The sequence below is a fragment of the Halichoerus grypus genome, chromosome 9 (assembly GCF_964656455.1).
Source record: "Halichoerus grypus chromosome 9, mHalGry1.hap1.1, whole genome shotgun sequence".
Classification (NCBI taxonomy): domain Eukaryota; kingdom Metazoa; phylum Chordata; class Mammalia; order Carnivora; family Phocidae; genus Halichoerus; species Halichoerus grypus.
Genome location: NC_135720.1, coordinates 1,780,706 through 1,850,355, shown reverse-complemented (window position 1 = coordinate 1,850,355; position 69,650 = coordinate 1,780,706). Strand labels below are relative to the sequence as shown.

At 56.9% G+C, this 69,650-nt stretch overlaps 1 protein-coding gene and 2 long non-coding RNA genes across 3 annotated transcripts; 2 read left to right on the top strand and 1 right to left on the bottom strand.

Annotated features, from left to right (window-relative positions):
* The first annotated feature begins 10,927 nt into the window (after window positions 1-10,927).
* On the top strand, window positions 10,928-24,717 carry KIF25 (kinesin family member 25). The gene is made up of 9 exons (XM_078055854.1): window positions 10,928-10,932; window positions 14,024-14,098; window positions 16,424-16,573; window positions 20,041-20,217; window positions 21,357-21,508; window positions 22,692-22,835; window positions 23,194-23,349; window positions 24,157-24,307; window positions 24,449-24,717. The coding sequence occupies exons 1-9, from the start codon at window positions 10,928-10,930 to the stop codon at window positions 24,456-24,458; spliced, it is 1,020 nt and encodes a 339-aa protein (XP_077911980.1). The 3' UTR covers window positions 24,459-24,717.
* A 22,587-nt stretch (window positions 24,718-47,304) lies between these two features.
* Window positions 47,305-49,603, bottom strand: LOC118552293 (uncharacterized). Its single transcript, XR_004925457.2, has 3 exons — window positions 49,259-49,603; window positions 47,606-47,763; window positions 47,305-47,420 (listed from the first exon to the last, which is right to left on the bottom strand). It is a non-coding gene; the product is annotated as an uncharacterized LOC118552293 (long non-coding RNA).
* Window positions 49,604-50,237: 634 nt separating this feature from the next.
* Window positions 50,238-53,725, top strand: LOC144378921 (uncharacterized). The gene is made up of 3 exons (XR_013440876.1): window positions 50,238-50,504; window positions 51,369-51,934; window positions 52,232-53,725. It is a non-coding gene; the product is annotated as an uncharacterized LOC144378921 (long non-coding RNA).
* Window positions 53,726-69,650: the final 15,925 nt, after the last annotated feature.

The following is a 69,650-nucleotide window of genomic DNA, read 5'->3' as shown; positions in this document are numbered from 1 at the left end:
CGCCCTGTCAGCGCTCAGCAGATCCTGGTTCTGCAGGAAACCCCTCCCTGGGTCTCACTTACTCCATTCCCATCGTCTTTGCACTCAGGGCCGCGCTCCCCTCCCTGGAGCTGGCTGACCTGTTCCTCTGTCACCTGCCTGTGTCCGAGCCACTCCGTAGCTGGGAGCAGTCCCTGAAGATGCAGTGGGATCAGATACATGGCCTCCTGGCTCGGAACTCCTCCATGAAGTCACAAGAATCTAAGGACAAAGTTGAAAACTCCTGATTCTGACCTCTGTTTTCCCGTCCTTCTGTGCCACCAGCCCCTTTATGCACCATTTCTGCCACGCTGGCCTTGACCGGGCCCAGCCCTGTGCTGCCTGCCGGACTCTGTGCTCACTTCTCCGGCCAGAACCCCTCCCGTGCTCTGGGCCAGCCCACCCTCCTCACCTCTGAGCTCAGTATGGACACCACTGCCTGCAAAGGCCCTGCTGGGGGTCCCGGTCTGAAATGCACCGTCTACGCACCTCCTGCATCTGTTCACTTCTTCGGGGTTCTTGGTGGAATTTATCTGCGATTTGTCTGCATCACCCCATGCCGACTTGGCCTCTGTGTTTACCACGAGACCCGGTTCGGGACTGGGTACAGCCTCTCTCCATGCACACGAGGGTATGGAACACACACTTCCAGTTCATTCCAGGGCACGGGGGGCTTCCTTATGCATAGCGGGACCGACCAGCGATGGTGGATATCAGAAGGCCCGAGTCACAGGTGAAGGGTGCGGCCTCGGCCGTCGCTCGGCTGCACGAGGCCTGTGACCACCTGCTCTTTCCTGCAGTAAAATTGTGCATCTCACGGGGGTTTTCTAGAATCAAGATTTAGTTCCTCAAATATGAACCAAGTCTGAAGAATTGAAATTTGTTGTAACCGCACGTGTGACTTTTACAGACTTGTGGTCAGAGGAAGACGTTTGGATTTTTAAAGAGCTACCAGGATTTGAGGGAGAAATTCTCTTTGTCTTCCCATCAGTTTACTTCAAATTCATGTTCTCCTATTTCGTATTGTGAATCCGGATTCTCAAAGGGTTTGTCCCCCATCCGGTCTTGGGCGTGCGCGCCGTCCCGGGAAAGGACATACCGCCCTGTGGGAGGACGCGTCCGCTGCGCCCGAGGGGCTGCCCCGTGGGGGCGTCCGAAGAGCAGCCGGTATCCGAAGATGACCCTCCTCCACAGTATCTACTCCACGAAAGCTCCTAATGTTTCCTTCTTTGATGAACGACGAATTTGGTCTGAAGTTTAGAACTGTGGGCCCCTGAGGTGCCGCTGGGCCTGACTCCGCTGCCAACACCTTATACAGACGGCAGGAAATGGGACTTTGAAAGGAAAATGAGCCCCCAGGGTCACACGAGTTGTAGCAGAGTCAGAATTAGCTAGTAGGTTCTGTATTAGTTGTAAAGACCGCTGCGCCTGCTTCTCACCAAAGACCCCGAAGAACCGCGGAGCCTCTGGGCGTCGTGGTCCCGGAGGCCTGGGCAGGGTCCGCCGACAGGCGAGGGGAAGCTGGATGCCCCCGCCAGGCGCTCATGCGTGATGTCCTCTCCCCTCTCCGCCATGTGGAAACTTGCCAGCCCCTCGCCTCGATGCGCCCACATGCCCGTGTGCCTGTGTGAGGGGCCGCCCTCCCGGACCGTGTTCCTGATCTCGGAGGGGAACGCATGGCCAGAATGCCTGCAAGTGTAGGGACATTCAGCCCAGCCCGATCGGTCACCAGCACGCTGTGAATGGGGAAGGAAGCAGCAGCTACTTAATAATATTTATTAGCAACACACAAACATAATAAATATATTCTTCCCGCTGTTTTTGAGGAAAAGTAATGCCAACAGGACATGAACACCCTCCTTTGTGTCCTCATCGGGGTCGCGGTAAAACAGCATAACCTACTACCGCTGTGTAAGCCACGGTAACTGACACACAAGTTGGCTGCTTCCCGTCTGTGAGCACAGTGTGCGGGGTCCTTGGAACTCCCCTTCTCGGTTACCGGCGTCTCTACCCTTAAGTCATCATAAAGAATGTATGACACATCGTTTGGCACTTGGTGTTGGGTACACGACCTGTGGTCTTTGACTCCTGGACGAGACACCAGTGAGCAGGGGGTAGATTTGGGTGGGCGGGGAACAGATGTCGTGTTCCGGGGATGAGGGGGCAGCCGTGGGTGGAAGGGGGGCTGGGCGGCACCCCGCAGACCAGCTGTAGGGGACGGGCCCTGAGGGATCAGCATTGGCTGGTGTTCCCAGTGATAAGAACCAGGGAAGGAAATAGGGATGCTTAGGGGGGAATTTGCAAACAAAAGGGGCATCTTTGAACTTGTCAGAGGCAGAAAGGTGGGGCGCCCACCTGCGGGCTGACAGTCTCTCGGAGCTGAGCTCAGCGTGCACGAAGAAACAGCCAGATTTGAGCTCAGTCTGTCGCCCATGGGAATGTAGAGCCCAGACGAGAGAGTGGGTTTTCCTGAAGACTTTCATGAGATGCATCAAACACTCCTACAAACCAAGACAAACAATCCACTGGGAACACGCTGAGGCTGTGAGCAGATGGTCCGAGAACACCAGCTGGGCCCTTCTGTCTCTGCACCTCTTTCCAGCCCTGCCCCCTCTGCCGTGCTTACAGGTCCTGGTCCCCATATCAGCCTCTGTGGCCCGGAGGGAGGCCCCCAGGCCTCAGGGCACTTGGAATGCGGCTCGGGCACTCCCCATAGTGAGGGAGTCAGGTGCTCCCTGAATGACCACATGGGAGCAAGATGACAGATGAGACACAGATCTGGCCTTCCTGTTCTTACCAGGAAGGTGTGGGTGACCTTGTACCAGCCACCAAATTTCCCTGGCCCCCTTTCCTCATCTGTGGACCTTGCTGGAATCACCTGGTTTCTTTTTCTTTTTTTTATAGTTTAGAGCACCTTCCCTTGGCTGTTGGGCCACTGGTGCCCGAGGACCTGGGGAGTTTCTCACCATCTGCATCTCTTTGGTGCAGCTCATTGTGTTCCCTTGTCCTCTGCATGTCCTGTGGAGAGGCAGGAGGACCCAGAGGCTTGGCCAGACCCGGGTTCCATCCCTGAGGCAGGAAGGGGATGAGTTCTTTATTGGGAGGTGCTTCTCTGTGAAGTGAGCAATGGTAAAGCTCATTCATGTCACCAGGTTGCAAAATGGTGTTAATCTAGCTCTGTCATTCCTTCTTCCTTTACTCCTGGAAACTTTTAAAGAGATGCTTCCTCCATGTCCTTGCTGTTATCCAGAGGGACAGTCCATGGGGGTGCTCTGCCCTTTCCCCTTTACTTATTAGCTTTGAAATAATGAAGGGTTCCCTGGCTTCCTGCCCAGGTGACCAGTGAAGGTTTGGGTAAGTGTCATGATGATGGGTTTAGTCCCCTGCATCACTGTCTGCAGCCCAGAGGCCAGGCTCCAGAGTCAGGGAGACCCTGGGGGCCTCCTGACCTCAGCTCTGTCTATGCGTCCTCACTCCCCCATATTTTGCAGTTCAGAGGGAAACCTGCCACTTTATAGTAAATGTCCATGGGGTTTGTTTTGTTATCTGGTTGTGCTGTCTGGTTTTTTTTTTTTTTTAAGTGCAGGACTTAGGGTGATTCAGAATCCATGCCTGCTTGTTTATTTTACTAGCATACAAACCTCTATGAATCTATCACCAGTGTGGGAACTGGACATAGCAATGACCCCCCCACCTTAGGTCCCCATCTGAGGCCATCACTACATCAAATCTCATTTGAGCTGTCTTGCATTAAACAGATACTCTAACTATAGATGCTAATAAAACCTATAAATTATACAATATTTATACTTACAATACTTATAAATTAGGTATAAAAATTTACCTAAATTATACTTACAAATAAAACTGTATACACTATAGATAGTTATATGTATATAAATTTTCCTTTCTATATTTGCTCCTAAAAAGTCATTGGTGAGTTTTGGTTGTATTTCGGGGGACTGGGTTTTTCAACTCAACATGATTTTTTTTTTTATAGACAGGTTCTCTGTTTTTTTAAAAAATATTTTATTTATTTATTTGAGAGAGAGAGAAAGAGACAGAGAGAACACAAGCAGAGGGAGCGGCAGGCTCCCCGCTGAGCAGGGAGCCCGACGCGAGACTCAATCCCAGGGCTCGGGGATCATGACCTGAGCTGAAGGCAGACGCTTCACCCACTGAACCACCCAGGCGCCCCAAACTCAACATGAATTTGCTGAGATTTATCCGTCTCGATGAAGGTAGTGACTCAGAGGCAACTAGTAAAGACCTGTTGACCACAGCGATGACCGTCTTTAACTGTTTTAGCTCTTTGGGCCATGGAACCCAAACATCTCCTCCTGGGAGAGGATCGTTGCCTTATGTTTGCAAAGCTCACGGCCCATCCAGCAGGTTTCTCGGAATAAGGAGGTGATACTCCCTGAAGATGGTGTTGAGTGCCCGCCTCCCGAGAAGAGAGAACTCAGATATTTGTGGTGGAATCACAGTGCGTCTGACCCTGGCCTCCACTCTCCCCAGCGGAGGTGAGCAAGCTCCCTGTGGTCAGCGTGGAGAAGGCCAAGGACCAGGAAGGAACACCGAAGGGCAGGGCCTTCCATTCTGAATGCCCTTCACTTAGCTCCTCCTGGTCTGAGCATGCGGCAGTTGGATTAAAATTGACTTCTAGTTTCAAAGTGTGAATGGCTGAGTTGATGGCAAAGAGTTGTATGCCCTGAATGCTTTTGACAGCTGTCTGAGGGGATTGGATACAGATATGGAAGCAGCTCAGTGTCGGGAGAATGACTTTGTCCATTACCGGCTCTGAGCTGGGCACCTGCCACATGGCGCCCGTGGAGCCTTGGGATTCCACGAGCAAGTGTGTCTGCGCCACAGGGGAGCCCCGAGGGTCTGCCTCCACCACTTAACACATCCGGGCCATTCCCCTCCGGAAGGGAAGGGTGTCGTAGGGCAAGAGCTTGACATTTTGGATGAAAGGATATTATCTTAAAAGGTCGAGGGCATGGATCTTACTTGTGAGGAGAAGGGATGTTTAGCAGTATGAACGAGGAGGTATTTGTTTGGATAGGCAAGAAAGAACACTTAAGCTGTGTTTGGGAAAATGAAACTTTGCTCTTGGAATCATTTCAGATGTTTAAGATCTAGTGATCACACTGTAGGACGACATTCTAAATAGCTATGGGGAGCTTTTGGACTCAGGCTTGTTTTTATGGCTTTTTATGTTCCTTATATGGTGTCTCTTGAGCTTTTGGGTGAGACATTGTGAATCTTAGCATTTTTCATTTGTTTTTCTTTATGGTTAAAACTTCAGCGTTGGAAAACATCAGTAAAACACTTTGGGGTGTGTGTTCATCCTGAGGCACTGTGGTTACGTCTTGGCATAATATTAAAGGAATGCCACCACGATCAGGCAACAGAAAAAGGAAAATATGCCGCTGGGAGGGAGCGAGGGACCGAGGCTGGTGGTCAGATTCTGGGTCTGGGAGCCAGGAATCTGGGCTCTGCTCTGAAAACCGTGTCTGTGCCTTTGTCCTGGGGGGTGTCCGAGAGCTCGTTCTTGCATCTTCTTTCAGAGTTTGGGAGTGGAAAAGATTGAAGAGCTACTTGTGCATGGAGGATGTTACCATTGTTACATAATATCGCTGTTACCGTGTGGGGGTAGACAGCCCCTGAAACCGCCCCGGCACACAGTCGTGCTCAGTAGGTACTCAGCAAGCAATGAACTCTCCATTAGCGACTCCCCTGCGGATGAAACCTCCTTCTTGAAAGCTGGGCTGGGACGCGGCCGCACACAAGTCTCCGTGTATTGACCAGATGAGGCGTCTCGGCAGAGGCCCCGGCTCCTTGCTGGCGAGGCCACCTGGACGGGGCTCCAGCCCACGGGCTCTGCTGAACCCTCCGTTACGGGAGCACGCGGCCTCCTCCCCGGGCAGGTGCGACTGACGGCTGGAAGTCAGGACCTGAGTGACCCCCACGTGCGCCCCCGCCGCAGCCTGGCGCCCCGCACACGCTTCTCGTGGTTACACTCTCCTCATCCCCTTCCTGTGTCGTTTACGTTTCGGGAAGATTTCTGAGGCAGTGACAGGAAGAGTGAACTGGAAGGACACCAGGCTGGGGACGGAGAGGCCGGCTCGGGGGAGGGCCGGGGGCCACCCGGTTAGCCGAGGCAGCAGTGGCCGCGGGTGTCGGCAAGGGGAGAGGGACGCGAGACGCCTGACTGAGTGTGCGGTGACGTGCTCACAACCTGACTTCCCCGGAGGCCCGCCTGTGGTTCTGTAGCATCTCACCCTCGACTGTGAAGACAGCCAAGGCTCAGCTCTCTGGCGAGATCAGTGAGGGAGCCAGGAGGCTTTGCACAGTCCACAGGGCACGGCCCCGACCGAGCGGCTGGCAGAAAGTAGGTGACAACCAACCGCGTGTGGCACAGCTACCGGGTCCCGCAGCTTGTGTCTTCAACGCCTCAACAGGCCGCTTTTTGGACATGCGTTTCTGTTTGCAGATGGATCTCTCTGTCTCTGTCTCTGTCTCTGTGTCTCTCAAAGCTCCAGTAAGAAGACGGGAACCACATCCTCCAACAGCTGTCATGGAAAAATCAAACGTCTACGGGTTATTCACTGCTGCAATTGTTGGTTTGTTTTTTTACTTCTTTCTATACGCCTGTCTTTTCATGAATTTGCATTTCGTTTTAGAATTGGAACCCCTTCAGAATATTTATTTTTTCTTTGCCTAAGGACAAGTGACCTAGAACTGCGTTTCTTGCTAAAGACAGCTTTCCCTTCTCTCCACACACGACGGCACTGAAGATGGTTTAGCAAGAGCAAAAGTGATGTGTTTGAAACAAAGAAAACTTTTAGCGCCTGCAGTTATAATTAAATCATAGCATGTCTGAGATGGGACTTCTTGAGTCCCGGGTGGGCGAGTCTTACACCTGCCTTGAGGTGCCCCGAGAGTCGGCGTCCTGGGCGGCTGTGCTTCTTAGAGAAGGAGCCCGCTGTGCGATCCTCCGCAGAGGCGGCTTTCTTCTGCCATCTGCGCTTGGCCCACCATTCCCCTGGAGGGGAAGGAAGTGTCACAGTCTTTGAGGACCGTATGGTCTCTGTCTTGTTACTCAATTGTGTGGTCGAGTAAAATGCATCCGTAGACGATCTGTAACCCAGGGTTGGCTGTACTCCACTAAAACTCCGTTTACGAAAACAAGCGACAGGCTGGATGGGCCCAAGGGCGGTGGTTTGCCGGCCTCTGTCCAGTGTTATCAGCACGGCCCCGGCTGAGTCCTGACGCCTTGTTTCCTCTTTTTTTATTAGGAAACCGTCCTGGTGAAATGTGATCGGCCTGCTCACCCTTTGATTAATAAGACATATAATTTCGAGAGGTAAGTGCTTTGATGCCTAAAGCGACGTTACACAAACACGAATTGTGCGTTAGCATTTGGCTCACGAGATTCACAACACGTCCTGCCGTTTGCACTAATTGCCCAGAAGCAAAGACCGTTTTGCGGAGCGAGCGAGTCTTCCCAGCCAGTGGTGCTGGAGCCGCGGGGCGACCCCTGCAGACGGGAAGTGACCCCTGATGTGTGTACCACACCTTTTGCAAAAAGGAAGTGAAATGGAATCTAGACCTAGATATGAAGCATAAAACCGTAGAACACAGGAGCTTGAGAAACGCCACTAAAAGCGTGATCTGTACACAAAAAAGATCTGCCGGACTTGACCACAATGAAACCGTTCGCTCCGTGTGCGACCTTGTTAGGGGGACGAGCCAGCAAGCCCCACGCCAGAGAAACCTCGGGAAATCAGAGCTCCCCGAGCACGGGTACCCAGCAAACAGAACAAACCAGCCGCCTCAGCAGGTGGGCAGAGTGTCGGGACAGAGGCTCCCCCAGAGCGAGGTGCTGACAATGAGTTTCCCGCGAAGGTCAGCTGAGAGCCCGGAGAGCCGCCCGCCCCCTGCGTCAGGACGGCCAACCCGTCAGACTGACCGGACCAAGTCCTGGTGGCCTGACATGAAACACATGCTGAGCCTACGACCCAGCCATTCCGGAAGAGACTAATCCAGCGGGGAGGAGAGCGGGTGAGAGTCTGTCCGGAGCCAGGAGGCTGGGGAGGGATTGTCACCTGAGAGGCCACATGAGGGAGTCTCCGGGGAGAGCTGTTCTCCGGGGTGGCGTATGCTGTGCGTCTGTCGAGACCCACAGACCTGTCGCCTCAAAAAGTGAAGTCTTCTCTACGTAGATTTTAAAAATACAACCAATTTTTCAAAGAGACTTTAGGAGACCAAAGAAGCAGTTGTGATGTGTGCATCCTGATCAGTCAGTAAACTACGCTGTGTTTTACAAGACGGCTGACATGGCCGTGCGCGTTTCCGGTACAGAGCACTGCCGCGGGTCGTCATGCTAACGGGGCCAGTCAGTACCAGACGGACCAGTCTTCGTGTGATGCCGGAGACTCAGGGTCAGTGACGCCAACACCAGTGGGGCCCCAGGGAGAGAGAAGCAGACCCCTAAGTTTGGTCAGAGACCCCACCTGTGTCGGCGACAGACAGAACCAGAATCCAGTGGTCGTGAGCAGAGGCCTCTGGAGCCTGTGTATTTGATCCTGCAAAGTAGAAGTTAACCAGTTTGTCTGTCTTCCCCCAAGATGACGGGAGGACCTTGGAAGGCTCAGGCTTGCACCTTGCAGCCACCTGGTCAGACGCAGAGACCCCCGGGCCATGGGCTCCCCACTGGGCTCAGGGCCCCGGAGCTCCATCACTCCCCGCCGAGGTGCTGACCACGTCCGTGAGGACTGGGATGTGGAAGAGGACACGGAGGGGAAGTGTCGCCCCTGGGCCGGCTCTGTGACTGCTGGTGACCCTGCCCGGGAGGTCCGTGCCCTTCACCGCTGGCTGCCACCGCCTCCACGTCCTCTCTGGGGACACGTGCTCTCGGGGCCCTGGTGCCGGCGAGGACACAGGAGGGCTCCGGCCGCCAGCCGTCCTGCCACCCCGCTGTGCCAGACGCGGGGTCCCAGGCTTCTCGGCCCCGGAGGGACCCCAGTGGACCAGGAGGGGCAGGCCCGTCCACGCAGGGTTCTGGCCCAGGAGGGAAGTCAGACGTGCAGATGCCCACCCTTCAGACCTTCCTGTCACTGCTGTGCTGGCATGAGGGCGCGGGGTCTCGGTCGGACACACCGGCCGGCCGCCTGCGCGCCAGGATCTGCGCCCCGGCGTCTTGTCTGTGTCCCTGAAGCACGTGGTCCCGGGGGATGGTCTGTGAGGTGCACACTCTGGAGTCTTTGTCTTGAACGATCTCATCCGGGCCGAGAGGCTCAGCATGGTGCTTCCCTCCGCACGTGGGAGCTTTTCCGCCGCCGTCCCCCGGCTTCCACTGCTGCTGGCCCGGAGCTTGGCGGTCCTTTTGTCGGATGAACACGTCCAGACCTTGTGTGAAGAGACTTTACCCGGAGAGCTGGTCCGGCCAGGGAAGGGATTCCCAGCTCAGGGCCGGAGCTGTCGCCTGGCGTGCCTCTGGCCTCGAGGGCTGCCAGCCCCCCGGGTCAGGAGAAGGGCTTCCGTTTACAGAAGCAGAGTGGGGGGCTGCCTCGGGGGGGCACTGGTCTCACCCTGAGGCCAGCCGGTTCTCGGGGGGGGAGGGCTGGAAGGAGCCCCCCAGATTCTGATCCGGTCTTTATGGGACCGCTCCACCTGGGGATTTCCCCACCCAGGGCCGCTATCCATATCCCCGTGACCTGCAGGTTTGTAGTTGTGACTCCTCCTGGAGGCCCCCCCACCCCATCTGGAGCCCACAGCACCCTCTCTACCATCTCTGTTTATCAGGACCCGCCCTTCAGGCCTCACCCCTGCAGAGGGCCCGGGCCCCCTGTCCCTGTGTGTCGCCCCTCGGAGGGGCGGGCCCAGCCTGCAGCCCTCCTCCTTGGCTCAGTCTGCCGCCCAGCAGGACAGCGCCAGGTTCTCCGCGGTCCGGCGGCCTCTCCGCGTGCTGCTGGAATGTTCCCCTCCCTCCGTCCATCCAGGCTGTGTTCTGTATGGCGTTTCTGGTTACGTGTCTTCAGTGTTCGGTGATGTGGAGGGGGGAGGTGGCCACACCTCCCGAGCCCACCCTGCCACGAGGCAGGTCTTTAATCCACCTCACGTTTACGTGGCCCCTCAGATTGTTCCAAGCCTGTTTGTGCAAATCAAGTCCCTCGACCTTCTCAGGAACACCTGGGCAGGTGCCACAGGTGAGGAAACCAAGGCCCAGCTGGTCACACACCTTTCTGGAGCCAAGTCTGGCCAGCTACCACCTGCAGGAACCGAGAAGGGCTGGCAAGGGCGCTGGGGTGGGGACGCGTCGGCCGGCCGTCACCGGGACCTTGTTTTGGGGGGTAGGGAGGAGGGGTGCCCACACCTCACTCAGATGCCGGGATTCGGGGATGCTTGGCGGCAGTGGTCAGAACACGCTGGGGTTTGGACAGACGGGGAAGATCTCGATTGTGCCGTTTGAACAAAAGAAGAAATGAAGGAATGTGCACAAGTCACTGTATATCTAGGTTAAGAAGCAAGAATTTAAATTTAAATCTCCATGGGAATTTGTTCCAGGGAGATACTGTTTTGGTGCTCAGGACTATCTCCCTTCATAAACAGTAGGGCATGCGGGGCTTATGAAACCAGGCCACTGCCTATTTTATAACAGCTTTTTATGGAACTAATAAATATCACAATATTTTATTTCAGTTCTGAAAGAAAATCTCAACAGTTTCAGTACTTAACCCCTTTTTAAAAATAAATGTGTGTCAAAGGAAAATACACTCCTTACTATTCAGGAAAAATATGAATGGGCCCAGAGTCAGAGGATAGTTGCTGCCTTCTAAGAGGAATAAAAATATGTTATTATTTGTTAAAATGGCAAACTAAAAGTAACAGCCATTGACCCAAAATGCCGTAAGAAGAATACTAAGTAATTTTATTGTCTCAAGTCTAATTTATGTATCGGGTGGACGAAGGTGGCTGTGTTTTCTCCTTACGTGCATTTAGGCCATCGTTGGACCCGAGGTGTGTTCATATTGAGTCCCCTGTGGTCGCGAGTTCGAGGCTTCCCCAGCCTCCCACTACATGCAGGCAGAGGGCTATGGGTGAGCCGAAGGCATCCGAACCCAGTCCTGACAACTCAGTTCACCAGGATACAAAATGGTCAAAGGCATAGAGAAAGAAGAGGGTCAGGGACCCCCGGATGCCTCCAGTGGGTCTGGGCGTGGATTGGAGCCGGTGGGGGGTGCTGGCTCTGCGGAATGAACGCCCTCCACATGGCCTGGCCTTCCCCCTGCACCTGCAGCTGCAGCTTTTCGCCAGGACACGTTAGCACCTGGGGCTGCAGCCGCCGTGGCCGAAATGTCACCTGCGCCTGGCTTCTCTCGCGGGGGCTGGATGTCTTGTCAGGTGGCTGAGGGCCATGCACGGTCCTTCCCTGTGAGCGCTCAAGTCTCTAGACACTGTTCTCCAAAGAGAGAGAAAAAGGATTTCTAATATAAAGAGAAATATTAGGAGCATATTTCTACAATAGAAGGAAATGTTAAAGTTTAATACAGAGAGGATTGGCCTTTTTCTTCTCTATTTTTAGGGTGTTAATCTTTTATCTGTGATTTAAGTTGCAACATTTTTCCAAGTTTGTATTCTTTTCCTGAAATCTCTTAGCCATGCAAAAGCTTTCTCCCCTTTAACTTAAGTATAGTTACAAAGGTCACCAGGTTAGAGAAAAATATACCCAGGTGTTCTAGTAATCATGTGCTTTATTTTTGACATTAAACTTGTGATCCATTTGGGATGTATCCTAGAATAATTAATGTCTAAGGAATGGATCCAATTTCACCTTTTTCCATGTACCTCCCCAGTTACAGGGACAGCACTTAGGGAAACAATCTTTCCGTGCTAATCTGAGACGTCTCCTTTATCCTACAACTGCCAGGCACAGTTGGGTCTAGTTCTGCATTTGTCTTGGACACCCTCGGGTGCTAGCAGGTGCAAGCGGGTGCGGGCTGCACAGCCCTCCCCCACCCCCGTCTTATGGAACGAGTTGCTTCATTGTGTCCAACTGCTGACCTCCTGAGTGATGACTCAATACAATGTTACCAAGTGTGGGTGGCAGGACCTTTGACCTTGGCTTCATGTTGGTGGGAAAGACCTGAGTGTTTTTTAAGTAAGACGCTCATCACCAAGCCTAAACTATTTACTATTTAGGAAAACTTTGCCGACCCCTGCAGTAGATTAGAAATTTAGAAGACATTCGGCCAGCAGCCACAGGAATGCCGTGTTTGAATCATGAGTTTTAAAAACTGACAGGAAAAGTAAGCTTACCAGAGAACTGGAGAAATGTCAGAGAACACGGACTGACTTTGGGGGATGATGTTGAGGAATTACCGTTAATTTTTTTAAATGTGGTAATGGTAGCATCATGATGTTTTCTGGAAGTCTTCATCCTTTTCAGATACATACTGAAACATTTTTGAGGTCAGCTTCTCCAGGCTCCAAATGGAGGGCTGCGGGCTTGCGCCAAGTAGCAGGCCGTGGGAATTCGGTGATAAGTTAAAAAAAAAGATTCAAGGGGCCCCTGGGTGGCTCAGTCTATTAAGTGTCTGACTCTTGGTTTCGGCTCAGGTCATGATCTCAGGGTCGTGGGATCGAGCCCCACATTCAATGGACATTCTGCTGAGCGCAGAGCCTGCCTGAGATTCTCTCTTCCCTCTGCTCCTGCCCACACCCCTGCTCTCTCCCAAATAATAAATAAATCTTCAAAAAAAAAAAAAGGATTCAAGGGGCGCCTGGGTGGCTTAGTTGGTTAAGCATCCGACTCTTGGTTTCGGCTCAGGTCATGATCTCAGGGTTGTGAGATCATTATAGCCCTGTTTCCGCCCGTGGCGCCCCAGCACCTAAAGCACATTGTGTGCACCCGAAAGGCACAGGATGTGACAGGTCGGGTCCCTGTGGGAACCCCATGCTTCCCTGCTGCACACACAGACTTGCACTGGGCTCCACACTCAGCAGGGAGTCTGCTGGAGATGCTTTCTCTCCCTCTGCCCCCCATTCCCCTGCGTGTTCTCTATCTCTCTCACAAGTAAATACATAAATAAAAATTAAAAAAAAAAAAAAGATTCAAGAGCTCAGCATCACACCACTTGCCCCAAATGCCCTCCTGATCATGCATAATAAGCAACATTTTATACGTTTAAAATTACTCCTGCTTCTAGAAATACTATGGATCAATTGGACATTATGACACATTCTGAAAATGAAAGAAGAGAAACATTTGGTACCAGCTAAATAAAAGCCTGTATTTCAGGCATCTAAGCTTAAATGCAAAGCACATTGGATTCAATACAACTGACCAGTAGTGCTTATTTCATATATTTGGTAGTCTGGCACAAATCCTGCTCTTCAGCTGCATTCCAATCTTGTTTCAAACTGTGCAGTGAGCTGCATTTTTTAGAAGTTCCTTCCTACTTAGCTGTATTTGTGTGTGCTTATAAACACAGAACCACATCGGATTCCCCTTTCCATAGCAGACATTCCAGTCCCATGACGCATATGGACATTCTACTGAACTAACCTGGGGCCTAGGAAAACAATGCTTTGGAGAGCTTGAAAATAAAAATTAAATATTACATATCCGATGTTGCCCAGAGTATGATTTTTACATTATTCTTGTTGGACCCACTTAAGTGGAGCTAATTGAGTCCCAGGATAATTACATGGTATCCTTTCTTTTTTTCTTGCTGGCTTGCTTTTTCTTTCTGCTTTGCAAGCATTCATAATTGTGTTTTTATAACAGAGGAGACATTTCTTCAGTCTTCCTTAACCTCTGTTAGCCTGAAAGGTAATGGGATCGATCTCCAATTGTTACAAAGATGGATCTTGACTGTGTTGGGGGCTTAGATGGGAAGTGGATAAGGCTCTGGTTATTAGCAGGGTTTCATATTTGGTTACTAATGTATATCTCTTGTTCTTCCAATAATGCGTCATTTTTCCCTTTGCCTCTCAGAGTTTATGGCCCAGCAGAATCTCAGCAAGTGGTATTTGGGGATGTGTGCCCGCTGCTTACATCTCTCTTAGATGGGTGAGTTAAAATATCTTCAAGGCCAGGGATCACAGTTACGAGTAACTGTAAGTAGATCTCATTCATGCTACATGATGAATGTGTGACATAACAGTCTGAATATGATGGCAGAGCAAACCCGTAGCCCCATGTCGATTAGTGTCCATGGGGGTCAGGGGAGTAGGTCTGTGTGCCAGGAAGAGGGCCACCCAGGACTTGAGGAACGGCTGTCATGGACACCTACTCTCTGGTTCTAGTGACACGTGAAGGTGTGAGCAGTTGTCCTTGTGCTCTCTGGGACTTTTTCTGCATTTTAGAATTTTCAGAAAGTCTGTGGAGTGTGTTAACACTGGACTGAGGAACTTGTGATCCCTTTGGGACGGAGCCTCTGGCCCCGGACCCGTGACCACCGATTCCCAAGGTCACATCTTCTGAGTAAAGATCGCGTCTTTAGCAACAAATGGAACCAGATTCGTGTGGCTGAGACACAATACGCCAAGCCTTCCTACTTCGGGGTGCTGGGAAGGACCCCAGTTTGGTGGAGGAGCCTGCGTTCAGCGTCCTGAAGAAGGCATATTCGTGTTTGCCCAGCAAAGCTCCTGCACAGCCCAAGTCCACAAACTAGAGGCTGTCGTCATAGCCCTGTTCCTGCCCGTGGCGCCCCCGCACCTAAAGCACATTGTGGGTGCCCGAAAGGCGCAGGATGTGACAGGTCAGGTCCCCGTGGGAACCCCATGCCTCCTGCTTCAGACTCCTGCAGGGCCGAGCCTCCCACAATGATGCAGTTTCTCCTTGCACCCTTCTTCTGGAATGCTGGGGCTTTTAGACCCATCCAAAAAAAGTTCTTCCATGGAAAATGATAGGAGGGCTCTTGTTCTTTTTTTAAGTAGGCCTCTTTTAAGTAAGCAGATTCCAGAAATAAAAAAGGCATAGTGGTTAAATGATCTTTGCCAGAGTTGCCTTTCCATTTTAAATGTGAAACAGATGGCATTATTTTGAGTCCTGAGCTGCTTTCTTCAAGAGGCTTCTTTCCTCTCTGCATTCCTCAAGGGCTCGTAAGGTCCCCGTAAGAGCTGGTGACCCGCTGAGACCAAGGTATTCCTGCCGGAGAAGTGCACCATCATCTCCTCAGGGAAGGTCTGAGATACAGAATGCAGTGAGGTTTTTGTTGTAAAGACCTTGAGACTTTTCAATTCCGGAAGACAAACAATGGGGGGTGGTAACTCTGAGGTCCTGGATCGGTCTTTGCCCTAATACGCTTCCTGCTGGCCTAGAACAGTCGGTCCTGGAGGGAGGCGTGCCGGTCAGCCGGAGCGCTCCTCACAGTCCTGGCATCCTTCATGGCCTCGCTGGTGTCACTTGCCGGGGTGCCTCAGGCTAAATAGCCCGTCTGCTTAAAGGTCGATCCATGAAATCAGAGTCTTGAGGTGGGGCCTGCGTGGGGACGGTCTCGTCCCCTCTGTGACGCAAAGGGGGGTTTAGGCCTTAGCATTCAGTCCCTGTAGGTCTGGATCACCTGCACCTTCATGGCCAAGATTATACATTTATATCATTTATATATTTGTATCATAAATCTATACCCTATCATATAAATTTATATCCATTTTCAAATGTTGTTTCGATGTTCCGATCTTCCCATTGACATCTTGGGCTGAAGAAACAGCTGGAAGGGAATGCAGGGAGCCAGCAACCATCCCTGTCCTCTGTGACGTGACCCCGAGCTGTGGGGAGCAGGGGCAGTGCACCTGTCCCGGAGACCGTGTTGGTGCGTTCTGGCTGACTGCGGAGGCGGAGTCCCCGCGTCCCCTGGAATGCCGAAGTCTCAGAATATGTAACAAATGGTAGCCGTGCTCGCCGTCCTATATGTGATGGGGAAATATCTGTAGAAAACCACAGGGAAGTGTCACATGCATTAGGAGAAGCCCCAGTTTAGCAAGATGAGCTTGCTTTGGGCGACCCCAGCTCCGCACTGACGGAGTGGACGGGGCGGACGGGGGGTCTTGTTCAGGGTGGGACCCCCGCGTGGACCTTGAGCGCAGGGCGCCAGCAGTGGGCGCCCAGAGGAGATGTCGAATCACCGAGGAGAAGCAGGTGCCAACAAGGAGCGTGTTAAGCGCGTGTAAAGGTGAGTGTGGTTCAGCCCAATGCTGTGTAATCAAACAACAGCAGGGACTCTGCAAACACAGCTCCAGTCCTATGAAAGCCTGCTTTGTAAGGGCTGGAGTAACAGGAATGCAGAGCGACACGTACCAAAGTTTCCATCCGAGGGAACGTTGTTCGTAGAACCCAGTTACGGCAGGAGACCTCTGTGCGGGTTGCAGCGCTCACATCTGTGTTGGGTTTCAGGTACAACGTCTGCGTTCTGGCTTACGGACAGACAGGATGTGGCAAGAGCTACACCATGTTGGGTCCACATTCTAAGGAGGCGCGCATCCCCCCGTGGGGCCCGCACAGCGACCTCGGAATCATGCCCAGGGCTGCTGGAGAGCTCTTCAGGTACCTGGGGCAGTGGGCAGAGGCCCAGAGCAGCAGGGAGTGTGGGAGGCCAGCAGCACCGGGAAGGGGCGCGGCGGACGGCTCCCGTTTGCGGAGACCACGCCTCACGCTCCTGTCGGAACCCACTACGGTCCAGCGTTTAAATACTCCGGGCCTCCGCACCACAAACACTAGAAATTCTTATGGCACATTCATGTTGGAATTCTGTCGTTAAGACAAAACTTTTTTTTTTTAAGGGTTGCTTTTTTTCTTTTTTTAAGATTTTATTATTTGTTTTGGGGGGAGGGGCAGAGGGAGAGAGAGAACCTCAAGCAGATTCCCAGCTGAGCATAGAGCCTGACTCAAGGCTTGATCCCACGACCCTGAGATCATGACCTGAGCCGAAATCAAGAGTTGGACTCTTAACCAACTGAGCCCCCCTGGCGCTCCAAATCGAAACTTTTTGAAAGAGATCCCTAGCTGGACAATTTCCCTGTTCAAGAGAGGATGGAGCATGGAGGTTTTCTGTCCTAGAATGGGACGGGGACAGCGGGAGACCCCCGTTGTCTTTTCCTTGCCTCCTGGCCCTGGAAAGAGCCGACACATCTGGTTTTCTTCTTCGGAGTTACAGCAAGCTGGGCATGTTGAAGATGCTTCTGTTCTGGGAAAACATCCCTGGAAGAGACTCACTGCATTTTCATGATTTTACCAATACAATTACTCCTGGAAAAAATTAGTAACAAGTTGTCCTTGGCAGCCCAAGTTACCGGGGGATCCTGGAATAAAGCCATGACATTCCATCCTCTAGGCCTGGACACAGACCGTCCCTGCCTCCAGGGGCCTCCGGGAGGTCTCCAGGGGAGCCGGGGGCCTTCCGTGCTGCCCACCCCTGGATTCGGTTTCTCGCTCTGTCTCCTTGCTGAGCCTTTTCATGTCTTAAAATCGCGGCCAGACAAAGACATAAGAACTCCCACACAGCCTAACGTTTTGGAGCCTCTTCAAACCAATATTCCTTAAGTATTAGTACACGGAGAGAATGCATCTATTAAGTTTACTTGTACTAACTGCTTCTGAAGAGGACCTGTCAGGGCAGGTGAGGCTGGGCTGTGTAACAACCATTCTAGAAATCTCAGTGGCCACGAGGCCGGTGTGGGGTGCCGCGCGGGGCCGCCACTCCCAAGTGCGTGCTTGTGGGTTGTCGGAGGTGGGGGAGGAGGTCTGGGGCGTGTGGCCAGCCTGCAGACTTCTCCTGGGAGGAACACGTCAACCCTGCCTCATTGCCTCAGCCCAAGGAGGCGCGTGGCCGCGGGCCGCCTCGGGGGTCCCTGGGGCGGGGCTGGGGATCTCGGGTCCCAGAGCTCTCCCTCTGGGGACATGGCACTGCATCGGGTGTTTGCTCTGGTTCCAGAATCTCAAGGGGCTGGGACTGCAGTGTGAGTCCCAGACGTGCTCTGCAGGGCCGGTGCTGGTGGGAGAGCCGTGTGCCCCCTCCGGGGAGACCTCATCGGACCACGCAGCAGCCACATTGGCGGGAAGCTAAGCAGCGGCCACGTGAGACCACGGCAGAGCTGCAGCAGCTCTGGGCTTTCCTGGGGGTCACGTGGAAGGAGGGGCCCCGGAGAGACCAGGGGTCAGGAGAAGAGCTTGCAGGGTCTGCCGCGCAGAAGGGCCCTGGGGGCCGCTGCTGTTCCAGGCTCTGGGGCCCTGGCGGGAGCCTGCCGACCACCCTTCCAGCGCCCTGTGCTCATTGGCACCCTTGGCGTCGTGAAGGTGCCTGGCTCCTTCCAGCCCAGTGACACCACAGCCTTTGTGGCAGATCTCGGCTTATCAGCAGACGTGAGGCGCTTTCTACCTGCCAGGCTGAACGAACAAGGAGTCCAGAGAATGCGTGTGATCATTTCCAGCCCTCAAAAAGCCCAGAACGAACACAGAGAGGATCCAGGAGGATGCGCAGGACCAGGGGCGGCCCTCCCACCCGCCCTGCCTCGGGCCTCCCCCTTTGTAACCTCGCAGGAGCCCACACGTATTTTTTGTGTAAAACGCGCTCCAGCAGGCGTCCTGCCCGCTAAACACTCGGCTTCTTCACGGCAAAGACTGAAGAGCACGTTCAACACCGTTTGCAGCGTCTAGCAAACTACCGAACACCAGAGAGACAAATGAACCAATGCATGGAGCAGATCAAGTACTTAAGTAAATGGGAGGAAATCTTCAAATCAGCTCCCTGGTATTATGTAGATAAGAAATTTCGAATTCGGGTTTTGTGACGCCCAAAGACGCGGCCGTTCACATGAGGGGATGGAGCCACACGCCGAGGTCAGGTTTGCGTGAGCGTGTTCTCGAGAGCGGCGGGGGGGACGCCCAGCCCCCAGCTCAGCTGACCCAGCTCTTCGCTCTTCCCACAGTATTTAACTTCTTAGAGTCTTCTCTGCAGACCCCAGCGCGGAGGACGATCCAAATCTGAACTCTGTGCCGAAAATTATTTTCACTGGAGAATTTATTTTTTTCTTTCATCTTAGTCTTTCTCGTTTCCTTGACTGTATCACCAGAAGACATTAATTGCTCATTTTATCTTGGCTCTCCGTAGCTCCTCGGTAAACTCCATCTATCCATGCTCGCATAAGACACACCAGGCTGTGTATTTTCTCGGCAGACACCCTCCTCCCATGCTGGACTTCCAGCCCCGCATCCAGAATTTCTTTGTGGACAAGAAAGCACCGTACTCAGACTCAGACTGGTCTCACTGAGCACATGTCAGACGGGCAACGATCCCCAGAAGGCAGGGGCGGCCTCCGTGGGCTGTGGGAGTTTTGTGGAAAGGCACTAGCAGGGGTGCGGGCGGGAGGAGCCGGGCTGATGGTCACTCTTGCCCTGACTAGGGTTATAGGGTTTTTCTCTAAGCGGGTAGTATCTGTATTTTTAAACCTTTCCATGGTCAGCACATAGCACTTTACAAGATGAAACAGAAGAAGACGTGCAGTGGTTTCTAAGAGGCTGGGTGGGCTGTCAGGAGGTCCCGGCAGTCCTTGGCTGGCGGTCTGGGCGCGAGCCGGGCTGGGGCGGGAGCCGGCACCCCGTCCTCCCTGGAACAGAGCAAACCCCAGCCCCGGGAAGGTGCTGAGCCCTCCTGTCCTGGCAGCCGGCTTTGGGCTTCTGTGCGGTGATGAGACTCGGCCGAGGGGCTTTCTGCATGGAGGCTGCGTGCTCTCCCTGCGCCCTCCCCTCGTGGGCCTGGGATCCTAAGGGTCCCTACCGATGGCTGAAATCATTGATTCAGATACAGCTCCCAAGACAGTTGCTTACCCTGCGGTTCAAAGAGAATTCGCTTTCTTCCCGCTGGTGGTAAGACGCTGCCCAGTACTCGCGGGCTGGGGGTCTCGCTGCGTGTCCCGGACGGCAGCCTGTCCTATGAGAGTGGGTCCCCTACAGCTTTCTTCACGGGGCCGCCCCAGTTCCCGTGGTGGCTGATCCCTCGTGTTCCCACCCCCCAGGCTTATTTCAGAAAACCCATCAAAGAGCCTGAAGGTTGACGTGTCCATAGTGGAAGTGTATAATAACGACATTCTTGACCTTCTGGCCAAAGAGCGCCGCATGGAGGTGTCTGGGCCCAAGCGTGACGTGCCGACAAGCAAGGCAGCAGAGCGGGAGGTCTCTCCGCCAACCCGGCAGTGAGTGTTCAGCCGTGGCCCGGCTCCTCCGAGCGGCCGGCAGCCTCACCGGGACCCCTTCATCGCTGAAAGGGTTTGCGGTGTTGTTGCACTTAGGATGTGTCATGCGTTTTTCCATTTGCTTTAGAAATTATCTTTTTAAAATCACAGTTAAAACAGACACGTTAATTAACCTTTTAAAATATCTTGATGACAAATGTGTGGCACAGGTCCCATCCTCATATTCCAGATGAGGGAGCGAGCTTGGAGAAGTGGACTTCCCCGCGGTCCCGCCATTAAGTATAGACGTCCTCATTTCCGCTTGTACATGCCAATATTGGATAGAATACAGTAATTATTCATCTTGTACATAGGGAAGGCTCCTCATATTTTTAAAAATATTTTATTTATTTATTTGACAGAGACACAGTGAGAGAGGGAACACAAGCAGGGGGAGTGGGAGAGGGAGAAGCAGGCTTCCCACGGAGCAGGGAGCCCGATGTGGGGCTCGATCCCGGGACCCTGGGATCATGACCTGAGCCGAAAGCAGACGCTTAACGACTGAGCCACCCAGGCACCCCAAAGTCTCCTCATATTGGTTAAAGACACTCCTCAAAGTTGCCTGTTCCCTGAGTCCACATCTGGGTATCCGGTTTGCTCGCGGGGGGCGGGGGAAGGCTGTCTCCCCTTGTTTGATGAGGGTTAGGGTAGCGAGCCTGTCCTGGGATCTCAGAGTCAGTAAGGGAAGGGTCTGCAGCTGTTTCTAGCATCTGAAAAAAACCTACAGGATGGTACACTGAACCATAAGTTTGCACAAGGTAACCAGAACTCTCAGCTTTTGACTAATAAGACTCAGAACAACATAGGTCCCGCTGATGGGAATTTCTGATTAGCTGTCATCTCTCACTAAAATAGGGAAATGGACTTTTATTGGAGTCCATGGGGTGTCCTGAAATAGTTGATTATTCCAGAGTAAAGCAGTTCATGACACGTCAGTCAGGCCTCAGAAAAGGAAGGCGTTTGATTTGCTGTTTTATTTTGTCTAAGGTGTGCTTCAGTCCGCTTTCCTACAACATGTCCCCTTGGTCTGGGTGAGAGGGTGGGGGGCGTCCCTTGCCGCCACCCCGGGCGCGCTCCCCATCACTCGGGCTCTCTGCCAGGCCTGTCCACAGTGCGGAGGACTTCATCGCACTCGCCGCCGGAAGCCTGCAGCTCAGGGCGCAGCTCGCCACCCAAGTGCACGCCCATTCTTCTAGATCCCACCTGATAATAACGGCCACTCTCACCGCAGCCTCCCCCTGCGACAGCCCCGGTAAGTGGCCGTGTGCGCCTGGGCAGGGGCATGGAAGAGAAGTTGCACGGAGCCCGGGGTGGGAATTGCAAACACTCCTTTGGAGGGTCTGGAACCCAGGCTGAGAAGAGAGGGGATCAGGGTGAGGGACGGAGGAAAGGCTTTGTTAAATAGGATATAACACGAGGAGAATGGGCATATTTGTATCTGGGAATACGATGCCCGAGTCGTGAGTGTGATTTGGGTTTAGAAAGTCACAAACCAGTATATACAATGGTGCCAGTTATGTAAGAAAAGTAAGGCATGGGTTGCAAGGGTCTGGACGTCCCAGTCGGTGAAGACTGGGCCAGCACACAGGGTCGTCTGTGGGACTCGCGAAGCCCAAGGCCCCCAGGCTGGGATGGACGGGCCGAGGACCCGAATTTCTGTAGGCTCCCGGTGCCAGGGTCCACGGGCAGAGGATGGCTGGTCCAGGGCCTACTTCACATGCGGTCATACAGATGCCTGGTCCCGGGGGGGGCGACACGCCCCTGACCCTGTGGCCGCCGAGGTGGTCCAGGCAAGGGAGGACGGGGGGTTGGGGGGTCAGTGCAGAGATTCCTGACTGCCCTGCGCCCCCCAAACTCGGCCCGATGAGTCCCAGGACCGGGCGCACCTGCTGGGAGGGCGGGGCCGTGGGTGGGCAGGTGCTGTCCAGGGAGCCCACGGCCGCTAGCCACACGGGAGAAGGCCGTGGAGACCAGAGTGGATTTTATGTTGTTCTTTTTTTTTTTTTTTTGTAAATTATGTGTATTTTTTATGCTTTCCACAGTGAGTATATTATTTAGGTTTAAAAAAATCCCTTTAGGAAGTCTGTTTAAGAATAACGCTCGATGAAATGGACACACACGGCAAAATGAAGACCAGTTTTGTCAGGATTTCTGTGGGGGCCTAGGAAACAAGGGTGGAGTTTACCTCTGTCAGGGCCCATCGGGTATTAATCTGTGTCATTACCGAGTATTTCTGGGAACGTCATTTGGTGCTCATGAGACTACATGGGCACTGGCCTCCCTTTCCCTGTTTTACCCAGAGAAGCCCCTCCCCTTGGCCAGCCCCCCACCCCCGGAGTGTGGTCCTTCGGGATGAGGGCCCACTCTTCGGCGCTGCGGGAAGCTGAGGGAGGCTTTGTGGATGTCACTCCCGGGTACATGTCACCCCCTTGCAGCTGACCGGCAGTCACCTGGACCACCACTCGAGGGGCGGCCGGCCTGGGGCAGAGCCTCGCCCGGGTCCCCGGGGGCCCAGCGACCCGCGGAACAGGTGCATGCCAAGCTGCAGCTCGTGGACCTGGCGGGCAGCGAGTGTGTGGGTGAGCGCAGAGCGGAAGCCTCTGTCTGGGGCGAGCGGGGATGTGGGGCGTCCTGAGCATGGCCCCCCTCTGCAGTGAGCTCACAGCTGCTCCTCCCAGTGGGCAGCTGTCTTTCCATGGCCACCAGACGTGCTCGTCCCAGAGCGATGCCCCCTCCACGGCTCTGCAGCGGCCAGCCCGTTCCCAGTCGAGGCCATGCAGGGGGTCAGAGGAGGATGCCGATGGGACTGAGGGGCTCCCCACTCAGTGCTCCCTTCCTGAGAAGCGACAGTTTTGCTTTCCCTCGTTCATTTCTTGGTGTTGCCAGAGAATTCATTGCCCATGCTAACCACGTGGCTGGGTCTTCGCACTTTCCCAGGTGTGTCTGGAGTGACAGGATCGGCCCTGAGGGAGACTTCGTTCATAAACCGGAGCCTGGCGGCCCTCGCGGACGTCCTGGGGGCCCTGTCGGAGCGCAGAGCCCACATCCCATACCGCAACAGCCAGCTCACCCACTTTCTCCAGGACGTTCTTGGTAACGTAAGGGCCCCCCAGAGGCCCCAGACCACAGGACCCCCAGAGGGTGCCACGGCACACTCCCTCCCCTGGGGGGCTCGCTCCTCCTGGCCATACCTCTTTGGGGGACTTCCTGGGCCCCCAGGTCACTGTTGTCCCCTCCCAGAGTATTTTCAGCGCTGTTCTCCGTGTCGCCGTGCACTGGGTTGGTTGGTTTGCACGTGCCTGGCCAGCCCTCCAAGTAGGTCCTCGGCTCCTCGCAGGGCTGCCTCCGCGTCCTGTGTCCCATCCTGTCGGGCGCGTGGTGGGCTGCAGCTCACCCTGAGGATAGCTGGGGTAGAATGTTCTAGGCCTTCTATGCGTCTCATCCTGGCGTCTCCTCTGTCTCACTGCAGATGGACTTTCTCCACAGGAAGAGGCAGGGCTGCATCCAGGGTTCATGTGTCGGCTTCTCCCTCTAGGAGGGCCCCTGATGTGCGAGGCTGGATGCGGGGCGGCGGGGCCCACGGGAGACACACGCAGCCCTTGCCGTGGCCTCCCAGTGTCTGCGTGGTTTGCCTCCCCGTCCTTCCGTCCTTCCCTCTCCCTTGTCCCTGGGTTTGCTTTTTCTCCCAGGCCGCTCAGCACCCCCTGTTGTCCAACAGGCTGGGGAGCCCTGGGTGCTCTGGCTGGGGGACCCTGCCATCACGCACCCTCATCAGGAGCGACCCATGCCCAGGCCCGCGCCCCCGAAGCCGGCGTCCGACTCCACGTGGGCTCCGCAGTAGCTTAGCCATGCCAGGTTTCTCTTGGGATCTTTCACCTGCCTTTGCTTCTTATTTTAAAGGAGGTGACGCAAAGCTCCTGGTGATTCTGTGCGTGTCCCCCTGCCGGACGCACGTGGCAGAAACGCTGCGGTGCCTGGGGTTTGGGGCCCGGGTGAGGCAAGTGCAGCGAGGCCAAGCTGGAGGGGGCAGTGCGGCCCCCCGGAAACCCAGGTGAAGCAGGAGCCGTGGGCGGGTTGCCCCTGTTAATGGGCTTTGTGCCCTTACGATGAGTTTCCTGTCATTCCTTGACAATGTATGTGCCCTAACACAAGCTCATCGACTTTGGACTTCATAAGCCTGTTGTTTTCCAAGGAACCAGTGACACGCTGACCCGTCATCAAGGAGCAGGAGACGCCCAGCAAGAAGCGGGGGGCGGGGACGTGGCGGCCGAGCGGAAGGAGCTGTGTCTGCCGACCAGCAGGGAAGGTGCGAAGACCAGACGATCCGGGGTCGGAGTGCGGTTCCAGAACCACAGCCCCGGGCTCTCGTGCCGGCCGCCTGACCCGGACACTTTCCTCAGCCCGTAAAGCCCCGTTCCCCCGTCTGTAACACGCTGGGTGTGCACAAACACGCCACCAAGAGCAGATGTTTCATGTTATTGCTCCTCCTCGTAATGACCCGTCGTCCCAAGCCGACGTCGCAGCGCTGGCCATGACGCATGACATGTGGCGGGCCACAGGCTCTCAGCGTGGGGGCCGTGCGTGGGATCCAGGGGCCCCGGGAACTCGGATGCGGCGCGAGCACCCGCCCCGACCGGGGGCCACGCGCGGATGCGGTGCGCGTCTCGGTGTCAGCCCGGCAGCGCAGATCCTTGGGTGGAAGCCGCTCTGAGCTGCGCCCACGGGCGTGCGGGCCTCGCAGACCAACAGGACACGCGGCCGTGCCCTCGCCACGCGTGCGGCTCTGGAAGTGAGGCTCAGACGCAGGTCCCCGCTGATGCTTCCGGAGCACGAGTGGCTTAAGTGTGAGGAAAACCCGTTCAGACCTCAGCCTGTTTTATGTAAGAGTGAGCAAAATGTGTTTTCTAGCGATTAGCACGAACCCAGCAGGCCTGCTCCGCGCGTGTGTCTCCGGGGACGGTGTGCGTGGCCCTGAGGGAGGCACGAGGACCCACGCCTGCCTCAGTCCCCCCGGGGTGCATCCAGGGCCTCGCTCCTCACCAGCGTTCCCGTTCCTTCCCGCACCGCCCGGGACCCAGTTCCTGCCGGGCTCCGGGACGCGGGGTGCGAGGCTGGGGCCGCTGCAGGTCACGGGACGGGGGTGCCCTGCGGGAGAAGGACGCCGCAGAGGGCGGGGCAGGGCCGGGTCATGTGGACGATGGGGAGGGTGACAGATTGGTCGGCTGCTGGAGGACAGACCGCGGTGAGCGCTCCTGGGCATGTGCGCGCCCCTGAGCGGGACGGAGACCGCAGCACGTGGACACAGTGTTCCAGTCCTGACGCAAACGTCAGCAGCATGGCTGCCGGGGACACGATTTCCCAAAAAGCTGAAAACTCAGCAAAGTTACAGACAGATCCGTTTTAGAGGCTCTGACATGGAGAGACTCCCCACCGCGGAGTCGGGTGACGGGGACAGAACCCACCCCCTGTCCGCGAGGGCGGCCCCAGAGCGGGTGTGCGTCCGGGAGCCCCTCCACTCCCAGCCTGTGCGGGACGCGTCGCTGCCATCCCAAGGCAGGTAGGGGACCGCCAGGGCCGGCTGGAGAGTGACTGCGCGGGTCCTCGGCCACTCACTGGGGCACGGCCCGCTGCCCGCCGAGAACAGTCTTTCTTCCTTGCACGCGCAGCGAGTGGCCAGCTCTGCACCGTCCACGCCCCTGCAGCCCAGCGTCCTGCGCCCGCCGCCCCGGACGCCCCCTCAGGACGGTCCCGCGAGACGGTCACGGGCCTCTGGAAGCTGAGGCAGTCACGGCCGACAGGGCAGGGACGGGGCATTTGGGGCAGGCGGAGAGCGTGCACACAGGCTCACCGCCTGGATGCGCGCTCAGGGCCCCGTCTGCACGTGGCCGTGGCCGTGTGAGCCCCCAGGCCTCGGGTGGCCGAGCGCCGGCCTCAGAGCCGCCGCTCCGTGTTGGCGTGATGACCGTGCAAGCCTCGCCCCCGACTGGGCGTGTTCGGCAGAGGCGGAGAACACTTCGTCTGTGGGGAGGTGGGAACTGAGCGCGGCCTCGCGGCCCGTGTCACCGTCGGGACGCCAGAGCGCGTCCCAGGGCTTCAGGGCCTCACGGATTCCCGGACCTCCCCTGCCGCCCGCGCACAGCCTGCCTCTGTCTCCGCCGCCCCGGGGCCTGTGGCTCCCAGAGGTGGGGGCCCGCGTGTGGAGGAGGGGGAGCATGTGGAGCCTGGGGCCTTTGGCCCCATCGCTGGCACGCAGAGAAGCCCTGTCCCACGCGCCCTGACAACACGAGGCGCTCCGGGAAGGTGCCTCCCAGCCCTGCCCCTCCCGTCACCAGCCGAGCGGCCCACCCTGTGCCCCCCACGTCCTCCTGCCCCCCGGCTCCCTTCTCCTGGCTGCCCCTGCCCTGGGACAGAGCGGCCCGACCTTCCTCAGACAGTTCAAGCCGCTGTGCCGAGGACGCGCTGTCGCGGGCTCCTGGGTCCGCGTGCACAGGTCGCCCCGCGCCCCTCGGGGCTTGCCTCCCGCATTCTTGGGACTGGCTCGGTGCCCCCACCCCCCAGGGTATTTCGGGGATGCTGAACAACCAATACCAGGCACATCCCCCCTCAATGCGCATTTTCCGCTTGCGCAGCGGCCTGAACGCTTGGCCCTGAGCCGCTGGGTCCGTGGCAACAGCGTAGGAAGGCCCGGAGCTGCAGGGAGCGAGGACCGTGGGGCGTCAGCGGGCGGGGTCCGCGGCACACTGTCTGGGAGCAGCAGCTGAGGGTGAGGGTGAGCGCGGGGCCAGGGCGGGGACAGCCGGGGGTCTCCTGCGGGAGACAGCGAGGTGACCCATTGCTGTGAGGTAAGTACTTGGATAAAAAAGCATCCGGTCAGAACTTTTAAAAAGTGTGAAGAGTACAAAGGGTCCCGAGACCCCAAGCACTGAACTCACCCTCCCTCACCCCCTGCACTGAACTCCAGGCTGAATTCGGGGTGAGGCCCCCGGCGCTCTTCCGCCTCCCAGCAGGCCTGCCTTGGCCTTCCTTCGCCACGTCCTGGAAGCCACTCTGTCCCCACCCGGGGAGGCGGTAACCTGTGAACCACCGCCCTCCCAAACCCGACCCGCGTGCCCCTTGGGGCAAGGGAGCCAACCCTTGCTGGCGAGTCAGTGGGTTTTAACCACTTACGGTTAAAAACATCTTCATTCTGCAAATTTTAGAAAACCACATAGTCACGTGCGGATGGGGCCCAAAGCCGGACACTGATGGGCCTCATGGTCCCCCTGCTCCCCTCCTGGAGCCCCTGGCCACTGTGCCTGGGGCCCGGCTCCTCTCTAAGAGCCCCAGGTCTCCTGGACGGACGCCCTGGTCCCCGGTCAACCCTCTCTTCTCCTCTGCCGAGCCTCCAAGCCCACGCAGCGGCTCTGGGGCGGCCGGCCACGGAGTGAGTAGGCTTTTCTGGAGAAAGGACGTCCTGTGCTCTAGATTCTGTCTCCCAAGGAGGTGGGCCTAGGTGACCCAAGGGCCACAGGGCAGAGTTCACCAAACCAAAGTGAAGGTTAGACATGCCCTCTAGACTCCTGGGTCCATGACTTCGATGGGCTGTGGGTCCCCGAGGGCCACAAGCCCCTTGCACTGGCAGCCGGCCCAAACAGAACTGCCCCAGGTCCACTTGTGACGTCCTGCATCCCAGCAGGGTGGCAGCTGTGCTCCCCAGCGCGCACCCGACTCCCCCGGCCTCACCCCAGGGCAGGAGGGGTCGCAGCGAGACCAGGCAGTTGGCCCAGGGAACTGCAACAAAACAGCCCTCGGGGTTTCTGTGCCTCTAGACCTGGTGACTCGGCCTCTGGCCTCCACCCAAACCTGGCCCAGGCCTGGCCTCCACTTTCCTGAGCCGTCTGCCCACTCCTGGGGCCCGGAGGGAACCTGGCTGGGCTTCCTTTCAGCCCCGCGGCTGTGCTGCCGGACCTGTGCCCGGGCCCACCACACCCCTGGGGCCACACGACCCTCCCCACTGGTGGTCACCATGGTCTCGGAGAGTAGATGAGTCAGCCTACTTAGGAGCCCCACGCGGGCCCTGACCTGTGTCTTCTCGCAAACCATGCGTCCCTACTACTTAAGACCCATTTTCCAGGAAAACATCTGTTTTGCCTGAAAGAAAAAGTCCTAGTCTGCACAAAGGAGAAGCTGGTATTTCTGACTTTCCGGCCACTCTTGCCTCCACCGTGTGTGTCAGGCTTTCACTTTTTCTGGGTGGGCAGGAGTGGGGAGGGCTGGAGATCACTGCCCCGGGCCCCTCTTGGCCTCTAATTGTGCTCCCCGCTCACCCAGCAACCCAAGATTACCCGGTGGTTAACAGACACTTGGCATAATTTTCCTTGTCTGTCCATGGGGCCTGGAGGAAGGATAGAAATAGGAGCCCCTCCCGGGTTCTGGTGGTTTCTCGGGGTCAGCCAGCGGTCCCTGCTGCCCCATCTGCCAAGGACGCAGGGCAGGGCCCTGGCCTCCCTCTGGACCCGGCCATCCTCAAGTTACGGATGGGTGGGATCAGGGGTGATGGGAGACGGAGTCTGGGTGTGAGCCCCGACTTGCACCAAGAGGAGCCCGTCAGAACCACATGGCCCTGAGCACGCCAGGCTGGTCCTGCCCAGGCCCGCCCCCCACATGCCCTCCCGGACACCCGGGCCTGGGGCGGTGCTGGGCAGAGGCTCACGGCGTGTGTCCAGCGCCCTCTTGTGGCAGCTGGGGAGAGGTGCGGCGTCCCCCAGGGCCGGCCGCCAAGCCCTGTCCATTCACCAGGTCCGCTCACCCTCGTGTGTGCACGCGTGGGCCTGTGTGCGGGGGCCGGCCCCGCAGGCTCATTTCTGCCCCACCCAACACCTTCTTTGCGCAGTAGCCAGTCAGTCCGCGGGGCTGAGCTCTTGTGCCCACATTTTCTTTGTAGGAAAATAATCTCCATAGACCTCAGGTCAGAGCAAACACAACCCCGTTTGTTACTATGGGGACTGGTGTTAGTACGACTTTGGAAAATCACGGGAAGCAGGAGCCCAGACAGCTCTGGACGCCCTCCTCCCATCCTTCAGGCCCCGACCTCCTGCTGCCTGGCTCAGGGGCCCTCCCTCAAGAGTTTTCTCTTGTGGCCGCTAGGCTGGGTGCCCTCGGTAGCCCGGGGCCCGGGTACTTCCTGCACAGGGACCAGACGGGCAGCCAGCGAGCCTGCCCCACCACCCTGACCCCGGCCGGCACCTGCCCAGGGCTGGCCCGTGACGTCTGTCTACAGGGAGCCTGGGTGCCCACAGGGACCCCTGCTATCCGCCCCCGCCCCGTCCATCCCTCATGGCAGAATTGCCCCTTCAGCAACTCCAGGCCACAGAGGAGGGGGGTAGAGCAGCCTTGCTTCTCTCTAAGGAGCACATTTGGTAAATATGAGCTCCAGGGGGCATGAGTGGCCCCCCACGGCCCCGTCCGGGCGGTACCAGCACGCGGCACGCAGGAGAAGCCCTCAGCCTCCTGGCCCGCCCAGCGCAGGCTGGTCCAAGCGTCCGAGGCAGGTGTGGATTTAGGTCTTTATTACACGTGCGCGCTGTGTACACACACAAGATGTCCTTTCACAGAAAGGATCAAGGGGCAGCAGGTGCGCGGGTGCGGATCCTGTGCAGGGGAGAGGCCAGAGGGGCCCAGGTAGAATGAGCCGGACCACAACCGGATGCCCATTAAGAGCCTCAGGCTCGGGGCTGGTTACGACCGTCTCATATCCCACCTGCTCAGAGCAGCCTCTCTCGGGGTCTCTGGAAGGGATGCAGGGCCCAGCTCGGGTTAGGAGCCAGTGAGATCGGCACAAGCCCTGCTCTTCCACCTGGGGGCGCTGGCGCTAGTCTGCTAACACGCACCCCTGCACCGGCGGGCTCAGCCCAGCGACCCTGCACCATCCAGGTGGCGGCCGGCTCCAGGAAGGCCACCTGCAAGCGGGGCCTGGAGGTGGGTGGGGGCAGCGTGCCTCGGCCTAGGGAGGCCACCCTGCCTTTGCAAGGCAAGCACAGCCGTTAATCACGGGGAGTCGTCCCAGCCTGCAGCTGCAGCCGCAGCGCTCCTGAGCCACGCGGTCCAACCGCAAGCTGGCCGCTGGGGCCATGCGCCTGCCGCACATGCTGCCTTCCCTGGCCTCTGAGTGCACCGATGTACCTGAGTGAAGGTCAGCTGTCCCTCAAAAGCACACTTTTCCAGAACTTGCTACCGCGTGTAAAACCACCTGGCTGTTAAGGTGGTGTGAAGCTGGGAAGAACCTCTCCAACCCCAGACGTGGAGGATGGGTCAGGTGCAGAGCGTGGGGCTGGGGCTGGTCCCTGCTCCGCCCCATCTCACCTGCAGTCTTCTGAGCCCTAACGGTGACCAGCGCTGTCCCAGGCCGGGAGCCCTGGCTGCTCCCCTGTGACCTGTGATGGGAAACGACCGGGACACGGGCTCTGTCTTGGGGCGCAGAGTGAGGAATATTCAGAATCTAGATCGCGGCTTCACTGGTTGGCCTAGTTGCCTCTCTGGCTTTACGGGCTCCGCAGGGACCAGGAGTCCAGGTGATCCTACGGCTCCAGCCATGGTGCTTCCCGTGGTGTCCGCACCCTGTGGGTGGCGGACACGTCTGGACACGTCTGGGGCGACAGCTGGGCCCACAACTCACAGAGAGGGATTGCAAACAGAGTGGTCTAGCGGAAGCCTGTGGCCAGTGCAATGACAAGTGACCATGCCCTGGGTCACAGACTCCCAGAAGGCTGTGCACTTAGTCCGACCATCCATCAGGGTCAGTGCGGAGAGAACCCAAAGGGAATAGCTAACATACCTTCCTTTCCAGAACAGATGGGGCAGGGCTACCCGAGGGGCCCGCACGGCCCGCCCCTCAAGCCTGAAGACCGCATGGTCAAGAAGACTTGACTTCTGCCCCCTGGTGACCCAGATGGTGGAGCTGGGACCCGTCATGGTTGGCACGAGAGTGGGATCTACTCATCCCCTCCAGGCCCGACCTGAGAACCTGCTCCACACACTGACAGGTGAACACACGGGGGAAGGGGCTGGGTGGGGGCGGACCTCGGTCAGCCAGGCGGTGGCAGGAGCTCCAGAGCAGGAGGGGTGAGGGCCGGAGGCCGTCCTGATGTGGGAGGCTGCCGAGGTGTGGATGAGGCGTGGGCGCAGTCCTGCTGGGTGGACAGAGCCCCATGTGGATGGGGCTTGCCGTGCGGATGAGCCATGCTGTGTAGATGCAGCCAGGCTGTGTAGACGGAGCCCGGGGCGGACGAGCTGTGTCTTGTGGATGCAGCGGTGCCGGGTGGACAAGCTGTGCGGCGTGGATGAGCCCCAAGTGGGCAGAGCCACATCTGCAGTTGTCCACACCGCAGACTCCTCTGGGGGCTGGTCGCCCCTGCTCACTGCACAGGTTCCCGACGGAGCGTGGTCCAGGCTGCCGTGGTGTGGGCCTGCCTCTGGTAGGGGGCAGTGTGCGTGCACCCTGCCTCTCCACCTCCGGCCACCCCCCACTTCTGTCCTCCCTGAGCACACACACCAGCACCCCCGGCTGGGGATGTCCACACGACCCCTTCTGCCCCCGGCCCCCAGAGTCCCTCATCCAGAGGCTCCCGCCCTGCCCTGTCCTCACTGCACCTGCTGGGCCCACTGTCTACACGGCCCCCTTCTCCTGTCCCCCCCGTGCCCCCGAGGCCACAAGCTGTGTGGGCAGGAGTGGGGCATAGGCCGTGGCCCCCGTCCTCAGCCAGGACAGCTCAGGGAGGGAGCGGCTCCTGCGTGGGCTCCTCCCCCCTCTCCTCTCCTGGAGGTGCCTCCTACAGCTGGTGCCTGGGTCCCCTCTGGGGCCCTGACGCAGAGCCCACCCCGTCCCGAGGGGCTGCTGGATGGGGGGCTCACAGCCCTGGGCTGTTCTCTTCCTTTGAACTTGTCGGACTTGGTTACTATTGGATAGATTTTAGGAATAAGATCTGGAAGCATCCTCGGAAGTCAAGAATAGCTTCCCACCCCCATTTCCTGGGTGAGGAAGCCTGTCCGGTGCTGGGGCTCAGAGGCGGCCGCCCCGGGTCCTGCCAGGTGGGGGCCCAGCTAGCACCCACTCCTTCGCATCCCGCAGGGTGAGCTCACCGCTGCAGAGGGGCCACGCGGGGCCGGTGGGTACAGGCTGTCTCGTCGCCCTTTTGGGGGCACGTCCTGTCTGCCGTCTCTGGGCCGTGAGCCCCCAGCTGCACTGGGAGCTGACCCTGCCCAGGCACTGTGGCTTCTCTCCCCCTCCCTGGTCTAGCTTCGTCCCTCTCTGGGAGTCACATCAGAGCCTAATATTCTCTCTGTCCAGGGCACCACCCCCAGGTCAGGCCCAGCAAGGCGGGGAACCCCCAGCCCATAACCATTGGCATCGGTCCCTCCTCCTGCCCCTGGGGGGCCTGGAGCAGCCCCGGGAGTGCTCACTACCTGGGGATGGTGGCCTCTGACCCCAACGAGCACCCAACCAGGAAGGTGGAGGCCCAGGGGAGCCATTCCCGCCCTGCCTTGTCCCCCAGAAGCCTCCCACTCCCCCACTGCCTGACTGCGGGTCCAGGGGTCCCTACCCGGGGGCCCCCGGTGGGCCTGGGTGGACTAAGAAAACAGGTGCTGGAGCCCGGCCTGGGGCTGCCCAGCCTGTGGGCACATACCTGATACAGGGCCTCAGCACTCCTGCCCCTCATCCTGATGAGCGTGACCTGCACGACTGCCGAGGGCCCCGGGCCAGAGGCTGTGAGAAGGAAGGAGGTGTGAGCAGAGCCGGGTGCCCACCCTTCTCCCTCCTCCCCTGGGGACTCTGACTTGGGCCCGGGAGCCTCCATGCACCCCTCGTCCAGGGGCCTTGACCTGCAGGGGTGGTGAGGAGAAGGTTGTCTGCAATCATCCACTGGGTCCCTCGTGCTCCCCAGGCTCAGACCCTTCCACACAGCACACGCCCCCATCCCTTCCTCCCCACCCATCTGCCACTGGCCCACCTGCAGGAGCCCAGGGAATTCCCGGGGTCGCCGGCCCCGCTCACCGGCCCCTGTTCTGGGAGTCACTCAGGTCCCTGGAGGGGCCTGGGGAGCTCTGTGTTATCCTACAAGCTCTGGGGCAGATCTCTCAAGAAAGCAGCTCCCACAACCCAGGAAGAAGCCCGCCAGGGGCGCCTGCCCAGTGACCCTTCCCAGCCAGGTGCAGACGCCCGCGGTGGGGGGGCTGCTGAGAGTGAGATCTTCAGACCTCCCCACCCCTGCAAGGACAAATCCGCCCCAGAGAGCGAAACTTCGGGTGTGGGAAGGACGCGCACTCACAGCACACGTCAGTGAAGAAGAATGGCCGCCCCGCAGCGGTGAGGTCGCGCCCGTCCCACCACCTGGTTTCCGCGCTGGGTGTTCTCCGTCCCACAGAGTGTCCCCTGACGTCAGCGAGTTACCTGAGGAGCCTTCCGGTCCCCGCGTAGTACTGCACCCCGAGGAAGGCGGCGACGGGGTGCGGGGCCGCCCACCGCCCTGCAGGGGAGAAGCAGGGCGAGAAGACCAGAGCCCGGGAGCTGGCGGGGGGCAGGCCCCCGACGCCGGTTCAGCTCGGCTCCCCGCTTGGGCCGCGGTGGCCACGGCTGGGGCCATTTTCTGGCTTCCGTGATGTTGTCTTACTTCTGAGAGCGAGACGCCCTGGCATGTCGTCTGCACACTCAGGGGCGCCCCCCGCCCCCCGCGGCCGACCCTGCACGCGGCAGCCCTGGGGCAGCGCGGGCGGCTCCGGGGACACGCGGACGCCGGCTCTCAGGCTCCGGGGACGGGCCCGCCGCCCGCGGTCTGACCTACTTTGCGCCCTTCCCGCTGCCAGGCCTTGAGAAGGACTTGCTGAGCTTCTGCCCCAAATCCGTAAACATGTACTTGTCTGTCCGCGAGCCCCAGCGCCCGCCTCCCGTGTGCTCACAGGCACCCCCAACGCTCGCGGCTTCTGGGGTTGGCGATCGAGGGAGCGTGTCACTCGTGTGCGGCCCTCCCGGGGGGGGGGTGTGAGCGGCCGCGTGGGCATCCCACCCTCAGCCCGGGGGCTCCTCGCCCGGCCGCCGGCTGCGTCCTTCCCAGCCAGAAACACCTGTGTGTCGTCGGGGGCCACTCACCAACCGGGAGTCCGCAGCGCCTGTCTCTGTCTCTGTCTGCCTGTCTTTGTGTCTGTCTCTCTGTCTGTCTCTGTCTCTGTCTGCCTGTCTTTGTCTCTGTCTCTGTTTCTGTCTGTCTGTCTCTGTCTCTATCTGTCTCTGTGTGTCTCTGTCTCTCTTTGTCTCCATCTGTCTCTCTGTCTCTGTCTGCCTGTCTCTGTCTGTCTCTCTGTCTCTGTCTCTATCTGTCTCTGTCTGTCTGTCTCTGTCTGTCTCTGTCTCTCTGTCAGTCTCTGTCTCTGTCTGTCTCTGTCTCTGTCTGTCTCTGTCTGCCTGTCTTTGTCTCTGTCTCTGTCTCTGTCTCTCTGTCTCTGTCTCTATCTGTCTCTGTCTGTCTCTGTCTCTCTTTGTCTCCATCTGTCTGTCTCTCTGTCTCTGTCTCTGTCTGTCTCTCTGTCTCTGTCTCTATCTGTCTCTGTCTCTCTGTCTCTGTCTGTCTCTCTGTCAGTCTCTGTCAGTCTCTGTCTCTGTCTCTCTCTGTCTGTCTCTCTGTCTCTGTCTCTGTCCCAGCCCCTGGGCTGCATGCAGAGGTCTCCTGCCTTGATTTTGGCTATAGACCTCAGTCCCAAACATGTGCCCTCCTCACAACCACGGTGTCACTGGAGCAGGACCTTCCATGACTTTCCCACCTGAGAGGCCCAGATCCCCGAAGGAAGGGCTCGATCCCCGAAGGAAGGGCTCCAGCCCCGAGACCAGGAGGGTCTGCCGCGGTCCAGCCGCCCCTCGGCTGGCGGCTCAGCTCAAAGGACAGGCCACGCTGGGCGTGCACTGGGGGCTCTCAGCGGGTGGGGCAGCTCTGGCCTGTCCCCCCTTGCAGAGAAGGAGTCCCGGGCATAGGGGTGACCCCAAATTCCTTCCTGAACCTGCCCACCCGCTTGTTCTCAGCATGGCCATCTCAGATGTCCTGACTCAAAGGAGCTAGACAGAAAGAGCCGCTTGGCAGGAGCTGCAGATCCTCTCTGGGAACCCCCTGCTGAGTAAATGCACCTCCTCCAGGAAGACCACCAACAGTCCCCCTCTGTGCAGCAATCCCGGGGGGCTCTTCTCGGCCAGCCCCCAGCCCCTGCCGGTCCTGCGGGGCCCCCCAACTCCTGCCTGTCCCCTGGCTGGTCGGTTTGCATGCTGTCCGCACCGGGTGCAGCGTCCGTGGGTATGTGCACACACGCGCACACAGGTCACAGTTCAGAGCGCTGATGTGGTTCCCTGCCTGGGTTCCAATTCCCCAGCATCCTCATTCAGGGATTCGAGTTCAAATTCCTCAGCCTGAAGGCTGGGACGCTGAGCCACCAGGCACTGATCCGCAAGCTCCTGGGACTCCTGGGGCCTCTGCTGTGATGTGTGGGGGTCACCTCCGCCTGCTGAGGGCATCATCCCTTTTTGTGCGGACCCCAGCCCAGACATGGTCCCCATCCCACTTTCAGGAACTGCCCCCCGACCCGCTGCTCCATTGAGTCTTCACGAGGCCTTATTGGCCGCAGGGACCCCCAAGGGACCATCCGCTTGTCTGGCACGTGCAGGGAGGAATCTCAGGGCTGCCTTAGCCCATCACATCCACGGAAAGGGGGCACTTGGTGCTTCCCCCTGACTAACGAGAGCAAGGTGGTCTCAACGCAGAAAACCTAGAGCGCACAGAAAACAGCACGGAGCAGAAACCAGCCTCCCTCCATCCTAAGACGACCGTTCCAACACCTGGCTCACGTCCTTTACCAGCGGTTTCCAATGTGCCCCTAAAGCTACTCTAAACCCTCAAATACCAGATGCTGCCAAGAGCAGAGGGAACATGTCCTCCCCCACTTCCTGCAGACTCTGTCCTCTGTTCTTGAGACCACGGAGGGGTGACCGCAACCACAGAACCCAGGACAGAAACCAGCTCCCTGGAGCGAGCATCCCAGGAACACAACCTCTGCTCATCTGGGGAACAGGTAGAAGGAAGAGCATCTGCAGCTCCCCGTCCTACACCCGCCCAGCATCCCCAGGGAGCACCGGGTCTCTGGGGGACAAGCCCTGGACCCTGCATAGCCTGGCCAAGCATCCGAACAATGGGGGCCTGCAGCTGTTTCTTCATTCCTGCATTGGAAGTCTACCCACCGCCGGAGTCCAGAGCACTCCCCGCATGCCCACCACGCATGGGCCACACCCAGAACCCCAGCGGGGCCGCGGTGGGCCAGGCGGTGGTAGCCCGTAGTCTCAAGCCCTGGCCTGCTGGCAGACGCAGGCAGACCGAGGGGCTGGAGGCCAGAGAGGCTGCGACTGCAAACTCCCCCGCGGACACGGGCTCTAAGTGGTGCGGCTCAGGGAGGGGACAGCCCCTCGGCCCCGACTGCCGCCCCGAGATCCAGGCACTGAGGGCTGCACCCACCCTGGGCCTTTATGAATTCATCGCGCATCCCTGAGCCCCTCTCCGCAAGGGGAGCTCCAGGGCTCGGCCCCGCGCGTCCTGGAAGATGAGGTGTGCGTCCGGGGCCATGGGGCCCACCAGGAAGTCGGGGGGCAGCGTGATGAACTCCGTCCCATGAACTAGGAATAATTCCATTTACGAAGCATAAAAACCCAACCCCTGGCGCCCCCCAAATAAATCGGGCTTCTATGGAAATACCTATTTCCTTTGATGTATCACCACGTGGAACACTGAGCAGCAGCGACAAACGATTAAAGGGGGCTGTGGACGTAAACTTTAAATTGGGGGCAAAGCTACCCATTAACTTAGCTTTCTGTGCAGATTGGGAAAGTCCAGCAATGTTAAGATTTAACAGCAAAGCCACAGCCCCGCCGTGCTGTCTGTCTGCCTGCAGCTCCGTCCATCCATCCAGGCCTGGGACGGGAGGTGCTGCCCAGCAAACAGCGAGCAGGGGGCCGGCCAGGGGCTCACCCCCCAAGCCTGGGCAGCTGACACAGGATGCCCTGAGGCCACCCCAGGGGGGGCACTGGAGGGTCAGGGGGCCCTGAGCATGGAGTTTCTCTGCAGCCAGGGGCGAGGACAAGGACACTGGAAGAAGACCCTGCACGCCACGTCGGGGCTGCGGCAGGGGCGTGTCCTGGAGTCTGTGGGGCAAAGCCACGGCCAAGGGCTGTGGGCGGGGCTGGGTCCTCGGGGCCCTGTGTTCCCTTGGGATCTCCCCTTGTCACCCACTGCCCTCCCGATCCTGGACCTGGAGAGTAGGGGTGGGGCGGGTGCTGGTAGACAAAGACCTCCCTGGAGGTGCACGGTGGGCCTGGGGTGTGGACCCCCGGGGACGTCCCCTCCAACTTTGCCCCGTCAGTGCCCCCTCGGTCACGGCATTTAAGGGGGGAGAAGCAAGACATCTTCCTCATTCCACCCCGCCCCTCCATTTCGGGGGGAGTCCCTGTGGACAGTGGCCCTTGTCACCCTCCGGGGCCCTCCCACACAGGACACCAGAACTGGGGGTCACCGGGGTCAGCCAGAGGGTGGCAGCAGTGGACAGTGTTTGGTGTGCATGGCAGGGATCCCACGCTGTGGGGTCCCTGGGGGGGGCTGGCAGGAGTCCCACCGAGGGCCCCTCACCCGGGACAGGTGGCGACTAGCGCCAGGACGTCATCCCTGCCGTGAGGCGGAGATGAGAGGACCAGGCTCCCAAGCTGGGTCCCGGCTGAAGGCCGCCGCCGCCGTCCGCATGGGGCACGTGGTGGGACAGCACTGGTGCCCTCGGGTCACCCCAGCCGAGCCCTGACGCTCGCGCCCTCGGCCACAGGGAAGGGCAGGGAAGGGCGGGCTGCAGCAGGGGGCTGGAAGAGCAGGAGCGGGGTTGGCAGCCCTGCCGCAGGTTCTTAGCACTCTCTCCCTGCACGCCTCCTCCCTGCGCACAAACACTAGCCAGCTGAACCCCGCCGCCTCAGCTAGGCACCTAGGGCTTAAAGGGTCGCTGTGATGTGCGGCGGGGGCGGGAGGCCTGGGGGAGCTGTGCGGACAGACAGACACACAGACAGGCTGAGCCTCGGAGCTCCGAGCTCCCTCCCACCCCTCACCCTTCAACCCCCGTTAGTTACTGGGACAGAAGTGCCTGTGATTTCCTTGTCTGTCTGTCTGCCGGGTGGCTCATTCCCACCCCTCGCGTGGTGATGGTAAAAAGCAGACTGGCTTTTCGTGCACTTTATTGTTGTTTGTACATCCTGCCGCCTGTGCCAGAGCAGACCCTCTGCCGCCTCTGGGGCCCCAGACGTCCCGGAGGGCACCTTGCAGGCAGAGGGGGGCAACTCTGCTTTAGACCAAGGTGCCGCTGGGGTCCGGTGCGGGAGCAGGGGTCTGCCACTAGAGGAGGAGAAGACCTCACACAGCTGGAGCCTGGGCGGGCGGCGGGCAGCGCTGGCCGGGGCCACAGCCCTCGGCAGGGGCCCTTCGTCATTTATTTAGGGGACCCGTGCTGAGCCCACTGACGGGCGGCCAGAGGCGCCGTTGTCCTCACTGAGAAGCAAAGGCAACTGCCTCCTCAGCAATGACGTTCCATCCCTCCTGCTGCTTGGGACACAAAACTGGGGGTCACCTCCTTTCTTTCTCCCCTCAACTCCAAGTCCAGACAGTAGCAAATCCTGATGGTTTTCCCTTCGAAACACCCCCTCACTTACCTGCCCACGTATCCCCGTCCACCCCCTGCTCCACACCTCTCTCGTCTCGCCCCCTGGACTATGACAATGGGCTCCCAAAGTCTCCGCTTCCAGACTTGCCCACCATACCCAACACCTCAGCCTCCAGAATCTTGCTGATCAGGGGGCAAATCACCACACTCCTGCCCAAAGTCCAAAAATGACTCTCACCTCCCTCAAAGAAGCCAGAGCCTGAAAGTTAACTCCAAGGGCTGGCCCTGTTTGCTCTCTGGCCTCCCTGCCTTCCTGCCCCAGGACCTTTGCATGTGCTGTTCTTCTGCATGGAAGGCTCTGTCCTGTACATCTGCCTGGCTTTCAGAAATCAGCTCACATGTCTCCTTGTTGGGGAGGCCCGTCCTGACTCCCAGCGCACACTGTCCTTCACAGCTGAGTGTAACTGGACACGTTTTTCTATTGTCTCTCTCCCCCCGCTGGAAGGAAGCTCCCTAAAGTCTTATTCACTGCTGCAGCCCCACTGTATGTACTCAACAAATATGTGTTGGGCTAAAAAAAAAAAGCCACTACCTGCCTAAAATATTTGCCAATTTGATTCAGTGATCCTCTTAGGTGGGCTATTGATGCCATTGTGCAGATTTGCAAACTGAGGCTCACAGACTGGCTCTGGAATCCAGGCCTTGGGCTTCCACCCATGGCTTTCCTACCAATTTCACTTCTGGCCTGCTTGCTGGAGCACAGGGTTGTCGAGAGGCCCTTTCCTGCCTGGTCTGCCAACTCCCACAGGCCCCAGAGGGAGCTGCAGCTTCTCCCAGGCGCAGGTGGGGTCCCTGGGTCCATCTCTTCATTGCCTTGGGCTCAGTAGGAAAAAGGTGTCCTGTGAACTCTAAGGTGTTGTCATCACCGATGTGTGCTGCCAACTTTCCAAGGACTTGATGGAAGAAGACTAAGGACATCCCAAATCTTTCCTGGTTATTAAGACAACTTCTCAGAAACTAATATGTTATCGCAAAGCCACGCACCCGACATCAGAGCTGTGGGGCGGCAGAGACCCTGGGGCAGGCGGCCTGAAGGCCCAGTGCTTCCAGACTCATCACCATGTTTCTGTTAACCCCCAACATGCAACGGGACTGCGATGGCTCTCCTAGTGTCTTGTGGATTACCTGCCTTGCTCACTGACCAGCTCCCCACAGCACAGTGTGTGTGTCCTGGCGGCTGTGTCCCCATGGCCATGACAAATGTCTGGGCTAAAGTAAGTTCTCAGTAATGACCCACTCAATGGATGGACACCTGGCCCAGGTAGAAGGCCACCACTAGGGTGACCCCACGGCAGCTGTCCGATGAGGCAGACCGGCCAAAGAAGAGACAAACAAAGGCAGCCTTGACGTGTATGGAGCACACAACATCCAGTCCGGGAAGATGGTTTTTAGGACCTAAAGCTGTTAGAACTCAATATCGCAGTCTTCACACGTGCTCCCCCACCTCAGAGCTCATGGTCACGGTCATCATATGTGCTCCTCCACCTCAGAGCTCAAGGTCATGGTCATGTGTTCCTCCACCTCAGAGCTCAAGGTCATGGTCTTCACATGTGCTCTCATACCTCAGAGCTCATGGTCATGGTCATCATATGTGCTCCCCCACCTCACAACTCAAGGTCACGGTCATCATATGTGCTCCCCCACCTCACAACTCAAGGTCACAGTCATCATATGTGCTCCCCCACCTCAGAACTCAAGGTCATGGTCTTCACACATGCTCCCCCACCTCAGAGCTCAAGGTCATGGTCTTCACACATGCTCCCCCCACTTCAGAGCTCAAGGTCATGGTCTTCACATGTGCTCTCGTACCTCAAAACTCAAGGTCCTGGTCTTCACATGTGCTCCCCCACCTCAGAGCTCAAGGTCATGGTCATGTGTTCTCCCACCTCAGAGCTCAAGGTCATGGTCTTCACACGTGCTCCCCCACTTCAGAGCTCAAGGTCATGGTCTTCACATGTGCTCTCCTACCTCAGAACTCAAGGTCCTGGTCTTCACATGTGCTCCCCCACCTCAGAGCTCAAGGTCATGGTCTTCACACATGCTCCCCCACTTCAGAGCCCAAGGTCACAGTCATCATATGTGTTCCCCCACTTCAGAACTCAAGGTCACAGTCATACATGCTCCCCCACCTCAGAGCTCAGGGTCGAGATCATCACTCATGCACTCCCCCTTCTAGCCTGTCAACTGCAGTGAACCAACTCCAGGGTTTTCACTTGCTCAAGGTGGTAGCTGTATCCCACAAACGTCAACCAAGACAAACTCACAGTCTTTTTACAGAACCTCCGATGAGGTTCTTAGATCTTTGCAGCAAACAAACATGGGATTTAGAGGCCGAGTCTTTGGAACTCTTCAGAGACTCTGCATTTGTTTGGAGTAAAATAAATGTAATCTAGACCTCCATGGTTAGACTCTCTGAACAGCCACCTGGAGAGCTGCTTCATAACGATCCAGAACCTTCTGCTCCTCACTTAGGAAACTGAGTTCAGGTGCACGTAAACCGGAACTGAAGAGGCAAACAAACCCCTTTTGTTAGAGGGTAAAATGAAAAGGTTTTTGGCTTCGTTGTGTTTCCTGTCCCATCTGTCGAGCAGCATGGTGCTGCGTCGTCATGGTAAACAGTGATCCTCGGCGCCTGCTGTTCAGCCGGGTCCCTCTTAAGAGATGCGTGTGTTGTACAGGTGGCCCGGGTCCCTGCCAGCCACTTTTTAGCAGGTGGCCTTGGAGAGTTAGCTTTCCCAGGCTGGCGGCCGGGAGTCCCCTGCCCCCTTCTCAGCTGCGGTTTCACCGCCAGAGAGCCTGGCTAACACCTGACACCTGTACTTTATATTTTATTTAAATATATATTTATGCTTTAAACTTTCCCAAATGCCTTCATATACACAGGCCCATGAGACTGACCTGGAGGGAACCAAGTCCAACGGGGATAGGAGAATGGCTCAAGAACAGATCAATGAGGCTAGGAGCAAACTACGGGTGGTGCTACTTCTGCCCTGCCCGGTGTGCTCCCAGGCCTGATGCATTCCCAGGGCCTACAGACCAGAGCTGCCCTGGGGCAGACCTTCCAGCCTACAGCCGCAAAGATCACTCCCGTGATCCCACAGAGAATGAGCAGAGGAGTCTGATGCAAGGGGACAGTGCCTGGGTGTTCTGGATTTACAAACCAGGGTCAAAACCACAGACAAGGAAACGGAGCAGCAGAGAATGTGTCCCTTCAGCCCCCACGAGACCAAGTGCTAACACAGGGCCACCAGCACAGGGCCACCCGCTGCCCAGGTCAGTCCCTCCCCGGCGCCTGCGCATTCTGGGAAGGGACATCTTTGGGGGCAGCACTGTCCTCTGCTTGCTGCCCAGCTTTTGAAAAGCTAGCTCCCTGCTGGGCACTGGGACTGAGTCACGGAAAATAAACTGTAAACTGGGCTTTCTAGAAGTCAGGGGCTCACACCTGGGACAGCCTGGTATGGAAGGAATGCTGAACCGGCGGTCAGCCTGGCCCAAGCTCAAAGCCACGTCTCCGTCCTTCCCAGTGAGCATGGACAGAGCGAGTCCCCTGGCACAGGCAGGCTGGCAATAAGGAGGGTACCCCCAGCACGTCCCCAGGCCCTGACACCAGGATGCCCTGATCCACCTTCCTCTGCGGAGAAAGCGTGTGTGGCTCAGCAAGCCCAGACAGAGGCCCCCTCCCCCCGTGGCAGCGACCTGGGCCTGGCCGTGTGTCTGTTCTGACCCTCGTGACAGACTCACAGCCATGCTCCATGCCCAGTGACCCCGCAGACAAGGAAAACAGCCCTGACGCGAGCCCTCTGCATCCAGCATCTTCAGAGACTACTGATCCAAATTGTTGCTGATGGCAAAGAAGAACAACTTAAAATATATACGAACTTCAAGCAGTGATACAAAGCTCATGTTTTAAACACGCACCCATAGCACCATTCATGAAATGCTGTTAGTTTCAGCAACAAAGTCTGCCCTGGCGTGGCCTGGCAGGCATGGCCATGTTCCTCAAGTCGCTCTGATCCTGTTTCCCAGGGTGCAGAGCTGGTTTCTTTCTTTCTTTTCTTTTTTTTTTTTAAAGATTTTATTTATTTATTTGGGAGAGAGAGGGTGTGAGAGAGAGAAAGAGAGAGAGCAGGAGCAGAGGGAGGATTAGAGGGAGAAGCAGGCTTCCCACTGAGCAGGGAGCCCGATGTGGGGCTTGATCCCAGGACCCTGGGACCATGACCTGAGACGAGGGCAGACTCCCAGTCGACTGAGCCACCCAGGCGCCCGCAGAGCTGGTTTCTGCCAACACTGGATGTTTTCCGAGGACCCTCCACGTCCTGGCACAAATGCCCGCCGGGAGCCTGGCTCAGGTCCAGCACCGACATGCGCATCCTCTCTTTCTCAAGGAACTCAGGGAGAACAGTGTCAGCAAACTCTCCGAGTGACAGAGGTCAGCCCATTAAGGTGCATGTGGGTGAAGGGACGCTGGCCTCCGGAGGGCAGGTGGCCCAAGGATCGACCCAGGCCTGAGGCGGGAGGGAGTAGGGGGAGAGGAGGTCCCGGGGCCAGTGGAGCCTAGGGGAGCACGGGAGCACCTCTTACCAGGGACTGGTTTACCCAGTTCACTAGCTGGTCACCTGGCAAGACCCCTGGGAGTGGATGGAGCAGGCTCGGGGAAGAGGGGCAAACGCTGGGGCGGGGGCTGCAGGGGCCAGCTGGCTGTGCGGCCTGGGGAGGGGAGGGCCCTGGGCTGGGGCCACGTGCGCTGGGTGGGAGGCTATCGCCTTCAAGGCTCCTAGACTTTGCTTATCCCCTTTCTCAGGGGACAGAGTCCCCTGGGGGTGGGGCTCTGCTCCGGTCAAGGACCCAGATTCTGCTGAGAGGGGCGTTTGCTGCCCATCCGCACCCTCTGCTGGAGGGCGGACACCCCGACTTCTGATCTCTGATTCGCTCATTCAGAAGCACACTTGGTTGCTGCCCTGGGGCCCTCAAGTCCCTGGGCAGAGGATGATTCAGGGCACGTCCATGTAAGCAGTGACCCTCCCATGCCCAAGGTGGGGTGGGGCAGGAAACGTCCCCACAGAGTAGAGGCTCCTCACAGGGGGACCCCCAAACGGTCTCAGGTCCTACTGTGTGGACCAGACGACTGGTTTCTGATTCTACTGTAATCCTGCAAGGCTGCGGGAGGCTGGGGACAAGGTGCGGGGGTACTGGGCAAGCTGCCCGGAGTCCCACCGAGTCACGCCCTGCGTGCTGAGCCCCGGAGTGCCTGGCTGCGTTCCAGCGGCTGTTCCGACGTGCTTGATGGCAGCCCTTAGTGGAAGAGTTTGTACGGTGCTCTGGAGCACACGCACCTGTGGGCAGACCCCTGCAGGACCGGTGAGGCCACCAGCTTCCCCTCACCCTGTCCCACGCCCTCACCAGGGGCTCCTGGGCCACTAAGCGTTGGGACCTGCAGTGGTGTGCGGGGGGGGGGTCTTCAGGAGGGCCTGACCCACGAGCTGGACGCAGCATTTGGAGGCCCCATCCCGCTCCCCTGCCCGGTGGGAGATGTTCCAAGGACTCAGCCTGGGGAGAGTGGGTGCTGTTGAGACCACCTGGACAGTAGACGTGACTGATCCCCGTGAAGGCTTCTATATAAACTTTTAAGATCCTGGCAGGCAGGCGCAGGGAGCTCTGCGTCTTGAGGTCGCCCACGACAAGCCTTGTCCGTAAATTCCCTTGCTTGTTAAGACAGCCACCTGCCAATCTGGAGGTGCCTGCCTCTTTCTTCAGTTGCTCCTGGCCCTCTGTATACGGGGCCCCATTTTGAATTTAACCCAGGAAGCTCCCGGGGTTTCAAACCAACAAATGGCAAAGCTTGGATGAAGACACAGTGAATGTGCTCCATTAAACTCTTGCCCCTGTTTTCAGAGGGTGAGCAGAGCATGGTGGAAACCTTCATTTATCAGGGCTCATAGCCACAGATGTTGGCTGGCCTCCCCTGGGACCTGAAGGGGGCTGGCAGGGCTGTGCCCAGTGGTGAGAGCCATGCACTGCCTTGCCCCGCAGAGCCCCGGGGACTGTCAGCTTATGTGTCCACGCTGCCAGGCCACAGTGCCCAGGGGCGTGGTCAAACCATCTGAATGCCGCTGTGAAGGTGTTTGTAGGTGAGATTAATCTCGATGTGAGCAGACCCTGAGCCTCCTCCATCTTGTGTGGGCCACATCCAATCAGTTGAAGGTGTCAAAAGAAAAGTCTGAGGGCCGCCAAGGAGGGGTTCTCCTCCGAGGGCGTCCGGCTGCGAGCGGCAGCCTCAGCTCTACCCGCGTCTCCAGCCCCACAAGCCCGTGAGCGAAATGCTGCAAACCTCCCGTCTCCCCCAGTCTCCCCTGCACGTACATCCTGTGGGTTCCATCTCCATTGCATGGAGAACGCTGACTACTACTCCCCAGATCCCACACCCACTCTCCTCATCTACGCACGCGGTCCGGAGGGCGAGGCCCCCGGCGGAGCGCGTGGGAGCTGCCTGCGTCCTCCTACACTCGTCCTGGACCCCGGGGCCCAGCTGCCCTGTCTGCTCGACCGCCCCGGGATGCCTTTTCCTTCCCCTCTCTCCCCACTGGCCATGCACCTGCTGCCGGAAAGCCACCGCTCCCGTCACTCTGACGCTTTCCTCCGCTCCTCTGTCCCCCCGCGGTCCCTTGCTGGGGCCCCCGGGGCAGCCTGCTCACCCTGACAGCCTCCATCCTCCCTTCGCCTCTCCACACAGGGGCCCGGGCATCCGGACACTATGAAGGGACAACATGAGGGCCCCACTGTCCCTCGGCCCCTCTAACCCTGGCCGTGGTGGGCCGCCCTCCCCTTCCCCCCTGCCCTCCCCCTGCCCTCTCCTGGTCTGGAATGCCCCAAGCCCCCCACCGGGACCTTCCGTCCCAGCGTCCCTCCACCTGCAAAGTGCTACCTCAGACCCCAGCTCCTTCCCACCACCTGCCCCGAACCCGAGACGCCCGGGCTGATGGCCACACAGACAGTTCTGCCACCGAATCTGTGGGTGTCCTCACGCTGTGACCCTCGCCTCTCGGGGCAGGTCCCCAGGGCCCTGCAGACGTGCGAGACCAGCAATGCTGAGGTGCTCTCCTCAGAGCACCAGCCCCACCGTGGCACCACCTTTCCCTGTGATGCAGTGAGGGTCTCTGGGGCTTCCTGGACGGGAGCAGCGTGGAGGCCTGTGCGTCCTGCCGTCAGCCTGACTCCCAGCACGCAGCAGGTGCCCCACGAACATCGGGTCAAAGAAAGAACGGATTTCAGTGATTTCAACAGTGCCTCCCTCACCCCCCATTAAGCCTCTTCCTGGGCCCCACGCGGCAGTCCCAGCCAGGCCAGCAGGCAAGGGGAACCTAGGAGAACAGGGCCTGTCCCCGGTGGCCTTGAGCCGGCGCAGCAGGCGCAGGGCAGGGTGGGCCAGGCCTCGGGGCTCAGTGGGCTCATCTAAGCAGACTCTCAGCCTCCTTCTTGGGGGTCCCACAGTGACCGTTGGGGTCACGCCTGCGCTGTCCCAAGAGCAGGATTTGGTGTCCTGGGTATCCACGGACACTCCATAAACATCCACTCCTTCCTCCTCCATGAAACTGCCGGTGGAAGTAACCCGGGTCTTGACCCCCTCGCGGATCACTGTGCTACTTCTCAACATCGCAGAGTGTGGGCCATGTCCGGGGAGCCAGCCCTCACCGGCGCCACCACCCCCCGTCCCTCCGAGAGCTCCCAGAGGAGGGGGGTGTTGAGGCAGGGTCCTGGCCAGGTGCCATCGGCAGGACAGTGAGAGCCCAGGGTCACGCGGGCAGCTGGAGAAGCTCAGGCCAGAATTAAGGGGCCGACACCCCGCAGCACTGAGTGGGTGCTGGTCCGTAGCCGGCCGCAGTCATCACGGAACGCCGGTGTTGCAAGTGGGCTGGCTCCTCTGGGACAAGCTCACACCAGCCTCCCGGCCGGGCTCCCCGGCTCCAACACGAGCGGGCACACACACAGGCCGCCGAGCCGGGGGTGCAAGGGAAAGGCTGGGAGTGTCACTGGCCGCCTAGGCCCACCGTGCTGCCCCTGCCCCCCCACCCCTGCCCTGGGTGCCCAGGGTCACATCACGTGTTCAACGGGATGGCAGAAGAGCTAAGATCAGGTGACCACAGCACCGTTGCGGTGAGAGCTCTGCTCGACAACAGGGGTCATCTGACAGTCCCCAGGCCTGGGGTCGGGCCCCGAGAGCGGAGACCAGAGCTGCTCTTCAAAACCCCGTCCTTTTAAAAACAGAACGCACAATTCCTGTCCCATACAAAGTGCACGGTCTGAGCCTTAGGATGGTACTTCAAACAAAAATTTAAGCAAGGGATTCTGGGTGGGAAAGATCTCTGGAAACCACTGTCTTAAGAATCCTGAGACTTCAAAACAAACGTGGACACCTACAAGTAAAGAAATGGTTCTGTCACTCGCTAAACAAAGAAAGCATTTGTACAAGAGCAGACAAGCTGCACTGCAATTAACACCTCCCCACCGGGTTCTCAGCCCCATGCACCCGTGTGAGACCTCTTGCCGGGATTAAGTAAAGGAACACGAAATGTGCCAGAAAAGCTGCGGATTTACTCACATCCTATACGTTATCCGTAGACGGTTTAACCCACTGCAAGAGCAAAATGCCTCCGTTAGCCAAAGCTGACCATCAAAGTTCCTCAGAATTTACAGCAATTTCTAGAAGAAACAGGATGCAGACCTTCTCCGGGACCGTCAGGAGGGCCGAGTGCATGGCTGAGCAGATGGGACAAAACGGACAGCTCAGGGCAGACCAGTCTGGCTATGGGGGGCCAGGTGAGGGGGCCAGGTAAGCAGGCAGTACCCCCCGGCCTGGACAGCTGGACACCCCCCCCCCCACGGCCATGGCCACGGCCTGCTGAAAAGCACACCAGAGCGCTAGGGTCCCTGCCTTCCTTGGTCTTCTAAGGGCTGAGGGTTTCCTGAGGTTGGACCCCACATCTCTCGTTCACCGCAGGGGTCTGGTGCTACACCTGAGCCCCAAGAGGATTTCACTGTGTTTAACCAAGCCAGGCCTGCAGGTGCCCTGGGGCCCCACGATCCCGGTCACCAGAAAATCTGCACCGCCCGAAAGAACGAGTTGGACACAACTTACAGAGCCTCCTCCTGTCGGCACACCCCTGCTCCAGAGGTAAACATCAACCAGGCCCTGGGTGACCCTCCTCCGGGCTTCCTTCTGCCTGTCTCTTCTAAGACAGGCTGGATCCAGTGGGCGGGTGTGGGACCCAGTTCACTTTCTGCTAACACTTAATTGTTGGGGGCTGGGGTCCCACAGAGAAGGGGGATGGGCCTGTGTCGGGCCACCCGGCTGGCAGCAACCTTCCCACAGTTTGCTTCAAAGGTGCACTCAGGTGGGAACATGCCCGCACTCACGCACTGACTCCTCGGACCGCGACCCCCGTGGTCACCTCCGACCCCACACGCATAGACCCATCCCACCTCCCCAACCACTGTCTGCTCACTTTCGCCCCAGCCTTATTTCCAGGAGCTTTAGAGGGCCTCCTGGAACAAAGGAAACGTCCCCCACTTTGTGATTAAATGCTAAGATGTCATTTTGTCACCTCCCACCCCACGCACCCCTACACAAACGACCCAAACCACCTAAGCCTGCCCACCCGGCAGGGGGTCCTGCACCCCTGGGGTCTGTACCCCTCCCCCCCACCCTTAGGAGCAGGGAAGTGACCCCCTCCTGTGTTTCCCTCAATGCTTCCCACCAAGGCCACAACAAGGCTGCAGGCCCGGAAGACCCAAGTCCCCGCCAGCCTCCTCCAAGTCTGTTTAGGCACTTTTGACTCCAGCCGCTCCAAACAAGCTCAGGAAACCTAAATTTCAGGCCACACCAGGGTCGAGGGTGGGGCCAGGAGACTGAAGACCCCACGCACCCTGCGCACCTGCCTCGGGGTCCAGGAGGAAATGGCGGACGGGTGCAGAGGGGAAGAGGCGGAGGGGGAGAGGGACGGTGGGAGAGGCAGGGTGGTGGGCCAAAGGGCCTGGGAGCAGGGACCCCCATCCAGCCTCTAGGTCAGAAGCCACCTAGGGGGCAGCAGGGGGGGCCCAGGGGAGGGCCCTGGGCCCTCTGCTCTGGACTTCGGGGCGCAAACTCCCAAAGGCGGACGGCGGCGGCGAGGTGACAGCCCGTCCTGCCGGGTGCCCGCGGCCCCCAGTTGCCCGTCCGTGGGAGGGGTCACGGGGAGGGGACGGACGCGCTCACCTGCGGAGGTCGCAGTCCTGGTGAGGGTTGGGCTCACGGTTCCGGGTCGGGGTCGGGGAATGGGCGGGGGTCAGGCTCCGCCGGGTCTGGAGTGGGGTCCGGGGTAGGGTCCGGCTCTGGGTCGGGGTCTGGGTCGGGGTCTGGGTCCGGGTCGGGGTCTGGGTCCGGGTCGGGGTGAGGGTCCGGGTCGGGGTCAGGGTCGGGATCGGGGTCCGGGTCGGGGTTGGGATCCAGGTCGCGACCGGAGTGCAGCAGCGTGAACGCAGCCGCCGCTTTTCCCGATCTCGGCTGAGCCCCGGAGAGGCGGCGGTTGGGGGCGATCGGAGGGGGCGCGTCCGAACTGCGGATTGGCCGGCGCTTCGCCCCGCTCCGCCCGGCCCCGCCCCTGCCCCGCCCCTCCCGTCCCAGCCCCGCCCCCGTCCTCTCCCCTCCCTATCCCGCCTCTCCCCTCCCTCCCTGCCCCGCCCCGCCCCGCCCGGCCCCGCCCCTGCCCCGCCCCTCCCGTCCCAGCCCCGCCCCCGTCCTCTCCCCTCCCTATCCCGCCTCTCCCCTCCCTCCCTCCCCGCCCCGCCCCGCCCGGCCCCGCCCCTGCCCCGCCCCTCCCGTCCCAGCCCCGCACCCGTCCTCTCCCCTCCCTATCCCGCCTCTCCCCTCCCTCCCCGCCCCGCCCCGCCCCGCCCCGCCCGGCCCCGCCATCTCCCTTTCCGCCCTCCGGCCCCGCCCCTGCCATCCTGGGCCCGTCCCGTCCTCTCAGCTACCCTACCTTCCAGCCCCTGTCTCCCCCGTCCCGGTCCAGCCCCTCCCCCGTACTCTCCCCTCCCCCTCCCTGCCCCGCCTCTCTCCGCTCCGCCCCGCCCCCTCCCGTCCCAGCCCCTCCCCCGTTCTCTCCCTCCCTGCCCCGCCTCTCTCCGCTCCGCCCCGCCCCCTCCCGTCCCAGCCCCTCCCCCGTTCTCTCCCTCCCTGCCCCGCCTCTCTCCGCTCCGCCCCGCCGGGTCCCTGGCCCTTGCCCGGTCCCCACTCCTCGCCAGAGGGGAGGGGCGCGGCTCGTCTGACTTGCAGGGGGTAGAGTTGCCCGTCCCAGGGTTATCAGTCCGGGGGTCGCAGCATGCCGAGGTCACATGGATCCGGGGTCGCATTGTTCAGCGTTCGGCCTGTCCCGGGATTGCGCACCTTCCCAGGGCTACAGCATCCTGGGCTTGCAGCCTCCCGGGGTCGCCCGTCCGGGGGTCGTCCTGGACGCGGAGAGGTGAGCGCGTGGCCTCCGAGAAGGCCCTGCACCGTCGCACTCCCGGCTCTGGAAGCGAGCTGAACCCCGTTTGCCGGGGCTCCGAGTCCCCCCACTGCCCCGGACTCCCGGCCTGCGCAGCCGACTGTGAACGTCCGCTCCCCCCCCCGCCCCGCGCGCGCCCCCACTCGCGTTGCAGGCGCTGCGCAGAAGGCGGGGACCCCCAGAGGGAAGGTCTGCCCCGGAGGCGCGGGGAGAGTCCGGTGTTATGTGGGGTGCTGGGCACAGGTTCCATTGCCGTGGGCACGAAGCTGTTGCCATCGCGGGGGCCCCAAGGAGGGATGTTTCCTCCAAGGAAGGACTGAGATTGTCCGCAGACAAAAAAGCAGCTCCTGGGCGGTGGGAGGGCCTGGGAGTGAGGGGTCCTGAAAGTTAAACTTCCCTGGGATTAACATCCAGGGGATTTGTCACGCTCTCTGACCTAGTGACATTCCTGCAGAAACCTTTAGGGGTAGGGGCCGATGGGCCCAAATCTTGGAATAGCACGCACAGACCCCCAGGCCTGTGGGGTGGGGTGGGGCTGGGAATTGGCTCAGGACCCTCGCTGTAGACCCAGCTGCAAGGTGCCCCGCTTCAGTGCTCCCTGGGCTCCAGGTGCCAGGGTCCCAGCCGCAGTCTCTGGGAGGCTGCTTCCACCTCTCCTTCAAATCCCGACTTCTCATCCCCACCTGCCCCCACGCCTGGCTATTCCCAGCTTTGGTTTCCTTCACACTTGTCATCTTCTAGTACATCACCGTATGTCCGGCCTCCCCCAGTTCCAGCGTGAGCCCCAGTACCTCACATAGTTCTGTCTGTTTTGCTTCCTGCTGAAATCCATACACCCAGAAGGGTTGTTCATCTACCAGGACCACACTCAGAAGTAACACCTCAGGCAGAGCTCTTCCCAGCTCCAGTTAGTCGCTCTTCCTCTGGACTCTGAAACCTCAGCTCAACTGTTTGTCAACAATGCCAGCCCTGGACCCTGTAACCAACCTTCCCATTTGACAGAGGAGGACACTGAGGCTCAGAGAGGATCCCAGCAAGGTGGTGTGGTTAGACAAGCAGGAAACAGTCTTCCCAGTTCCGGAGCCTGGAGAACATCCGTCATACCCTGCCGTCTGCATCTGCTGTTCCCTGTTGCACTCGACACTTAGTGAGCGAGCTCCTTAGTCAGCCAGCGGAAGCTTGTGGAATAAATGAATATGTTAGCAAACCATTATAAAGTCTACCATTACATCTATTATTTAACTTTTATACCCGTCGAAACAGTCCTTTCCACTAACTCATGGGATCAGTCCGAGGGAAAAATGGACAAGGGAACTACCGGTAGCCAGCAGCTGAGCACATGGATTCTGGAGCCTGACTTTTGAGGTCCAAAGCCTGACTGTCACCTTCTTGCTGTGTGATCTTAGGTACCTTAACCTCTCTCTGCCTTTGTTTCTCTATCTGTAAAATGGGGTTAGTAATAGTACTTACTTACAGGGGTGTCTGAGGATTAATTGAGCCAATATTTATAAAACATTCAGAAACTGCTTGGCACTGTAAGGGCTGTGCGAGTTTTAGCCTTTCTACTTTTTTCTGCACTGCAAAACGACACGCCGCAGTGCAATTGAACAGTATAAATACCGTGCAAAGCACCAGGTGCTTCACCTTACAGCAGGGCGCTCCTGTGGGTCTTATTTTACTTTCCCCTTTCTACTCCCTTTTAGCTACAGCGATGACAGAGCAGTGACCCACTGGAACAAAGGTGGCCCGTGCCATCTGTGAGCTGGCACAAGAAGGACAAATGGATCGCAAAGGCCTTGGTGCTGGGGATGGGTTGTCACAGACCCGCTGCTACACAGCTCAGAGCTTCCTCGGGCGACATTCGCAAGACCTCAAGAAAGGCTATGGTCCAGGTGTCATGATGCCCGGAGGGTATGTGTGGTCCGCTCCTGGGGGTTTTTTGTTCTTTGTGGTTGTTCATAAGCCTGGAGGAGAGCATTGCCAACTCCCCACTTACCCATACCCCTGCCTGGAATCCCCAGCTTGCCATCTGAAGCTGCCCTGTTACAGCTCACGCCGATGGCCAGGAGGCCCCGCCCCAGCTCTTTCCTGGGTCTGTCCTCAGGCGAGATGGGGCTGCAGGGAATCTGTTCCCCCCGTACTCTGTCAAGTGCTGGAAGTCGGCAGTGGTGGTTCTACTGGTCTGCAGGAAGATGTGTGGAGGTCCTTCCACAGAACCTGTGAATGAGACCTTATTTGGAAATCGGTCTTTGCTGCCCTATCAAGTTAAGAGGAGGTCCTGTGGGGGTCGGGGGAGCCCCGACCCAATATGACTGGTGTCCTTATACAAAGAGGAGAAGAGACACAGAGACAGGGAGGAGAAGGCCATGTGACGATGGAGGCAGAGACGGGGCGAGGCGTCTGTAAACTGAGGCATGCCAAGGTAGACTGGTGCCACCAGGGCAATGATGGAGCAGGAAGGGACCCCCCCCAGAGCCCTCGGGGGGAGCACAGCCCTGCCAACCTCAGGTCTTGGCCTTTTGGTCACCAGGACTGTGAGAGAACAGATTTTACTGCTGGAAGCCGGTCTGGGCTCCTTTGTGACGTCGGCTCCAGGATGCCAACACAGACCATGTTGCCCGTGGCCGTGGTGCGTGGCCCAGATCTGGACAGCTCAGCGGCGTGTGCGTGTGTGAGCGGCATCGGCACTGAACCAGAGGGGCGTTCTGTTGGGACCAGAGTCCGAGGTTTCACTGAACTTGGAAAACCAGCCAACAGCAACCCGCCTCTGTCCTTCTACCCAGAGCTCAGGTCACATGCCGCATGCTTGGGAAACGAGTGGCCGAGGCAGAGATGCCCACACGTACTCAGCCTCTAAAACACGGAACTTTAAAAATGCTGTTTATTATAGTTGGGTATCTTAGTGAAATACGTGCTAGTATCTTTCTGCCTACCTAAATCGCACACTTACCACACTGAAACTTTTTTTTTTTATTAATGTGGCTGATTTTTCATGCATTTGCTATGTTGCATAGTGATGTTTTCAGGGATGAATACGGCGTCTTGCACGGAGGGCACCTGCTCCAGGGGCCCAGGGCGGCCACATCACTCTAAAATTTGTTTTTCCCTGGAGCGCCTGGCTGGCTCAGTCTGCTGAGCGTCTGACTCTTGGTTTCGGCTCAGGTCATGATCTCACAGTCTTGAGATCAAGCCCCACGTCAGGCTCCATGCTCAGTGGGGAGTCTGCTTGAGAACCTCTCGCTCTCCCTTTGTCCCTCCCTCCATCGCCCTATCCCAAATTTAAAAAAATTGTCTTTCATTTTATCTATTTTAACTTTTCTTTCTCTCTGTTACTAATCATCTGTCGGTTATCACTTCTGTGTAATCAGTCTTTCTCCTGTCACCCCTTCATTTCCCTTCTCTGATCTGCGATGGCACAGCCATGCGGCGGAAGAGGGTGGGAATCAGGCCTGGGACCACAGTGAGTTGGCCTCCTGGAAATAGCCCAGATATCCTTAGGTGAGTACAATGAGCGCCCCTGTACCTAAACTTTGGGGATTTTCTTTAAATCATTCGCAGAGATCTTGTTGGTCTATCTCTCCATTCTTGGTTGTGATTTGGACAGCTGAGTTTATCAGTGACTTTCCGGCAGAACAGACATTGTTATAGTTGGTAAAGAAGGGTGTGTGTGTTGTTACTGCCAACAGGAGAGAAAACAGGGTGACTTTTAGGATGATTTTAAGCGCCTTCCACTCATATCCCATGTCCGATTAATCCGATCAACAGTATCTACTGAGTGCTCACTGTTTGCCCCAGCGGAAGGGGCAAACACTCACGGACCCAGAGTAAGTACCCCGGCGGGTAAGTACTGCACCGCAGTGGGGAGTAAGTACCTGGCAGGGAGTAAGTACCCTGGCTCAGAGGAAGTGCCCCAGCGGGTGGTAAGAACCCCAGGCAGGGAGGACGTGGCCCGGAAGGTCGGCAGGAAATCGCCCCCCAGTGCACCACGGACAGTTAGAGTGCGAGAAGACTGTAGGATCTAGGATGGACCCCACTTGGATTCGTTGTGGAAAAGGAGCTCACTGCCTTAGCGAATGCATTCGTGAATCCCGGGGCTCTTCTGTCGAAGGGGCTCCGAGCCCCGCGGTTTCTCCCAGCTGGCCTCTAGCGGCCACGCAGCCGCAGCCGGCCCACGAGGGGCCGGAGCCCCGCACCCGCTGAGGGTGCCGAGCGGACGACACAGGCGGAGTGGAGGCGGCCGCGGGGGCGGGGGCAGGATGTGTTGGGACGCTGGCCGGCTGGCCCAGACTGAGCTAGACGCAGCTCGCCGCGCCCCTCGGCAAACTTACTGAGGTTAGTGACACACGGACTCCCAGCCTCCGCAAGGCTGCAGGATTTAGCGCACTGTTGACTGTGTTGTTCAGGACTGAGCCGGCATGTAGCTCATATTTAAAGAATGTATTTATGTATGTGTTTGAGAGAGGGCGCGAGAAGCGACCCTCGTGCAGCCAGCTGGAGCCGGAGGAGGAGCAAAGGGAGCGAGAGAGGACCCCAGGCTGATTCCTCGCCAAGTGGGGAGCCAGGCCCAGGACCCTGCGATCATGACCTGAGTGAAAATCAAGAGTCAGTCGCTCAACCGACCGAGTCACCCAGGCGCCCCTGAACTAGCATAGTATTTCAAATAAAATTAGTGTGATAGCAAACGAAAACACCCATGTGCACCCCCACGTTCACTGCAGCATTGTTCACAATAACCAAGATGTGGAAACAACCTAGGTGTCCATTGATGGATGATGGATAAAGAGATTGTGGTGTGTGTGTGTGTGTGTGCATGTGTGGGTGTGTTTGTGTGTGTGTGTGTGTGTGTGCATGTGTGGGTGTGTTTGTGTGTGGGTGTGTGTGCATGTGTGGGTATGTTTGGGTGTGGGTGTGTTTGTATGTGTGTCTGTGTGTGTGTGCATGTGTGGGTGTGTTTGTGTGTGGGTGTGTTTGTATGTGTGTCTGTGTGTGTGTGCGTGTGTGGGTGTGTGGGCGGGTTTGGGGGGCGACCCCCTACTCAGCAATGCTGGGCAGCAACTAAGGCCCCTACAATCCAACTCGGTTCTGACCCCGTCTACCTGGAGACAGACCCCACAGGTTAGGGGCTCAGATCCACACACTCCGCCCCCCTCCGACTGTCAGCTGTGCTCCGCCCAACAGACTGTAAATAGGAGGTTTCCAGCACCCCCCCTTTGGGTTTGATTAATTTGCTAGAGTGGCTCACAGCGCTGGTCAACCAGTTAAACTGGTTCGACCCCTTAAACTCAAGGAACTCCGGAGATCACCAGTATTTTTGGAAGGAATAGACTCAGGAATGGCCAGATGGGAGAGACACACAAAGGGCAGGTATGGGAGAGGGTTTGGGGTCCCCGCGACCTTTCCAGGTGCCCCACTCTCCCCAAATTCTTACGTGTTCACAGACCAGAAGCTCTCCAAACCCGACTTGTGGGTTTTCATGGAGGCTTCCTTACACTGGCCATTGGTGATTGAATCCCAACTTTAGCCCCCTCACCTCCCCCAGGGCAGGGGGTGGGACTGAAAGCTCGGAGACTCTGGTCCTGTGATTGGTTCCCCTGGCAACCTGCCTCCACCCTGGGGGCGGCTTTCCAAAAGTCACCTCCTTAACACAAAAAAAGATATGTTTATCATTCTCAGCACTTGGGAAATTCCAAGGATTTTAGGTGCTCTGTGCTGGAAATCGGGACAAAGACTTAATATATATATATTTCTTATTATAAGTCACAACATCACAGGTGGATACGTACAGGATAGATTGATGAAGTAGAGCATCAGATGGAGGTAACGATCAGGAGTCCGCAGGAAAGAAGGAAGAAAAGAAAGTCTACAAGAAAAGTAAAGGACACCAAGGGTAAAACTGGAAATGCCAGCTATAATAATCTCTCCAGACCAAGTTATAGGAATCCCAGAAAGATCCTTAATAGGAGAACTACTGGGGGAAGAAAAAGCTGAGCGGCCCCAGCTCTGCAGCCCCAGGGCAAAGCCAGAGGGAAGGGAGGCACCAGAGGGGTCTCCTGGGGCAGCCTCTGTCAGGCAGGGCAGCGTTTCTGGAGGGAGAGCTCAGCCAGGTGCCCAGAGTGTGCAGGGCCGGGTCCCGCGGGGTCATTTCCATACAATATGTAAAATGAAGTCATCAAAAGAACACTTGTACACCTTGAATTTACACAATGTTCTATGCCAAGCATAGTCCATAAAAAATGACATATACAAAGATGCTCATCAAATTTACATTTCTAAGAGGGAAGTGGTTAATTAAATTTATAACAATGGAAATATACTGGAGGGATAAGTAGCAATAGCATATTATATGGTGGCTAAAATTGAAATAGGAGGATCATCACAGCGTATGAAAATTATAAAGAGATGGCCAGAGAAAAGGGCAGGTCCAAATTTTGCACATACCTCTTTGTTATTAGAATCATGTGAAAAATTTGTAGAGAGGAGAAAAAAGATCTGAAGTGTCCAAAGCTGAATAATAATTTTTGAAAATGTTGCAGCTTTTCTTTTTTCAAAATTTCTTTTTAGTTTAAAAAAGTTTTAATAGGGCGCCTGGGTGGCTCAGTCGTTAAGCGTCTGCCTTCGGCTCAGGTCATGGTCCCAGGGTCCTGGGATCGAGCCCCACATCGGGCTCCCTGCTCGGCGGGAAGCCTGCTTCTCCCTCTCCCACTCCCCCTGCTTGTGTTCCTGCTCTAGCTATCTCTTTCTCTGTCAAATAAATAAATAAAATCTTTAAAAAAATAAAAAATAAAAAAAAATAAAAAAGTTTTAATATGTGAAAATACTTCTTTAAAGGAGAGGAAAAAGCTAAGGGCACAGTGCTACTCAGGGAGTTCCTTGAGCAGGGCCACTCCTGTGTTCTGCTAAGCACACGTGTGTACAAACATGTGCACACGCACACACACCTGCTGCAGACCCTCCCCCCTCACGGCAACAGATGTGACGGTCTTACATGAAGTTCTTTTAATATATAAAAAAGTAAGAAGCCATGACCATCCTGGGATTGCCTGTGTAACCGAATACGGGGAAATACATCATCATAACACGTTACTTTGAGATGGCACAGGATTACGGTTACATGGTAATTTGACAATTGCTCTAAAGTTATTTCTCAGACTTCCAGATATTTTCTTGGTAAATATTTGGTCGAGTGGAATAGAAATACACTTTTTTAAACAGATGAGTCTCTTTACCAACTGAGATCCTTCTTGGCAGTGAGACACTAGATATATACCTGCTGGAATTAAAACAGGTGTCTCTACTATTACCTACTACATATTGCATTGTTCTGGAACTTCTAGAAATGCTATAAAATATGAAGAGGAAGTAATTGGCACCATGTTAGTAAGGAAGACACAAAATTATAATTAGTCATAGATGATACAATCATTTTGAAATAGACAAATACTGTAAAGAGTTTCTTTGTAAAATTCATTTATAAAAGTACAGCATTTATAATAAAATATTCCAGTGCATTTAAAAATGTTTTGACAAAGAACAAATGTGTGAGAATAGTCAAGAAAAGTTTGGAGGAAATGGGGAATGAGCAGGACGTAGTCACGCTGTGCTATCGAGTGAAGCTGCACTAATTCCAAGAGCGAGAGCAGGGTAGGAGGGAGAGGACAGGCAGATGGGTGTAGCGTGTCCGTGCGGATGGACACGGACGCTGGAATGGGCGCCGATGCACCTCGTCACAGGACAGCGTCGGTCAGGAAGGGGGGCCGTTCAGTAAGCAGTGCGAGGGGCACCACTCGAACATCGGGGGAGTTTAAATTATTTCAGACCATACACTAACGCAAGTTCTATGTTAATCGATGAGTTAGCTGTAAACATGCAGCATGTATTGTCCTGTCAATGCTGACGTCATCTTGTGACTGGGAATTCATGTGGATGGAGCCATGATGAAAGTTGGTTTGCGCTGGGCACTGAGCCTTCGGGGGCATCGTGGAAGCACCAGCGGCTGATGCTTTTGGCTCCTCTGCGGCCAGAGCCCATGCTGGCGACGTCTCCCTGCAGCTGGCTCCTGTCCCTCCGCGGGCCCCCTCCTTCCCCACCAGCACCCAGCTCATGCTTCCTTCTTTGTGCCCAACAAGGGGAGGGACCCAAGAGCAGGGCATGCGTTTGCTCCCTGTGGGTTCTCCCCTCACCCCAGAGACCCACAGATGGAGATGGACTTGGTGGGCTTCGTGCCCCATCGGCAGCCTTTCCAGAGGATTCCTCAGGTCCGCAGAGCATGGCTGGTCAGCAAGAAAGGACGGTGGCTTTTCATCTGAGCAGTAATCGGAGGCTCTGGATTTATGCTGGGCTCCCACCTCAGGTACCGTCTCTTTGGGAGACTGGCGGCTGATGCCGAGAACCAGCTGGTTGGTCCCCTCCAGAAACGAAGGTGTGCGGCCAGCCGCCAGCCCAGCTCTCCCCGCTCGGTCACCAGGGCTCCGACAGCTCTGGAGCCGGACGACCTGGAGGGGCTATCTGCTGCCCCCTCATCCCCTCGCCCACCAGGGACGCTCCCAGACCTGCTGCACCCTGAGAGGACACAGGGTGGGCAGGTAATCAGATGAGAAGCTTGTACCTGACGTTGGTCCGTATGGATTTTCACAAGGATGTCTTTCTCTTCAAAGTCTCAGATTTGCACCGATGTGCTCAAAGCAGAAAGAGCTCCAAAATCAAGAAAGCTTGGCCCTCTCATGCAAACTTTTGAAATTGTTATTGCTTACTTCACAGGAATTTATGTATTGATTGTGCACGTGTGCTGCGTGTGCACCATGTACGTGTCCTGTATGCATTTGCCGTGTGTGTACCATGTGCCGTGTGCGTGTACGTGTGCGTTTGCCATGTGTGTGTGCCGTGTACATTTACCGTGTGCGTGTGTCATGTTAATGTGCCATGTGCGTTGGATCCTCAGACCTGGACAAGTATCTGTTGACACGATTGCCCATCGACCATACAAAAAAAGAACAATGAGAAAAGAACCTTGTTTGTAGCCCACCCAGCACTGCCCACCCTGGTGCTTGTAGAACCTTCTGGCTCTCTTCATGGTCACATGCACACGTATATAAATGCACGCATATACACATGTATGTGATTTTGTTTCAAGAACAGGATCGGGTAATGTACAGCTTATCTCCTCACCTGCTCATTAGCAAATATAGAGTAGTGATGTCATTATGGTGGATACAAAGTATCCCATCTCCTGGATATCCTATGATTTAGTTAACGGATTCTCCACCATTGGATATTTCAGTGATGTCTGATCTTCCTCCATCCCAAAAGGCTGTTTGAACATCCTTGCATTTAAGTCTGGGCTACCGAGCTGCCTTCTCTTGGGCCGGATGGCTAGAAGCTGAATTTCTGGGTCTTTAAAGCTTTCCACATATTTCTGGACTGGCCTCCAGAATCCTGCCAATTTGCAGTCTCTCACCGCCTCGGCAATATCAAATAGATATCATTCTAAACTATCTCCATCGATCCAACATGTGAAAGTCTTTGAAAACTCTAAAAAGCCCCTAAAAACTCTCGCTTTGGTGTGTTTGTTGGTCACTGGGAGGTGGAGCTTTGGGACACGTCTAGGACACTCATGCCTCTGCTGTTGGGGGTTTCCGTCCATCCCGCTTCTGTGGCAGCCGCCGACCCCACGGCACAACCATGCAGTGGGCCAGAGGAGGTGCCCCAGTGCACAGGGTCCTGGCGGTTTGGGCTCCCCCGGGGGCCCTTGGGTGGGAGTCCTCCGAGGCTGCCCCTCCCACAGAGGTGGCTCCCTCACTGGGCTTGCAGAGGTTGTGGGGGGAGATGCCTCCTAAAGGGAACGATGCTCCTGCTGGAAGGGGACGTTGCAGGGCCCAGCGAAGGGCCCCAGGGCGTGAGCCTATGTTTTTATCAAATTTGCAGAAGTAGATGTTTTCATAAAAGCACAGCTTCTTCCTGTTTCAACTCCCTCAGAGCTAGCCCGTGGCACACGGGGTGTCCGGGGGTCTCGCTGGGCGTTCTGGAGAGTAAAGGCGGTCCCCGTGCTTTGGCCCGGCCTGGCAGGTGTGTGGGTCCCTCGTCCGCAGGCTCCTCCAGATGACGGTGCTCATGGCAACCTGGGCTGGGCCCGCGCTGGCCATGGTGCTGACCCGGAGACCTGCCCTGTGTGTGTGTGTGTGTGTGTGTGTGTAGTCGGAATTTGTAGTTTGGCCTAAGAACAGTCTCAGGAGATTTCTGTTTTCTCCTCAGCACTGACTAGTGTCAGAAAACAGAAGACAAATTCTAGGACACACACAATTCCTTGACCCCAGCTCATCCAGGCCCTCAGGTCTGCAGGTGAAATGTGGCGCCCAGACCCCAGTGCCTTCCAAGGGGCGGGGCGGGGGGCACCAGTCAGGAACGGGCTGGAGTAATCGTGACTTTCCACAATCAGTGTCCACATGGCAGGTCCGTCGGGTGCTGCGGAAGAGAGCGTGTCCCACCCTGGTGCCTCCATGCTGGGCGGGCCGGCTGCATGCTCGTGCGTGTCCCTCCCAGCAGCTTCGGTGCCCGCCCCGGGCCCAGGCTCCGAGCTGAGAAGGAGGCCGTGGTGAGGGGGGCACTGGGCCCCAGCGGGCAAGGCCTCCAGCCCCGTGAGCCCCCGTGAGCCTGCCCTGGTGGATCCTGAGGTCAGCTCCCCCAGGACTCGGACAGAAAGGCGGCGCGGCAGCCCGTACGTCCCTTCCGGGCTCTTTGCTCCACAGCCAGCTCCCCCAGGACTCGGACAGAAAGGCGGCGCGGCAGCCCGTACGTCCCTTCCGGGCTCTTTGCTCCACAGCCAGCTCCCCCAGGACTCGGACAGAAAGGCGGCGCGGCAGCCCGTACGTCCCTTCCGGGCTCTTTGCTCCACAGCCAGCTCCCCCAGGACTCGGACAGAAAGGCGGCGCGGCAGCCCGTACGTCCCTTCCGGGCTCTTTGCTCCACAGCCAGCTCCCCCAGGACTCGGACAGAAAGGCGGCGCGGCAGCCCGTACGTCCCTTCCGGGCTCTTTGCTCCACAGCCAGCTCCCCCAGGACTCGGACAGAAAGGCGGCGCGGCAGCCCGTACGTCCCTTCCGGGCTCTTTGCTCCACAGCCAGAAGTAGCTCCAGCAGGGCAGGTGTGAAGCCCCACGAGGCTCGGAACCCACCACACGCACATCCAGGCTGCACCCTGACACTAATTCTGGTGCTGGTTCTCCTGCTTTCACTGGCCTGAACTCACGCCACCAGGAGGTCCGAGAGCTGGGACCTGGAGGTGCATGGTGCCTTCCCCACGGGGCGTTTGCAGAAATGGTGACACGGCCCCATCGGCGTCCTGGAGCAGATCAGTGGGGGTGGAGGCCGTGGGCGGTTGGTAAGTCAGAGCCGGGTGGCCGTGGAGAGCTCGCACACGTGAATTCAGTGAGGACAGCTTGTCCGCGTCACTCCCTGCCTCGTGTCGCCCATGCGGGTTACCCTTTGCATTCTGCTCTCGTGTCCCCAGCTCTCTGGGACAGGCTTTCTCTGCCTCTCTCTCCCCCCTACAGCATCGCTCGGTGGCGTGTGGGTGACGGCCAGGTGCCTGGCAGGACTGGTCTGTGCGCGCTGGGATGACAAGCCCGGGAACGCGCCTGCCGGCCGGCCTCACAACACACCACCCTGCTCGGCCAGCCTGTCTGGGAGTGCAGACGGTTTCACATCCTGTTTCCTGTGGGATTGGTGAAGGGAGGGTGGAGGTCACTCTGAACCACGTGCAGAAGCCACTCGGTCCTCCAAAAGGGCAGAGGTCACCCGTGTGAGTAAGCATCCCCCATCACCCAAGCGTATCTGGTTTTTATGACCACAGGCTACGGTAAGACAGAAAACAACACATATGAATGTCCACGGGCAGAACATAGAACTAAAGTATATTTTGTTGACTTGAAATGAAGACAGGTTGAGGGTCTGAGAGAAAGTGACTGGAAGTAAAACACAAATTGCAATTGACCAAAAATCAGATTGACAAGGTCAAGTGTATTTTGATCTAATGTTATAAATGTATGTTTTTAAAAAGTCAGCTCTACCGTATGGAATTACGGGATTTTGATACAAACCTGTGTTATATCGAGTTGAAAACAACTATGTTGTAAATAGCCAGTCACACAGAAGAATTACACTTTAATTTTGCAAGTTACCCAGACCAGGCACGCTGCCATCTGGTGGCAGCGTATGGAGCGGTCCGCTGTGGTTTTCGACTTCTCTCGAGGTGACGCCCCTGTGCTAAGAGCCCTCTTCCTTCTCTCCGCAACTCATAGTTGGGCCATTTTCTGCTGCGCGGTAGCATTCTTTTGACTATGCATACCCCACATCCTCTCGTGCAGAATGCCTGAACCAAGAGAAAGGAAAATTGCTTCGAAAAGAAATGAGCTACATACACCAAGTCAATGTGCTGAGACTCTGCGGCCTCAACACACCCATGTCCCTTTGAGATGTCCCGTCTCCTAGAGCTCATCTCAGCGCTCCTGACCCCCTTCCTAACCTGCAGAATAAGCGACCATTTCGCTATCTATATTTTTTCCTCGTTTCAATACTAACATTATTGTAACATCAGTTTCCACTTTAAATTGCCTTGCATATTAAGTAGGTGTCTGTACATTAGCGTAAGACTAAAACCACATCTCTACATCCATTTTATGGGAATGTGCTTCAACAGTCACTTCCAGTATTCTCAGGCCTGTTGATGTGCACGCTATTCTACAGCCTCATGGTTTTGTTGGTGAGGCTTGGTGTCTGCCCGGGAATGTTTCCATCCCCATCCAAAGCCTGCCTGAGAAGACCCATGTGCGTGCTATCTTGATCTACACTGTTCAAAGTCAACAAAATCGTCCTCTCCAATTCGAGTGGCCCTTCAGATGCACCCAGCCCGCCAGCTGTACTTGAGATGGCAGGATAAACATCCCGCTGCGTGGGAGGCATTTGTCTGGGCTGTTTCTCACCGGTAATGCCAAGGGTTCAGAAATTCCACAAGTGCCCTCTGATGGAGCTCTTTGTTTTGTTTACCAAGCTTATCACTGTGTAGGTGACTTTACATTCCAGCTGATAGACAGAGCTCTGCTTCTTGGTCCAGACATTTTCTCTCCTAATATTTCATGTTTGTGGAAAAGTTCAGTATTGTTCTCATGCTGCTGGACAGTTCACCTAGTAGTACAGAGTGCCTTACGGCAGCCACCAGCTTCCCCTTCAAAACTGTCACCACCATCACCATCATCATTACCATCCCTACCATCCCCACTCTCACCATCATCATCACCACCACCATCATCACCATCATCATTACCATCCCTACCATCTCCACTCTCACCATCATCACAATCATCAGCATCATCATCGCCATCATATCATCATCACCATCACCACCATCACCACTATCATCATCATCTTCCTTATCACCATCATCACCACCATCACCACCATCATCATCACCACCATCATCATCACCTCCATCATCACCACAATCATCACCAACATCATCACCACCATCATCACCATCACCACCATCATCACCACCATCACCACTATCATTACCACCATCATCACCATCATCATCACCATCATCACCACCATCATCACCACCATCATCACCACCATCATCATCACTGCATTATCATCATCACCACTGACATATAAACTACTCTATCTAAGGCCAAAATCTTATGAGTGGTGGAGTTTGGAATGACTCCAGAGAGTACATTCTTGCTCACTGCACTCTATTGTACTAACTTTATCTTCATCTATAAACTGTAGATAATAATAGTACCTTCCTGATGAAGGTTTTGTGTAGATAAAATGGTCCAATGTATATAAAGGGCTTAGCATGGCACCCGATATGCATCCAATAAATGTTAGTTTGTGGACCAGGGTGATGTGTTTGCTAAATCCTCTCTGAAATCATGTGTTATTTATTCACTAAATAACTTAGCTTCTGCTAAGTTCAGGGGGAGAATGATTTGACAGTGGAAAGACCACTGACTGGCAACCCCTTATTTCACTGACTCTCAGTGACTGTGGCCATAGTGGCCACCATCTTGGTTGGGTGCCCCAGTGACTTTGATGCAATGAACCTGAGCTATGGGGAAATGTGTGTCCCCCTCACCTGCCAAAGGCAAGAGGATGCTAGCATGGGCACAGCTTCCTTTTCTCTTCTGGCCCAGACCTGGCTTCCCCTCCCAGAAGCCCTGGAGTGCTTCTCTCCTGCCATCTGTGGATGCTCACAGCTGTGACTACAACCAGGCATGGAGAACTCTGCTTCAGAGCAGTCCGCATGCTCACCGTGTTTCAACTCCAACAACTGCACAGACCCAGAATCATTAACTCCTGGGTAAACGTCCGCACAGGGGGTGCTGGAGGGAGAGAGCGAGGGGCTTGCTCTGGTGGGACCCCCACAGCCCCCTGGCTCTTCTGGCCATGCCGTGGTCATCCTGTTCCTCGGTGGGAACTTTCCATGGTGGGCATCGCACTGGGCAGAGAGCCCCTGCGGGGCTCCGTCCATGCTGCCTGCCTTCACTCATTCACCAAATGGCTGTGGAGCATCTGCCAGGTGCTAGACGCCCGTGCACTGGGCAAACGAAGCACCTTGAGCCGGCATGAACGGAGACTGCTTGCAGACCCTGGGCTCCAGCCTGGTCCCGAGTGCGATTCTCCTCTGGCTACCGGGACAGATTAGCACAAACTTCAGGCTCACAGGGAGCAGACAGAGCGGCTTACTGAGGCTGGCTATGGAACTGTAACCCTCACACGCTGGAAGGGGTTGGGGGGGCGGGCGCGAAGTTTCAAACGTCTTCCCTGATGGAGAACAGTGTGTTCCTCCTGCTAAGCGCAGAAGTGTAAACATCTTTTGTATTTGGTTTGGGGATGCATTCTGCAGTTTTTCTCCCTTTGACAAAGTAGCTTCCAAAATGTGCTAGTTGGGCCAAATTTGAAACATCCGTTATTCCGTGGTTCACACGGCTGTAGAAAGTGCACATGGTCCCAGAATGAAATTTTGCAGAAGAGGATGGCCCATTTCAGCCGGTGACCCTATAAGCTTCTCGGTTCCCTTATGTGGCTTCCTCGTCTGTAAAGTGAAGACAGCCCTAGGACCACCTCCTCCTTGGCATCTTGAGAGGTTTAGACGATGTAATGTGTGTCTGCTGGTTGGCACCACCCTCCCCATCACTGTCACCGTCTCTGCCACCCCCACGGACGAAATCTCAAGTAGAGGGGGGAGGCTTGCCGGGAAGGTTGTAAATTATTCTGTACGTATATGATGGCGTCTCCCTAGGTGACAAGGTTTACTCGAACATCAATTTCCTCATCAACATTTTCATTTCCCAGTGGGTTCCCTGGGTTCTTAGACATGGTGTTATGTTAAATGACAGGGTTGCAAAAAGCATCTGAGCTCTGAGCCGACATCCCCCATCTGACCTGGGATCCTCCATCTGACCCACCTCGCAGCTGTTGTGAGAGAGTTTCTGCCATGGCGCCCCGCACATGATAGGTTTCCAAAATCAAAAGGTGCTTATTATTTCTGCCTACAGTAAAAGGTTCTTCTCTAGGCAAAACCTGCTTTTTGCTTTTGTTTTATTTGGTTTTGCCTATACATCCAGCAGGTGGCAATCTGAGCCTGCTGCTAATGCGGGATGCAGGGCTGAGCTCCTGCCGGGTTTGTGGGGAGACGGATGTGTGGAGCCAGGTCCCCCCAGGCGGGTGGGTCCTGTAATGTGCGCCATCATTCCCGGGACGGTTTGTAGGCGGGATTCTCCTTCAGCGGAAGGATAGAATTGTTCACTGTTTTCGGAGTTAGTTATAAGGGACAATCTATGATGATATAAAATCTGTAGCTTTGGTTTTTTAAAACTTTGCGTCTCTCCTGACAGTCTAACGCCGCAGGGAGCGCATGCGGTATTAGGTTTGAAGATGCCGCTCGCTCCTGGCGCCGGCCACGAGGTCCAGAGGGCTCCCCGCTACCTTTAACGCAGAAACCATGACATACTAGAGGGGAAAGGGAAAATGTATTCATAATGTTGGGGCAGGGGGGCATGGCCCAAATCCCAAAAGACAGAAGGGACAAAAACGGACAGCATGTGCTCGTAAAAATAGAAATGTCTGAGCAGGAAGAAGCACTCGGACAAAGTCAAACACAAGCATCACAGTAGGATGAGATATTTCCCACTCATGTGACAAAAGGCTTGTGATTCTAATACACACACATACCCGTGGGGGACGAAACATTGAAGAATAGGCAAAAGATGCCTAGGAAAAGCACCGATGGCCGGTAATCCTCGGGAACCAGGCTGAGGCCCGCGCGACCCAGGGCTGCTCCCCAAGGCGAGGCCGTGTCTGTTTTCACTCAGCTACCCCTGAAGACCAGAACCTTGGCTCTGCCGACGGGTGCTCTCACCCACCTTGGTGGCCTATAAATTGGCCTACTTTTTGGAGGTCAAGTGGCAATATCTGTTGAAATTACAAATGCCTCTGCTTGTTGGCCAGAAACTCAGCCTCTGTGCCAACATGTTTATTGAAGAACTTGTTTGAAATAACAACAAAATATTAAGAAATCCACACGTTCTGAACTGAATAAAGTTGGCTAAGTAAAATAGGGGATGAAACATTCTGTATGCCATTAAAAACAACAGGAATGTTATATTTGTGCAGATGGGTATAGATGCCTAGATTTATGTGAATGAAAAAGTTGCCAAACAGTATGTGTGTGTTGTATGTGCATGTGTGTGCACAAATATGTTTATATATACGCATAGATATAAATTTTATATGTTAATATATGCAGGAGGAAATTCACTATCTGGAAGGTGACATACAAAACTTGGAACTGCAGTTACGAGTGAGCCATCCGAAAGCGTGGCGTGCTCTCCAGCAGCAGGGACCCCCACTCCAACGGGCCTCTGTTTGTCTTCGGCCGTCCACACTGTCTGTTCAAGCAGGCTGAAAGCTCTCTGTGTGTTTTGTTGGATGTCAGGAATACCATCCATTTGCTTCTATTCTACAATTTGTGTGTGGAGAGTTCGGAGTCTTTTCCCCCGCAGGTACACCCTGAGAACAGGGGAGCGGTGGAGAGCACGGAGGGTCTTTGCGGTTCGCCCTGGTTTGATCCCTGCTCCTCCCCTTCTTAGGGGTGCATCCCTGGGAACCCAGTATGTGTTCTATCCCACTTTCTCCAACTATCACAGGGGGGCTATAATGCTGCTTTTGTGGAAACAGGCTAGTGCACACAGAATAATTAGCACAGGGTCTGGGCCGATCGAAAATAATGACAAATGGCAGCTGTTTCTAAAGTCACTTCTGAGGGCTGGACACTCAGGGTTGAGGACTGAGGAAGATGGGCAGGGGACTGCTTCCTTCTCTGCAGATGGACAAGGGGAGGCAGGGAGCGTCACCTCTCTCCTGTCCTGTTTCTTTGGTGAGAGCTCCCACACACATCAGAATGGGGGCAGTAAGGACCAGGACCAGTGTTCTGGGGTCTGGACCATGAAGGGTAACTGTGGGTGCCTCCTTTCACTAGAACGCCCCGGCCACTGACTCTCTCTGGGCTCCAGCTACCAGCGTGGCAGGAACCCACAAAGCCACATGGGGTCCCACCTGAGACAGACCTAATGCGTCCCGAGCCCTTGGAGTGGGTCAGGTGCTAAACATGATAAACATCCGTCCTGCCCCCAAGGTTTAGGGGAGGGAGCAAACATTTACATCCTGCTGAGTCCCACATCCTGGTTGATGGAGCGCTTGCCCTGCAAGCCTGATTTTCCCTGAGTTCTGCTTGTGCCCCTTGCTTGGGCCGCGTTCCCGCTGGATTGTTTAAATTAACGTCCCTTTCTGGTAGGAGGCTGGGATGGAAGCCGGCAGGCCGAGGTCTCCGCGCACTGGGTTCCGGGCACTGTGGTGTGGCGGGGGGCACTGGTGCTGGTGCCCAGGGTTGCTTGCTAATCCCTTTGCTTTCGTGTGTGTGAACTCTGCTCCCCTCCAGGTCAGTCCTCCTGACCCAGAAGAGCAGACATCTCTGCATTACTCACCGTTCTCAGCACGTCCTCCTGAAATCCCAGGGTTTACATTCCAGCTTTGCTGTCAGAAGTCTAAGCTCTCCTTTATGCCTTTGTGCTGATTGGCATTTAGCAAATCGCAGGCGGGTGGGGCTGCTGTCGGCTTCCCCCAGGGGAGGGTGGTCCCCCTCCCGCCCTGTGGTCCCTGGCCCTCACCTGCAGGGCCGCGCAGCCCAGGAACATCCTGGGACAGCATCCGGTCTTCCCCAGGGAGCCTGGGATGCATTTCTCCTGTCATCCTTTCTGTGCTTACGGATTTGCCCACATTCCGTCAAGGTGTGTTCCTATCTCCCTCTCCATCTTGGACAGATAAGCAAGGAAAACCAAAGATTGCCAACAGTAATCTGTTGAATCAAAGCTGCTAGAAAACTCCAGAAAGAGGTCTTTCTTAAAGGCAGGTGGCAGAATATATTTAAGAAAATATGTGTCTGTGGCTGTAGGAGCCTGGGTGAACCTGGAAAGAAAGGGTCTGATTTCCAAGTTAACAGAGCCCTCCCCTGGGCATTCTTCATTCTAGCTGAAATTTTATAAAGCCCCTGACTGTAATGTCGAGTCTGTAAGTGGGCTAACCCCCGTCCCCGTCTCCTGCAAGCCATCAAGACATTTTGAAACTCCCAAACTCATGAAACACGATTTGCAGAGCTTAGTCCTCCTGCTTGAGGAGCAGCCTGCAGCCGGAGAGGGATGAGCTGGCCACGGAGCAGGGTCCCCAGGACCCGCGGGGGCGCTGCCACTGATGTCGGTGATGCTGGGGACTGGTTAAGGGGTCTACAGCGTCTGCAGCTAAACAACCCTCCCGCGGAACCAGGCCTCTGGAGTGGTGTCCAGCGCTGGCAGGAGAGGAAAGCAACGGCCACGCCGAGTCCCAGCCCTTCTGAAGGGGAAAAATAAATTGGCATGGACGTGAGACAGATTCTGCTGCCCAGCGAGATGCCAAGTGATTCAGTAACGGACTTGTCTCTGCCTCTGATGAGCCAGTTTCCCACAAAGGCGGCTAATCCTCTCGCATCACTGCCGAGCCTCCGCGTGGCAGAGGGAGTCGCTGGACAGGGCGCA

Excerpts from the sequence above, each read along its gene's own strand:
- KIF25 (XM_078055854.1), top strand. Across the intron at positions 16,574-20,040 it reads GCTGCTGGAGAGCTCTTCAG|GCTTATTTCAGAAAACCCAT; the intron begins GTACCTGGGGCA and ends CCCACCCCCCAG. Across the intron at positions 23,350-24,156 it reads CTTTCTCCAGGACGTTCTTG|GAGGTGACGCAAAGCTCCTG; the intron begins GTAACGTAAGGG and ends CTTATTTTAAAG.